Source organism: Xyrauchen texanus, chromosome 4 (genome assembly GCF_025860055.1).
Source record: "Xyrauchen texanus isolate HMW12.3.18 chromosome 4, RBS_HiC_50CHRs, whole genome shotgun sequence".
NCBI classification, from domain to species: Eukaryota; Metazoa; Chordata; class Actinopteri; order Cypriniformes; family Catostomidae; genus Xyrauchen; species Xyrauchen texanus.
Window position 1 is genome coordinate 5,674,603 of NC_068279.1, and position 72,089 is coordinate 5,746,691.

At 38.5% G+C, this 72,089-nt stretch overlaps 1 non-coding gene across 1 annotated transcript; it reads right to left on the minus strand.

Annotated features, from left to right (window-relative positions):
- Positions 1–42,095: 42,095 nt before the first annotated feature.
- On the minus strand, positions 42,096–42,177 carry trnas-aga (transfer RNA serine (anticodon AGA)). Its single transcript has one exon. It is a non-coding gene; the product is annotated as a tRNA-Ser (tRNA).
- Positions 42,178–72,089: the final 29,912 nt, after the last annotated feature.

Sequence of the window (72,089 nt, forward strand, 5' to 3'; positions counted from 1 at the left end):
AGTCAGGAAGTGAACGAAAGGATATCCAGTGATGAGGTCAGCTGCTCTGCAGTGCCATTTTGTCTTCCAAAGAAAGGTGTCTTTTCAGTCTTATGTTATGGAAAATCCATTTCCTTACTATAGGCTTGATCACATCAGGAACCTGCTAAAATCAACATGAGGATTCATCCACTGTAGAGGATGAAAGAGCTTTGAAATGCCTTTGTCTTCTTGCTGTCCACTACAATAGTGACCATGGCTATCAAGTTTTTGGTTGTCTGAGAGACGTCAGACAAATCGTCTGCAATTATTATTGTTCTAACAAACTTTAGACCGCTGTCAAATGCAACTCCTCACATGCCCACAAAATAATGGTTTATCATCACACTTGTAGTAAAAACATTCAGCCAGTGAACCGAATGAATGGACTGAATACAACATGTGCATTGTTTTACTCACAAACATAAAGCTGTTTATTTGTGCACAGATAAGAGTTACAGATGTTATGAACAGATGTGGCTACTTGTCGTGTTTCTCTCATGAAACATAAAAAGAATATAAGAAACTGTTACATATGATTACTAGAAGCAAATTCTCCTGTTCAAAAGTCCAAAAACACAGTGATTCGATGTGTAGATTCGGAGGTAGGCTACTGTAATCTGGACCAGTGAATGGAGGCCGGGCTATTTCTCTATCAACAACACGATTTTGACCTGGTATGACTTTATTTCCAGAAAATACAGTAAATAAGCAAATAATAAAACCAGTATGTGCTGTGCTGTCGCAATAATTAATTTGCAAGAACAAATTTACAAATTGGAAAAGTCACAAATTTGTTGGATTTTCATTATCCAATTCACGCTCTTGGCATCTTCGACCTCATTATACAACGTAACCTATGTTACTTTGTTTTTTCAAACATTATGAGTTCACACTATTAAGACAGAAAACATGGACATGTTCTTGAAAAGGAAAACTATTGACGATGGTTATGTGGGATAGCGGTGTGCCCTAGGATTTTTTTAATCGTAAAAAGTATGCCGTGGCAGAAAAAAAGGTTGGGAAACAATGACCTAAACCACAAAGAATTCATCTGCAAAAAAGTGTCCATAAGACAACACACAGCAGTATGTAAATTGTGAAATACAATGTTTACCGAGATGGCTAGGATGATGTCAAACCTTTATCGGCAATTAGAAAGGAAGCATAAAGAAAGATAAGCTAATATGTGATGCTAGCAAAGCTAGCTAGCTAACATTAACAATCTGCCTCTTGCTTCATTCCATTCAACTCGGAAAGTTACTTTATTGTTTAAGAAAAAACGGAGAAAAGTGAAGACTAGAGTATTGAATAATTGTTTGATTTATTCCGTACATATTGATGAATTCTAGGGGAAGAGTCATCCAGAAAACCTGATGTGATGCTTGCACAAATTTGTATTTTTTTTGGTGGATGGTAAAACTTGGAAAAGGAGTGTTAATGTTTTAATATGGTAAAGTTGTTTGTATTTGTTTGCTCATAGAAAACAATGAAAAATTCACACATAAGATTCACCTCTGCAATGCCTTTTGATTATTTTATCAAGACATTTCTAATGGTACACTGATACATACATACACTCACACACACACACACACACGCGCACATGCAGCAATAAAATATTTGTTTTCTGTGGGTGTTTTTATGGGAATGTGGATCTTTCAGAGCAATTTGAGGAGTGCCTATGCCTTGAGTGTTCCACATTTTATCGTAAATGTTTTATGCAGTGTGGGACTCGCACTGGTCTGGGTCACGGTTTAGGTGGAATTACTGCCCCCAGTGGCCTAAGCTATAAATGTTGTTTTCAGATGAAAAATCCACAGAGTGGCACCAAAAGTGAGTTGTATTTTTTGTTATAACTGAATGCATCATTTATTATCTCTACCCCTTTATCATGGGTTAAATAGGGGTGGAACAGTCAGAAGTGGCATTGTGGCACCTCCGATTCTGACTGTGTCATGTCTGAGCCTGTTCTGCTACAATTTGTCTATATCGTGGCACTGTTTTAAGCACACATGTACTCCGCGTCGCTTCGCTTCCATGCATTAAAGGAATATTCTGGGTTCAATACAAGTTAAGCTCAATTGACATCATTTATGGCATAATATTGATTACCACAAAAATTTATTTTGACTTGCCCCTCCTTTTCTTTAATAAAAGTACAAATCTGGGTTACAGTGAGGCACTTGCAATGGAAGCGAACGGGGGTAAAACATTAAAATTCACACTTTTTCAAATGTATAGCCACAAGAAATAAACAATATTTGTGTTAAAATGATTTAGTGTGATAAAATCACTTACCATTTTTGTGCAAAATTATAGCTATTTTTACAACATCGTTGCCACAATGATGTATTACACAATGATGTATTACACAATGATGTATTACACAATGATGTAATACACAAGTTTAAAACAAGAATTAATGCAAGTGCTTTTATAAAATTTGAAAGCTTTACATTTCTGCCTTTTTAACCCTCCAAAAAATATTATTGTGACGTGGCAGGTAAGGAATAAGGATCTACATGCAGTTTTATTAAATTGAAAAAATAAGCTAACTAGAATAAAAGCAAATGCAAAACACAGGAAACCTAGCAAAACATGCAAAAACTGACAAAGGAAACAGGGAAAACAAGGGCTTAAATACACAAGGGAAAACAAGGAACACCTGGGGAAAAAATCAGGGAATGAATCAAGGAATAAAACTACAAGAACTACAAAACGAACAGAGGAAACATGAAACTAAACAAGAATTCCAACATAAAAGCACAAAAACAAAACACAACAAGGAATATGACATTATATAATATCATACAAGCCTATATAAAAGCCTAAATTAGGGATGGAACAGTTACATTTTCTCATGGTTCGGTTTTCATTTTTCAAACTTTCTCCCACATTCATTACAGATATGCAGATATGATCAGTTCTGTTGACACTGTCAAAGACATGTGTCAAAGGAGACAAAGGCTGTGTCTCCTTTCGATTGCTGCACGCTAGGTAGGACGCGTCCTTTGAAGGCTGCATTATACCGAGTGTCCTACTTTAAACAAGCCTTGTTTGTTTAAGGTTGTTTAAACGAGATGGCCTTCGTAGGACAAATGAAAATGGAATAACATGGTTGCTATGACAGCACATCACTCTTTAACAAGCACGAGCGCTTTAAGTGAGAAGGGAACAAAGTCCTGCTGGAAGTTGTATGAGGAACATTTTAGGAGAGTTATACAGCAAGGATTAAAAGTGTCAAAATTTGCATTACTCTTATGGAGAAAACAACTAGATAAGTCTAGCTATTTACAGTGGCTGGCTACAATTACACAAGTTCATTGTTATCCATGTTGCTAGCTTTGGTGAATGAAGTCGGAATAACAGAGGGACAGAAACAAGTTTTATATCAGTAGCCTATAGGCCCCTAACAACTGTAATCACAAAGAATAAACCAAATGAGGGTAATATGGAACAACTACCAGCAAAGTGATGCTAATCCAAAGCAATTCCCTATTATTGCTTAAACATAGCGTGAATTGTCATGGATCTGACATCTGCAACAGCTGCTGGCTACAATTAAAATATATACATTTTCTTGCAGACAGGAGTTTGATGAGGTTTATAAGGTTTCATTTGGCATTTGAATACATATATAGAGCCGTATACATCTAAAACATGGCTTCCCTTTAGCAGGTTGAGGGGGTTTCAAACTCCAGTTCAAGCCTTAGAGGACGGTTAAAGGAGACAAACAAAGCGAAGTGTTCCTCCCTCAACCCCTCCAGGACATGCAGATATCATGTGGATCAGATCAGTACCTGTTCATTTGAATTTCAGGAGCTCTCTTGATATGCCCCCATATTTGACATTACAACCAATGGTGCGAGTAAACCATTTCATGTGTGAAATTTGAATCTTTTCAGATATGCAGTTCTGTCAAGGGGGTTTTGTGTGGGTGAATTTATTCCTGGTTGGGAAAGTGAAACGCAAAGCCAGCTGATTAGATAAATGCTTGATGTGTGTGCAGTGTAACAGTATTACCCATGGTATGGCCTAAGAGCTAAAAACAAATTTATATTAATGTCTCAAAAATATAATGTACGATTGAATTTAAAGGGATAGTTCACCAAACTATAAAAAAAAGATGTTTTGAAAATTCTTAATGCCATTCTTATCAATAGCATTTAGTGATCAGATATTCCAGAAAAAACTCTAAACACTGTAAAAAAAAAAGGAACATTTACTTGCTTTATTTAAGATGTTTTCCCTTTGAATTATCCCATTGGCTCTGGCTCAGTTGGTAGAGCGGGTTGTCCACTAATCGCAGGGTTGGTGGTTTGTTTCCCAGCCCATATGACTCCACATGCCGAAGTGTCCTTGGGTAAGACACTGAACACCAAGTTGCTCCCAATGGCAGGCTAGCGCCTTGCATGGCAGCTCTGCCGTCATTGGTGTGTGAATGTGTGAATGAGATGCAGTGTAAAGTGATTTGAATACCGCTAAGTTTAAAAAGGCACTACATAAGTGCAGACCATTTACTTAATATAGCATGCCATTCTTGTTTTAACCCTGAACCTATATATAACTTCTAAAGAAAATGAACTGTAATTACAATATTATTATTTATTGAAATTTTTAATTCTTTACATTTTAAATCAATTGACCCTTGGCTAAGCTCCACCCTCTTTGGTTACGGTTGCTCGCTCAGACAAGCTCTACAGAACTCCCTAATTAAATGGGTTTTGGCTAAATATTCTCATAAACAGAATGGATAATATTTTTACTTGGGTTGGTATGTAGAGTGACATTGTAATGCTTATTTATCTGAAGGTTTTTGTAAAAGAAATTGTGAATACTACACAGTCATTTGATTAAAAACTGTGGAGACTATGAATCTAAATCAAGGCAAACAATTATTACAGTCATTTGTCAAGAGAAAACATAATTTAATAGCGATTACACATCAAAATCTTTGATGCTGTGAACTGTTTATTTGCTTTAGCTTTTACTATTACTAGAGTAAATGTGGGTGTCATTTCAGATACTGTATGTTCATTTGGGAATGAGGGCTGACATAAATTTAATCCATAACATGCTCTTGTCCAGATTTATAAAAATAAAAAAAAAAAAAAAAACTGCGTGTATCCTCTCTGGATAACTCGTGTCAATATCACAAGTGACCTGGCAACAAGGTTATTATTTGAAAATTATTATTATTTATTTTTTTTTTTTATAAAATCCCACTTAAATATACTCAAACACATTTTACTCTTAAAGGCTCTCATTGGATAATAGCAAACGCACGATATACAACAGTAATGTTAAGTAATGGCAACAGATGCTAAGATTGGTCAGAAGCGCTTTTAAGGCGGGACTTAGTGAAGAATCAATTCTGCACATTTTCAGACACATTGAAAATGGAGTAGGAGATTTGGATGACAGTGTAAAAAAGCTTGAATAACAGAAATACTGTATGGGCAATTTCCATGTTTGATGGTATACTATGAAATGTTTCAACAGCTCAATCCACACACGTTAGAAATGCATTTATTATTTTACATCTTATTTTACAATTTATTTAAACATATTTGATATTTTTTCCCTTGAAAAATTATTAAAACTTATTAAAACAAAATTTTGAGAACATTTTGCATCTTCCTTTTGAAGTAGTTTATATTCCTCCACATTTTGGCTAAAAACAGATTAGTCTCCTCTCTTTTGGTGAGAGTGGAAATGTACGAGGCAAAGAGAGGACAGGTTAAAGGATGCATGTGTTTATTGGGCTTACAAGGTTTAGATAAAATGCAATAAAACCCTGTGGATAGCAAATGTCTCTCCCATTCTCCTCTTTTCTCCTTGCTCTTGGGAGATTCTGACATTTGAAAGCACAAATCAGTCCTTCTCCATTTTCTCTTGTGTTATTTGGTGTTTTTGTAGCGTGCATACCCTGTTCCAATAAAGCAGTTATTAATAGACCATATTTTAAGATCAATGACTCTGTGCAAACATAAAAGTGAATGCATCCAAAGGTCTGAATCTCATGACTCATATTTTAGTTGCGTCCAACAATAAACTCTTGTTTTGGACAATTTATCTCCTCTCAGTAGGTTGCAAAACCTTGTTTATGTCTCCTTACTTCACCTATGCTCTGGGTAATAGTGGATGGTTGCAAATATTGCCTGCTCCAGTATAGCTTTAATTATTTAAAGGTAAAGAATACAATTTATGTACTACTAGCATCACCAGATGGAATGGCTAACACCTTGTCTGCCATTGGTCTGAAAACTTAGTCCCACCCTAATCTCATTAGACAATGTTGATGTATTGGGCTGTTCAAGATCCTCAAACAAACAGAGCAATGTTTTGAAAGTGTTACAGAGGCGGTGTTTACACTTTTCAGGGAAGTCAACCTATGAATGGTTTACTTTAACCTGTCTCATTAACATTGTGACCATTGCAACATTTTTGCAAAATGAAATCACATGCCTTATCAGTCCCAGCAGGATTTTGCGGCACTTTTTCCTGATTTTTGCGGCCCAAAATGACAATTTGCTGCAGCTTTTCACAAATTTTGCAATGCAATTTGTGTCATTTTTTTAAAATTCACTATATGGAGTGGTGGTGGTGTAGTGGTCTAAGTACCATAACTGGTAATCTGTTAATCAGAAGGATCGCTGGTTCAAGCCCCACAGCCACCATCATTGAGTCCTTGAGCAAGGCACTTAACTCCAGGTGGCTCCAGGGGGATTGTCCCTTTAATAAGTGCACTGTAATTCGCTTTGGATAAAAGCGTCTGCCAAATGCATAAATGTATATGTAGTTAGGAAGCAAAAAAGTACATTAAAATAACAAAATACAAATTACACACAAAAATACCATACATTTAGGTGAAACCTCTGGGTATTGGAAGACCCTTAATTATTTTTGTATTAAAATGTTGTCACATAACATTTTCAAATAGATGTGCAATAAATCTGTAAACTAAAAACACAAATGAGGATTAAATAATTAGGCCTGTTGCAATTATTACATTGTCTAATATTGAAATATGATATATGTCCACATACAAACAATCAATTAGATTACATATTTGAGCATTTATGTACAAATTTAACCTCCACAAGTGTTTCAAATAATAAATATTTGTTATAAAATTTGGCAGGGCGGAGGGCGGGGCCGGGTCGTGATTCTACACTCCCTTATCAGGCTAATCAAGCTCTCCTTCAGGGAGACAAACAACACACACATGACGGACATGTCCGTAAACTATATCTCTCTCCCGCACCATCCTCCGTAGTCGGCCGTTATCCCTCTCGGAGGCTTGATTAGCCTAATAAGGGAGTGTTTTGGACACTCGGGTGAAGAGAGGGGCGGTGCTGTCAACCAATCACCGTCTGGTGGTGAGTTTGGTCAGGGGGTGGGGAAAGAATCTGGACAGACCTGGGAAGCCCAAGCGAGTAGTGCGTGTGAACTGGTAACGTTTGGAAGAGGTCCCTGTCCACGAGATCTTCAACTCACACCACCGGCGGAGCTTTTCAGGCATCCCTGCTGAGGTTTTGGACATTGAACCGGAGTGGGAAATATTCAAAGCTTCCATTGCCGAAGCCGCAGTGGAGAGCTGTGGCCTCAAGGTCTTAGGTGCCTCAAGGGACGTAACCCTCGAACACCATGGTGGACACTGGTGGTCAGGGAAGCCGTCCGACTGAAGAAAGAGGCCTTCCGGGATATGTTGTCCCGGTGGTCTCCGGAGGCAGTTGCAAGGTACCGACAGGCCCGAAGGGCTGCGACCTCTGTCGTGAGGGAGGCAAAGCAGTGGGTGTGGGAAAAGTTAGGAGAAGCCATGGAGAAGGACTTTCTATGCTAGAGGCAGAGGGGGATCAGATTCAATTTCCCTGGGGGAGGTCATTGAGGTAGACAAACAACTCCGCAGTGGCAAAGTCCCGGGGATTAATGAGATCCGACCAAAATTGCTGAAAGCTCTGGATGTGGAGGGGGTGTCATGGATGACACGCCTCTTCAGTATTGTGTGGTAGTCTGGGACAGTGCCCAATGAGTGGCAAAACATGGTTGGTGGTTCCCCTTTTCAAAAAGGGGGACCAGAGAGTGTGTGCCAACTACAGGGGTATCACACTTCTCAGCCTCCCTGGTAAAGCTTACTCCAAGGTGCTGGAGAGGAGGGTTCGGCCGACTGTCGAACCTCGGATTGAAGAGGACCAATGTGGGTTCTGTCCTGGCCGTCGAATGACGGACCAGATCTTTACTCTCGCAAGGATTCCTTGAAAGTAATTTAACATAGAAAAAATACACACTTCAGCTTTACATTTTGGTCTGTTCCATACACAAAGTTATCATATGGATTCAAAAGACTTTAGTGCATGAGTTATATGGACTGCTTTTATGGGAAGGAAGGGTTTGGTCCTTGTTGGAGTTTGACAGCTATGGTCCCTTTAAATTATCGCTGTATGGAAAAGAGCTGTGTGTGAAAATTCATCAGAAATTCTCCTTTTGTTTTCCATGAGGAAGCATAACAGCATTAACAGTTTGGAATGACATGAGGGTGTGTAAATTAAGAATGAATTGCCATTTTTGTATGAACTACTCCTTTAATTCACAAATGCAGACTTAGAAAACTGAAAGAATTTAAATAAATTGTTTTACCGTAAACATTGTTTATAACACTAAATATATTCTGGAAAATGTCCTCTTGCTATTTGAAAATGTGTTACAGAATTGCTCAGAGAACAGGGAGGTCAGGAGAATACTGACAGGAGAAAAATCTCTCATTAAATTGCGTCTCCTGGAATCATCTACACTAACAATGACAAGCCATCTATTGAGGTTTTTATTTTTTATCTCAAGGCCTGAGAGTTCTGACATATGTCTACATTCAGTTTGCACAAGTATTTTCCAAAGTTCACAAAGTGACCTCTTTTTTGAACAAGCAAACACATTCTCAACATCTTAGCACTTCATCCCCTCAGTGACTTGTTTTGGTCTGTAGTAAGTTTGTCATAAAGTTTATTCATGTAATGATCTCCATGAGCCACTCTGTCACTGGCCTTCCACAGATGTCTGCAAAACAGCCCTTGACCGTTGCTCTCCCTTTATGCAAACCATTACAGAGAATCAGTGAAGGTGTGTCTCTATTGAGACTACAATAAAAGCATTTCAGTCGAGTATATCCTGCAAACAGAACGATTTACAGGGACTGAAATTTTCTATCATGTTGTAGTTTTCTGGTATCAATGGGTCAGGTTATTCAAATTTTTGGAATGAATGCAAATAAAAACTACATTTCCATTGAAGAAAAAGAAGACATATAAAAATCGTTTAATAAATAAAATGCCGTGTTGGGAAGGAACAGTGGCTTATTCCTGTGGGAGATCATTATGGGCACTCTAACAGCCTAACAAAGGAACAAGTGTGCAGAATCCCTACAGACTCCAAAAGGCTTGCAGGGAATAAAATGACATCTAATAATAATAATAGAAAAGCAGCAGGGATTTGCAATATCACAGCATATGCAAGTCACTAATACAGTCAGTGGGATGAAGCAAACTGTATCCAAAGATTAAGCCAACTAGTAAGTTTTCTAGGAAACAGATTTCTATCTCAACTGGGACAGTCCAAGCTATTATCTTCTTTTGCAAATCTTTTAAGCTCTGGCAAAGTGAATGTGCTCTTACTGTCTTTTAAGTTATGACTAGCTATAATGTTTTGTGTTATGTCAAAGTGAATAACTGTCGGGCATGGAGGCCGGGCTGCCTTCCCCTCACACTCGCCGTGGCTTCAGGAATAGACAGGCAGCCAGAGGAGCTGCCCTCGCGCCACGGACCATGGAGGGGAACACGTGCAGCCGCAGGACATCATCCACATTCAGGATCATCCTCCGGACACTAACCATCCTACACGACGCCCCCTTTCACCGTGAGGGCCCCAGATTCCCCTTTGTTTTGATTACTTTCCCCTGGACATTAATTTATACATTTTTGAGCATTTTATGTTTATTATTATTTTCATTAAATGGCTCTCTGAGGCTTGACTCTTACTCAACCCATCACAGTTTTCAATCGGATATTAGTGCAGATGTGGCCATATGCTTACACAAAACAAAATAGATCTTTTAGAACACAAAGAGATAAATTGACGCTTCGCTACGTCCCACCTTAAAAAAACTTCTGACCAATCCTGTCTTAGCAACTGTTGCCCTGCCGCCATTACTCCGACACGCGTTTGCTATTATCCAATGACAGCTTTCAGTTTGTGTACTTTTAAGAGGGATTTTATCAAATAATAAAAATAATAAAAAACAAAACGTTGTTGCTGGGTCATTTGTAATAGTGATAGAAGCTACTATTAATGGAAAGAATAAACATAGTGTTTTTCTTTCTCTAGTTTTTTTTATGTAGGAAGTGCACCAACTCTTTAAAATGCTGCATAAAATCTCTCTCTCTCTGTGTATATTCAGGTTTTTTTTGCCTAATATATGGTGAATGGTAAAAAAAACTTTTTTTTTTTTTAGATGGGCTGTGGCCTTCATGTGCCTAAATTCAGACAGTGTGACCTGGATCTCCATTTATCCCAGATTCTCATCATTTATATTCCTCTGTGAGCACTGCTGGGCTGATTCAGTGGTCTTACACTGTCTACTAGAGTTTTAATGCAGTACAGAACAGAGGGCACAGGGACAGTTCATGAAGGGTCCTTTATCAAAGAGATGCTGCTGTTGGTTATCTTGTAACTGGTAGAAGAATACTGACCTGACTTATGAAGCCTGCCATACTGGACTGGAATGCAAATTCAGTGTTGCTTAAACTGGATAGTAAATTTTGTTAATATATATATATATATATATATACTTCTTTACATGGTATGACCCCTTTTGAGAAAGCTTTCCTCTCGCCGTTTACAGCCTATATGGAGATAAAACTACTAATAAGTTATTAAGATGCATATATCGTATATTGAACTGTAGTTTCAAGAGAATTCTGCTATGCTTGCCCTTATAACCATAAAACAATCCAAATTGGTGTAGGAAATTTGGTTGATGTAGATGAACACGGTACAGATTAAAGTGCCCCATACCTCCAAATTTATATGTAGCGAATTTGGTAATATAAATGTACATGGGATGGGTTAATCTGTCCTTATTCTCCATTATTATGTAAGGAAATTTATAATGGAATTACTCACATATGACAACCGTTATAAATTAGGTAAATGACAAATAACTAGGTTATTTGTCAAATAAAATTCTCCACCATTAAATTCATAATACAAAGTCTTGTTGTATCCACTCACAATTTCTATTGTAAGGAATTAGCTTTAATAAGGGAATTATGATTAATTCACTTATTGGAGTAATATTATTCTCATGGTTTATTGAAAATAATATTACACATATTTAGGTATAGCTTTGAAGTGAAAACTTTTAAAACAGGGATGAGATTATTTATCAAATCATACCACAGTCAAATTATTTTTGAAAACAGTCAAACTTTATTGCTATTCTAAACATAAAACTAATCTAACACAAATGTGACAGAATGATCAATACAGTGAAAATGTACTTTATGGAGTCTGTTGACAATGCCTTAAGAACCATTTATTCTTCTTTGGGTCTAAATCGACTTACAATAAGATTATCCAAAGGATTCAACTAATACACAAGCACTATCAGCAAAAGTCTGGAGATGTACTTAAATGTCATTGTGTTTCATTGCATTGAGTCCTTGTGTTGCTTGGTTCTTTGGCATTTGCAGAAAGTTCGTTCTGTCGATGATTTGGACTCTGTTATGACCGCAGATATTTATTGTCTGGTTGAAGTTTGGCCTTTTGCAAGGAGGACTCATGCCTCCCGTTAGGTGTGTGAAGCGTAGAGCAGAGAGTGAGAGGCTTCCTCTGGACTTTTGGTGTCTCGAGTTTTCATTGGACCACATGGCACAGAGGATCTGGAAGCAGCAAACAGCAGTTCCAAAAACAAGAGTTGCAAGAGAGAGGTTCAGCAGAAGAGAAGCGAGTAAGAGAAAAAATCCTTCTTCATTGGGTAGCAAAGTTTTGTACTGAAATTGGCCGCACCCGAATGATGTCATGAGCCAATCATAAGTGACTTTCCAGAGTCACATGGTTGACTGGGCTGTCCTTTTCAAAAGTTGATTTATGATCCTTTGTGGAGAATTCTTACAAACTCCCACTTAAAAATACTGCATGTTTAATCATGAACTTTATATCTTGAAAACGGTACAAGAGACATCACATTCGTTGTCATCAACATTCTCTAAGTAAACAAGCCAGCATTTACATACTAAATATGACATTCTTTCATGAATATTACATGTGTAAGTAACAAAACATGAAAATCCCTGGTTACAAATCATACTGGTTAATTCATTAGTTTTACAACATGGATTGTACAAACCTGATTGTCGGGATATAATATCCAGTTGAACCTTGAAGTTATACAAGATTAAAGATGATTATCATCGATTTGTTAGTTAGAAGTGATTCAAAATCACTACACATATTTGAAAAAGGCACATCAGGCAATGATAATTCATTTGTCAGTTATAAATTGATCACAGGTCATAGAGTAATTTTCAGAATAATCTAGCAAGGCTAGGTATGGTGTATATTTTATAGGGTTACATCACAAGTACTGGAATGAGGATATCATGAGGATCTCAGTTTGATCTCACGAGGATACCTATAAAAGAAAATATGTTTTAGCTCTCTGTGGAAGTTCAGAAGGTCATGCTGAGGGTTTATGTTTGTGGAACAAAGAAGGATCTTCTTTATTGGTCAGCTCTGTCATTACAAACCCTAATTTGAAATTAAACAGGCTTGGGAGAGACAGTCTCCTCCAGCAATTTAAGTGCTATAGATTTGTTTTTATGACTCTCTAATGGCTTGGTGGGTGATCTCTCTGAACTGTGGAATGTGATGTTGTATTCATTTGATGGCTTTGTTTGTGGATAATCCTACACTGGAAGTTTTTGACCCTTGAAGGAGATGTGTTGTGACATCGCTTCACCTGTGCATATGTGTTTCTCTCAGGCTTCTCTTCCAGTCCATGTTTCATTCATTATTCATGGGATGAAGTTTAAAATGCAGTGTATTTCTTTTCATTGTGACCCCAAATGGATGCGTTGGTTCCCTTTTTACCTACTTTTAGCCCCTTTGGCCTCTGTAACAGGACAGACTGCAGGCATAGTGCAATAATACAGAGGAACAGAAGCCAGCAGAAGGCTCTGGAGTAATGTCTTTCTGTCACCAAAGAATTGCATTAGTGCAGATTAGGATTTCTCTTATGCAACGCTGCACTTTTGTAGGGCTCTGAGAAAATACAACATTATGCAAGATGTTCTTAAACTATTTGTCTGGGAAGTGGTCAAACTAGGGAAAGTATTTATATGTGCCAGGCTGTCCATTGAAGTACATTTTATGAATATATGTGTGCACCAGGGTTGGCAAAATTCAGATGTTGAGTTGTTATTTGAATTGAACTGGCCACTCCCCATAGGATGTTGAATTGGAATTTTAATTGGATTTGCCACGCCCCACAGGATGTTGAGTTAGAATTTATAAGGCCAGGCCCACAGGATGTTGATTTGGAATTTGAATTGGAATGATGAGGTATTTCAGGGTGGTATAAAATACAATGTACAAGCAAAGTAGTGCAGGAGATGTGTAGGAGACTGCAATAATAGCAGCACAGAGTGTCTTCCTACATTCTGACATGAATATAAAAGCATTTCCATGTCAGTTTTGCTCACTGTATGACCTTTCCTTGTGTTTATTTTCTTCAAGGGGTATAGATAGCTTATCCACGTCATAGATTAAATATTTTTTAGTGGTGCATACCAAGACAAGCATCACTATTACTCATCCTTAGGGTTAGGAATTGGTTACAAATTGTAACCCTCTTAAACCTAAATATTCAGTGTTGACGCCTGACTCGTACTGCACGGTTAGTGCTGTGGACATAATTGATACCTCAAGTAATGTGGCTTGATGTGCTATTACTTTTCAAATGATTGGATGTTGCACGATATTCATCTGGCGGACATACAACAGGTGAGAAAAAAGCCACAGCCATATCTAGAGACCAAGATATCACAGAGCTTTAGGGATTGGACTCTTTAACTTGGGCCTGTAAGCAATCACCAAGAAAGCTCCTCTATGTGCTATATCAAATTTTCCATCTGCAGTCATTTATGTATCTGTCTACATCAAACAATAACCTACTGGATCCTGTGTATGAATTCCCCCATGGTGCACATCATTTTTTGAGCTTCACTGATCTAATGTACACTGAGGCTTCAGGTGGTTATCTTTCATTATCACGTTTTGTAATGTAAGGGATGAGATTCATGTTGTAATGAATGATGGGATTCCATCTCAAAAAATGGTGAGTCTGTATAACGCTATAATGCACATATCAAGGGTGTCTTTAATGAAACACGTCAAGAACATATACAGGTCACATTTCTGCCAAATCAAAACAAACAAACAAAAAATATTTTGCATAAAGAAAAAAAAACTATTTTAGGAACAGCAAGGACCATATTTTGCCTTTTTACATTATGGTCATATTGAATGTATTGTCCTTAAACTAATAAATAAATAAATTGTCTATTTCAATTTCATAACAAAATTCTTTCAAAGTGAGTTGCGTTGCTTTTTTTATAAATAATTATTTAATTAATTCAAAACTTAAAATATTTAGTTTTTCTTCTTTTTATTTAATTTAATTAATTTATTCATTTATCTTTGTTAAAGATTACTCAATTCAGTGTGATGGAATTTTGTTATAAATTGAATTGTGGAAATCTTAATATATACATAAATATATATGCAAAATGCAAAAATGGTTGGATGCATTAAAGGAAAATGTGCTTAATTATTATGAAAATAATTACAGTGCAAAATAATTGTATGGCCCTTAAAATAGGTTTTAACATTTTATGAAACTTATAATAATCTATTATCATATGTTTATATACTATTTCTTGTTTTTATTTAGTTTGATTTTGGGGTGAATAAAGGTATGACCGAGACAAGTCCTGTTGTCTGTGATTCATTCCTTTGTGTTAGTAGCCTAAATAGGCCTACCTCATTTTGTCAATATATTGTCCTGCATCAGATCAGATGGGAATAAGGTATGAATGTAGACTTCTTATAAACAATATCTATTGGAATAATAATTTTTGACCTTTCTAAATGAGGAGCAGGCTAACTGACATCACCATATGACATTAATGAAAATGACTGCTTCTAGATGTACAGTTAGGGTGATTAATTGGCTGAGGGTTTGTTCCTTAATCTATAGAACTGTGTCGATTATATCTAGTGCTGCAGGAAATACTTAATTACATGTTCAACATGTTATCATATTGAAAACACAGTACCACATTCAGGCCACATTGAAACTCATGGATTTAAAGGAATATTCTGGGAATATTCTAGGTTCAGAGGAAGTTTAGCACAAACAACAGCATTTGTGGTATAATGTTGTTTATTTTATTAATTTGAAGAATAAACACATTTTATTGCATTAAAATTGAGATTTCTGATTTGGAATGTTTGGCATAGAATAAAGAAATTAAAATGACTGAATTAAAATTTAATTCAAATGCAGAATAACATGTTAACTGTTGAAAAAACTTTAATAAATGACTTGAAATGTGAGTTGTAATACATTTTAGTTTGGTTTTAAAAAAAGACACTTTGGGGTAGATTGTGTTTCATGGGGAGCCTGCTAAATTGTTAAATGTATCCAAGAGCTGCTAATAAAGTTAAAATATGTTTATTATGCATAGAAAGACCAAGAAATAGCAATTCCCATTTAAAGCAAGATAAAGTTACTAAAAATTGACATTTCAGAGTTTTCCATAATTTGCATTACAAGGCATAAATATAAAGCTTGTAATTTTTATCAAAGCACATACATGAATCATTCTGTTAAAATATATGTATTATTTGAACTGTAAAATTGTTTAAATCATTAAGTGTATATATTTTTTAAAGATTTTAAGTACCCAACTGTAACCCAGATTTTTGTTTTTTAAAGAAAATGAGAGACAAGACAAAATACATTTTTGTGGTAATCAACATTATGCCACAAAAGCTGTTGGTTAATCTTATATTTAACCTGAATTATTCCTTTAAGTCTGGAAATAAACAGAACATTTTAGCATTTTGAATAATGCAAAACAAAGAAAAGTTATGATGTAAAACAAAGAAGAAATATTTATGATTTCTTACTGTTTGTTGGTCAATGATGAAATAAGCAAATTTGTGACATTGACCATGTTAATTCCTTCATGTAAATGGTCAGGTTTTCTGGCAGTCACTGAAGGACACAAGATGTTAATTGGAACATTCTTATATAATGCTGAGATAACATGTAGAGGTTGACTTTTTGTAACTATCGGTTATCGGCAAAATGAATGAAAATAGTTAATAGTTTGAAATGAGGGCATGGGAGCAATAATGCATATATTGTTTTAAAATAATACTGCATGACCTAACATTTATGACAAGTAACTGCTCATATTTGTTGTATGACAATGTTTAGAATGTTTAAAACAGTGGGGTTTTTTTTGTAATATGTTGTAAATCCCATATTTGAGATTTCATAAAATTTGGGCTCTTGTAGCCTCTTATGTCTGGGCCATCCTGTCTCTTCCAAGAAAGTACTAAGAATTGTTTTTGTACACCAATTTTGGATAATTTATTAGCTATCTGCTTTCTTACAAGACATTAGTTATTGGTATCAGCAAAATGCGATCTTGGTCAGCCTCTTTTAATGTGGATCATCAGGTTTTGCACAAACTTTTGGAGTCCATGCCAGCTCAAGTACATCCTATCAGACATCTACCATACTAGGGAACTCTTAACTTCATATACATTTTTATATTCAAATTTTCATTCAAAATTGTTATGCTGACACTTAAAATCATTAAAATTGATTGAATTAGAAAAAAATGCAAAAAGAAGCATTTTTACAAGTGGATTTTTGCACCCCCTGGGTGTAATTAACTGGATTGAAAAAATGTCTTCTAACAGCAGGAAACTTTTTGATTTGTAACATTGATTCGATGCAGAAAATGCAGCCTTTACTCTGAAGGCATAATTGCTTCTCAATAGATCCTAATTTTAAATCCGGACTTGATCTTTGCATGTCTTTCAGCCTCTGTAGCACATCAAAGCAATCATAAATTGGGTCATATTTTTCAGTGAGACAATCCTTTTCACTCCCATGAAAAGTATTCAAAGTAGGAGTACACACACACAGAATTATTTCCAAAAATGTAACCGCACACCCTTTAGGAATAGCATGTAATTTTGTTTACAAAATCCTCGCCTGGATTTCGGGTCACTGGCACGACTAAATCTTTGCCTGCTTTATTGTTCATTTTAAACTCGCAGGCAGACAGCTGATACCGAGCATAGATCAAACTGAGGGAGAGATTATAAATGAAAATCCCCCAGCTGTTGGTTCCAGTGTCCTCTGGGAATACTTTCATGCAATTGATTTCATACTGGGTGGAAGGAATCGTCTAGTTAGTTGCGTTGAAGCAAGGTTGCATTGCCTGTCAATATGTGGTACATCATGAAATAATAAATGCAGATTTTTTTTCTGACGTTTATTGCATGATATCCAGCCGCTGTAATGCAAAATGATTCCATTGAGAATAACCATAAATGAGATCTCTTTACTGTAATATCTCAAGAGATTCTTTTAGAAAGCAAATGGAGACTATTTTTCTTGAATGTTTCTCTTGGAGTTTCAGATGAGCCTTAAGGAATTTTTGCTTTTTTTTGTTCACAAAATGTATCAAGGTCAAATTGTTTTATTTATTTTTATTGAATATTGACGGAACAGCATAATTTGTGTGAAAATAAATAATAATGGAAGGTTGTTTTGATTCAATTCAGTTTTTTTAAAAGTTGATGAGGGAGCCTTTTATCCCACACTTAGGGTTAAAGGCTCTCTCACTTGTGGTAAAAGGCCCGTAGGGGGTTTAAAGTGATATTGTGTAGATACCGCAGCAAAAGTTATAGGGAACAATAGTAATAGGAAGGATAAAACAGCATGCACTTGAGCTGGCATGGACTCCAAAAGTTTGTGCAAAGCCTGATGATCCACATTACAAGCATTTTGCTGATACCAATAACTAATGTCTTGCATGGAAGGATGGTGTCTGTAGCTACAGACAGGCACTAAAAGCTGCCAGCTCAGCATATTTTAGCAAACTCAAAGAAAATAACCACAACAATCCTAGGTTTTTTCTTTACCAAACAAAAGTAAAGTATGGAGTGCCACAGGGATCAGTTTTAGGGCCTCTGCTTTTCTCCTTGTATATGCTACCCCTGGGAGATATTATCAGGAATCATGGAATAAGTTTCCACTGTTATGCCAATGATACACAACTTTATATTCCTTAAAAACCTGATGAGATTTCCTTCTACTCAGTTCCGACAAAACAGAGGAACTAATTATTGGACCAAATACCTCTAAAAATAAACCGTTAAAATATATTTTGAATCTCGATGGATGTACTTTTACATCATCATCATCAACAGTGAACTTGGGTGTTATATTTGATACCAATCTGTCCATTGAAAAGCAAATTACCATTGTTTGTAGAACAGCATTCTTCCACCTAAGAAATATTGATAAATTATGACACATGCTCTCTGTTGCTTATGGTGAAAATCTAAATCATGCGTTCATGACCTCAAGACTAGATTATTGTAATGCATTACTGGTAGGATGTCCAGCAAGATCAATAACTAAACTTCAATAGGATCAAAATGCAGCAGCCAGAGTGCTGACGAGAAACAAGAAATATGATAATATTATCCCCATTTTATCATCATTACATTGGCTACCTGTTAAATTTCATATTCATTTTAAAACTCTGTTAAATACGTACAAAGCTTTGAATGGTCAAGCTACGCAGTACTTAAGTGACCTTCTACCAGGCTATATTCCATCACGTTCATTACAATTGCTAAATTCTGGCCTGTTAATAGTTCCTAGAATATCAAAATCCACAAAAGGAGGAAGATCCTTTTCATGTTTGGCTCCTAAACTATGGAATATTCTCCCTAACACTTTTCGGGATGCAGAAACACTCACTCAGTTTAAGTCTAGACTAAAGACTCATCTATTTAGCCAGGCATACACCTAATTTATCTTTCAGCTCACAATCAGGCTGCTCCCCCACAGTGAGTCTGGTTTCTCCCAATCTTATGGAGTTTTGTGTTTCTTGCCACAGTTTCTGGCAGAGGCAGCAGGGTTTTGTTGTTTTATTCTTGGTATAATTTTGAGTCCATGATGCCATGTATCCGAAAAAGATATCCAGGACCTCTGAAAAACAGCCCCACAACATTAAAATCCAGCACTATATTTAACCATGAGCATTCTTTATCTCCAAACCCTTCTCTAGTGTTTGCTGCCAAAAATATATATATTTTTTGTTTCATCTGACCATAGAACCCGGTTGCATTTGAATCATAGTGTCTGACAAATGGAAGATGCTTGAGTTTGTTGTTGGATGAGAGCAGAGGGTTTTTTTCTTGAAATACTCCAAAACAATTTGTGGTGATGTAGGTGATGTCTGATGTTTTTAATTTTTTTTGACTTTCTGACCCCAAGACAGAATTAAGTTCTGCAATTCTCCAGCTGTGATCCTTGGTTCAAGTGGCCAAAGAATCTCCATTCTCCTCACTGTGCATGGAGACAATATAGACATGCCCTTTTCCAGGCCGAATCTATTAATTTATTAATTTAATTATTTATCCCCTTTTCTCCCCAATTTGGCATGCCCAGTTCCCACAAATACTCAAACCAGCCCGTCTTACACCAACAATCATACCTAAAGTCTAAATCACTGAAATACACTTTTTCCCCATTCAATGGTTGATGTGAACATTAAATGAAGCTCCTGATCCGTACTGCATGATTTTATATATTACACTGCTGCCACACAATTTGCTGATTAGATAATCGCATGACTAAGTAGATGTAAGTAAAAAAGAGGCCGGTGAGTGTACAGTCGTGGCCAAAAGTATTGGCATTGACATAAATTTTGTGTTTTGCAAAGTTTGCTGCTTGAGTATTTGTAGATTATTTTTTACATGTTTCTATGTTATACTGGAAAACAATGATAAGCATTTTAAAGGCTTTTATTGGCAAAAACATTCAATATATGCAAAGAGTCAATATTTACAGTGTTGACCTTGTTCTTCATAACCTCTGCAATTCGCTCTGGCATGCTGGATATCAGCTTCTGGGCCAAATCCTGACTGATGGCGATCCATTCTTGCCTTATTAGTGCTCAGAGTTGATCACAATTTGTGGGCTTCTGCTTGTCCACTCGCCTTTTGAGGATTGACCACAGGTTCTCTATGTGATTAAGATCCGGGGAGTTGCCTGGCCACAGATCCAAAATTTCAATGTAATGATCTCCGAGCCACTTCATTATCACTTTTGCCTTGTGACATGGTGCTCCATCATGTTGTAAAATGCATGGATCATCAGCTCAAATTGCTCCTGGATCGTTGGGAGAAGTTGCTCTTGCAGGACGTTTTGATACCATTCTTATTCATGGAAGTGCTTTTGGGCAGAATTGTGAGAGAGCCCACTCCCTTGGATGAAAAGCAGCCCCACACACGGATGTCCCAATCAGTCGGAAGAAAAAATTACTTTGCACCAGTCTTCTGCTGTCCAATCTTTGTAATTCCTGAAGAATTTCTGTCTGTCCTTGATGTTTTTCTTGGAGAGAAGTGGCTTTTTTGCTGCCCTTCTTGACACCAGGCCATTGTCTAAAATTCTTCACCTCACTGTGCGTGCAGATGCACTCACACCAACCTGCTGCAAATATTGAGCAAGCTCTGCACTGGTGGTGATACGATTCTGTAGCTGACTCCTCAGGAGAAGTTGGTCCTGGCACTTGCTGGAAACTCTGGGAAATCCTGAAGCCTTCTTCACTGCAGTTGAACCTCTCCTTGAAGTTCTTGATGATCCAGTAAATGGTTCTTTCAGGTGCAATATTCTTTGCAGCATTTTCCTTGCATGTGAGGCCATTTTGATGCAAAGCGATGATGGCTGCAGATCTCCCTTTAGAGGTAACCATTGCTAACAAGAACACAATAATCGGAAGCACTTCTTCCCCCCTTTTATAGCAATCAGTCTGCTCTTATAATCCAATCAGAATGATAGAGTGATTTCACCTGACTAGTACTCATTCACACTTTCCCAGGTGTTGCTGATATGATTAGTGAAATGATGTTAACTGCTAATTTTGTACCAGGGCCAAAAAACTGTGAAATTTGGGTTTTTGTGATAAAGTTAAAAAAAAATGGCCAATTAAGCTTTTTGCAATTATTTATAATGCATCTGATCACTCTGCACAATAAACTAGAAACAATGTGAATCAACACTTCAACAACTGAAGCAGAAAACGTTGCGAAACACAATATGTATGTCACTGCATTGTACTTTTGGCCACGGCTGTATATACTGTATATATAAGCTCTTTAAATATGAAAAATGCTTATATTTCAGCTTCAATTGTTTACTTAACTCTTGCCACAAACTTTTAGGAATTGTGCAACAAACAAGCAAATAAAGAATGCTTCTAATAGAAGCATAGCATGAGGTCTTTCTCTTGTGATTCAATATTTATATTGTATTCAAAGGCCAGCACTGCACATTACAGAAACAGTTGCTCACAGAACTTTCTTTAACCTCCCAAGAGTGAGAGACACAATGAAATTGGCAAATACATATAAGCCGAGCACAGATGTAAAGGGGAGCTGTGTTCAGACAGGTGCAGATATAGTGTTGCTGGATTTTTCTGTCCCTCTGCCTTTCAGCGACTGTAATCTGTTTCCCTAGGCACAGCACAAGTCAGCAAAGTAAATAATTCATCTTTCATGGCCCCTGTTCTTTTGCAAAAGATGAGACATCTTGGGTTCTGCTGCACAGGAAGTATTTGAGGTGGAGACAAATAGATGCCTGTGCAGTGGCATGCTTAAAGTTTTCTCAGGCTAAGTGACAGCTGCAAAGGACAACGCTCCCTAATAGACTGCACAGTTGACAATAAATGGGTCGGAATACTAAACGGGCATGCAGAGGAATAGTGCATTGTCACAAATAAACATATGAGAGCGAATGTTTCTTTGGATATGGGTGTGATGCAGTGGTGCACATTGCTAATGGATGTAACTTGGATGATTATTTATACAGTAGCTCCTACCTGGTCTCATAGAAACACATTATTATAATGACTTTTTTGCTAAATAATTTTTTACGTGGCTCTTTGTACATACGTTGGCAGTGACCTGGATAAACGAACATGAGAGACGCTACAACAGCAATAACTTTCATTCACTTTCACACAAATAATGAGTAAAATGGCATATTAGCAGTTCATAAACACATACTTTATGCTCTGTTCCTCACACAGTGCCTAATCAAAACAATCAGATGGTGCAGTAGCTCAACTGATAGAGTGTTGCACTTGCAATGCAAAGCACTGGGGTAGGAGTCCTGAAGAGCACACAAGTCGAGCACACAAAATGGTGTGGTTGCTTGAGCAATTGCGTTTTTCATCTCACATTTGCTTTTTCTGATGCTATTGTTTAGGTTTAGGGTAGGGAGGTAGGTGTAGTTGATTTAAAACTCAATAGAGAATTTAATTAGCTTTTAGTGCCACACAAAGGACATTTCAACTCGGCACTGCCATGATACATTTAAGGAATCACGTAATGTAATTTTTCAGAACTGTTGCCAATTTTCATGGGATGAGGCTCAATATTGGCGTCAATAAATTACATTGAAAAGTTGCATGACAGTTTCTTGCAAGATGAAGCAACAAATCAGTCTATTAGGGATGACCTGAGGCAATTGTAACATTTTTCATTTTCCCTTCATCACAGACTATCCCTTCATTGTAGCCATTTTTTGCAATGACTTTTAGCTAACTGGTCTCAAGATGAAATTTTGTGGATCTATGATGTCAGTTCCTTTTAACCCTCAAGTAATCCTTGGATCATTTTGAACAGTTGTCATTTTTTTCTTTGATAAAATATGTATCCATTATCTAATTATCTGAGTGGTACAAGACTTGGGGTGTCTTCCTCCACTTGCTATCTGAACACACACACACACACACACACACACACACACACACACACACACACACACACACACACACACACACACATGCACACAAATCGACACACATAAGACACTTAGTTGTGATATTGGAGTACAAGATTAACCGAGCATAGGAACATGCATAATTGGAAGTACTAAAATACAGAGATACAATGCAGAAAAAACATGCACATACATACAGGTTTGTTTGTCTATATTAGTGATCTCTCATAGACTTCCATTATTTTCATATCAGGATAATTATATTTTCTATTTCCAAACTCTACCCCTAAACCTAACCATCACACAAACATGTGCACATCACTAGATTTGAAGATCAACATCATCATTTTTTTTACATTTGGCCCTCACAAGTGTAGACAAACCTGTCCATGCATATCAAACATACCACACAGGTCTAAGTCTTAGTCTGACCCCTGTTTGAGTTTATGCAATCATTTTGATATTTGAAAAAAAAAATGTCTGGTAACAAAATAATTACTCTATTTTCTTTGTAGCACAATCAGATTTGACTGTGGCTGCATGGTCAGGTTTAACAGCATATTGGAGCATCAATTCAAAATCTGACTCTTCGTTTAAAACAAGCTACAATTTGACAAATAATTGTTTATATACTGTGTAAATATTTGTCCAATGCATAACCTGTGATAATATCTATAAATTAAGTTTGTTACAACATTGGGTTATAGAGATCAGCCAATTCATGCAGCTCTGAAGCCATCTACTGGACATACTTGTCATTTCATGTAATTGTTATTTTTAGTCCAGCAGATGTCACCAGAGACCACCAGTGCATGAAACATTTTGATGTTTTGACATGAAATGAAACTTTTTTTATTGAAGTGAAGATGATGTAATGTAAATGAATGGTGTAATTTTAATTTTTTGCTCAACTTTAGTATTTGAGTGTTTTTTGAAGTTAATGTTACAACATTTCTTTCATAAAAGTAAAGAATTACATGCTTATTGTTTCAGGTCAAGTTTGACCTGATGAGCACAAGTGATTCTAAAACAAAAAGTGCTTAAATTCACACAGGTGTCCTGACAGAGAAACAACAGGTGTAGTTCTTCACATAGACTATGGACATGCTCCACTAATGTCTGACATAAAAATAATATTTTAATTTCTTTCTTTCTCTTTCTTTCTTTCTTTCTTTCTTTCTTTCTTTCTTTAATGTTTAATATTTTAATCATTTCATTCTAAACTGAAAGGCTGGTGACAGGACATCATTTAAGGAATGTCAGTGATGTGATAAAGTAGTCCAGTGTTTCTCCATAGAGTCCTGACCAGAAGAAAAGAATAACCTCTGATGTCAAAAAATAGGGGCGAAAAAACATCAGAATAATGAGAAAATGTATTATAACGGCAGCCGTCCTCTCCAGGGGGTGTGTTTTTGATGTAAGGTATTAAAATGTACAAATACCTGACTGAGATTTCCATTGGGGAAAATGTAATTTGGAGAGCCATCTGAAGTGTTCCATTACCGAAAAGAGGGGTGGAAATACATCTGAGTGTTCCCACAGCGAGCTTGATTTCTATTTTTAGATTTTAAGCAACCTGAGGGGATCGTAACATTTTGGTCATTATCTTTTAATTGAGTCTCATACTTGCGAACTGCCCCTTCCATAGTGACCCCCCACAAATTCTGAAATATGTTCAGGAGAGAATCTGTGGTTGAGATTGCACTGTATTAATAGGGCGGAGAGTATACATGACATAACATGTACCCGGTTTTGTTAATATGTATTTCCGGTTGATTTAGCTGGGCAGTTTCAACATGAGAATGACACAGTGATCGCTGATCTGACTGTGCTCACTTCCATCAAGAGGGTAGGTGACCTGCAAGTGTTTTCTGTCAGCGAAACGTGCCTGGAGTTCGGTCCAGGCTACTCTCACGTGATCCTGAGACCACAACCGGGCTATGTGCCCAAGGTTCCCACGACCCCATTCAGGAATCAGGTGGTGAACCTCCAAGCACTGCCCTAGGAGGAGGCATACCCAGCCTTGATGTTGCTGTGTCCAGTGCGCACTTTACGCATCTATTTGGACACACACAGAGCTTTAGCGTCTCTGAGCATTCTTCTGTGTAATTTGAGATTACATGCCTGGATTTGACAAAAAAAAAAAAAAACGAGTGGAAGTAACTGGAAGTTCATTTTACTTGTGTTTGTATATAAATAATGATAAACTAGGTAAGGTTGTAGAAATCAATCAACAGATGCTTCAACAGTGTATTGTAAATTAAACATGTGGATTCTAAAGTTTACCTCCAATATACAGGCAAGTTCAACCCCAAGTCTATACACATAAAATATCTAATGAGTTGTCATGAGACTATGTTGGTGGTTAACATAGTCAAAAAATGTGTCACAGCAAATATGTAACAAACGACTACGTTCAGGCATGAAACTTCATACGGCGCAAGTTGATAGCTTCTTTGAACTTGTTATCTGTTGGCCAATCAGCTCGCTCACGTGATATTTCAAGAAGATAGGTTTAGGCAGACAGGTCCTTTGACGTATAACTGGATAGCCAAGCAATTTATTTACTCTCTCTTTACCTAACATTTAAATTAACTGAGTTTGCAAGTAAGCCAGTTTTACCGCAGCACACTGCAAGAGTTTTCTCTGAAACCCTCCTCCTCACAAGCTCAACTGGTCTAGACCTGCTTCCTGGGTGTTGTATTTATGTCTAATTGTGCAGCAGCATGTCATAAATGCTTGAATCAACATGTCTTATGTTTGCGTAATTATTTTACATTACCCCTCAGAGACCCAGCGTAACAGAATTTAAATGTTAGTTTAAAGCAATTAATGCATTTTTTATTTTCATTAAATATGGTTAAAACTTCACATAACAATAACTGACAGTTTTAGATGGGAAATAAAATGGAATATGGCACAATTGATAACACTTTTGGAACAGTTTTATGTTTCTTAAATCGCAACTTGTTAACTGATTGGAAAATGATTGCTACATCTGAAATTATTTACTTCCATAAATTTTAGGCAATTTTTCCATGGGTAGCTAAAATGCAGCACTGCAGCGTTAGTGGTCAAACATTTTATACCTTTGCACCATGAAGTCTATTCAATCATAGATAAATTATTCCAAATGATTTTCAGCCACTTTCTGTGCTGTTCTGTCATTTGTTTATATACGTATATATATATATATATATATATATATATATATATATAGATGAGAGAGAGAGCGAGAGAGCGATTTTATGGCATTCATGGTATATTAATATAGTACATTACATAGAGATGTTTTTTGTTTTTTATTACACTGGCAAATGTATTATAAATATTAATAGTGTTCTTTACATTCTTAACTGTTCATGAATTTACTCTTTCTTCATGTATATATATTTCTTATACATTTGTGTGTTGAATTGTGTTGTGAATTAGTAATTTTTTATTATTTTTTTTTTTACAACCAGTGACTTCCTAAAAACACTTTCTTGAAAACATACTTGTATGTATACAGTATATATTAATATAAATATCAACATTAATATCAATTCTTGGGTCTCCGAGGGAAAGGTTTCTCCATCATTTACCTTAGTCCTATTATGAGATTGTCTGTTTATTAAACTCAGTTATCTGCAGTGATAAATTTGTTTCAGTAATTGCAGTCTTCAGAGGTTACATAAAGGGTATTTTACCTCTCTTAAGTTGCATGTAAAAGAGTTTATGTTTGAGATGCTGTCAATAAATTGTAAATGTGTACACTTTACACATACAAACGTACCAATGAATAAGAATGATATCAACCTGGAGCAATACAACAGACTGATCAGAATAGGTGTGCCACAAACATTTTCCAATAATGAGAAGGAAACCAATATGTCCTACAGCACATGATGGAACACATAGATTACGGTCCAAACCAATTTGTGACCTGTTGTTGTGGATGAAACATATCTCGTCCAAAGATGTTGTTCACAAAGTGCAGTTCACACCGTTTGCTTTTAGATATAATTAATTATTGATCAGACAAAAAGAACTACAAAGGGAATTGCAAGTCAATATTTAATAAAGAGCCCCTGCTTAGATCTAGATATGTGAAGAGAAGGACATAGTTATAACACACAGCCAGTCCACCATCTATGATGAGATTTCATCATACGATTTATTTTTAACAACTCCAGGGGATTTTCAGTGTTGTACACGAGCTGCATTACAAATGGCTGTCCCCAACAGCATGTCCCCATTCCTCAGGGTGTCTTTTCATAATGAAGAAGGGATGAAAATGGCCAAATATGAAATGAGAAGACAAGGTCTTCCAGGATGAAAGACTTTGACTTTGGAAATGATTGGCTTCAACTGCCATAATTTGTTCCAATGTAGTCTCCATCTTTTTACAAAAATTAACCAACAAACAAGCAAGAGAGCAAACATATATTGTACAAAGCGACTTACAGTGCACTTATTACAGGGACAATCCCCCCAAAGCAACCTGGAGTTAAGTGTCTTGCTCAAGGACACAATGGTGGTGGATGTGGGGATCGAACCAGCAACCTTCTGATTAACAGTTATGTGCTTTAACCCACTACACCACCACCACTCCAATTAATTCACACCAGAGGAGACAAAGACCCCTCCCCTGGGACTATCAGTGAGGAATGTGACAGAAAGAGAATGAACGTAATGAGACTTAATGATCAATATCAAGTTTTAAGTTAAAAGAAGTAACCTGACTATACATTTTCTTTACATAGAGACTTTACCTACCCTACAGTTTAAAAGAAGTCTCTGCTGCTCACCAGTAAAAACAGTAAAAACAGTGATATTGTGAACTATTTTTACAATTTAAAAGAACCGTTTTCTATTTGAATATATTGTAAAATGCAACTTGTGATCAAAGCTGAATTTTCAGCATCATTTCTGCAGTCTTCAGTGTCACATGATCCTTCAGAAATTATTATAATATGCTGATTTTCTAATATGGGCATATTTACATCACATTTGACACATTTACACCAGAACACATATTTGCAAGCACAAGCTTCGTTGATGATAATGAGGCAGCATAAACGCTAGTTCAAATATAATCTAAACATTCATATTATATTTATATCATATTACATATCATATTTATATCATACAGCATACAATTTAAATACCTGCTTTAGCCAAAACAGCATTTAAATGTAACAAAAAATTGCCAATTAGGAGTCATATTTCAATATTCTGAATCCTGGCTGGCAAGTCTGGTAACAGTCCCACTAGTTAAATATGTACATGTTTATATAAAATAGCATGTCAACTAATATGTATGTAAAACTAAACGACTTACTCATCCGAAATTGTATCCTCGGCTGGATCAAGTCTCTCTTCAGAATGCAAACGTTCATTGGAGTCCTGCTCTTCTTCTGAGGAAAATGTTAACTCTTCATCACTATCCAGGATTTTCCTAGGCTGTGTATCGTGGCATCTTCCAAATGCACAGAAAATGTAATGAATTTGATGTTTTTAAGGCACAGTCGGGGGCGTTTACCATTTGCATTGTTCGCCTCTGGCACATTACCGTATGAATAGCGCCCTCTGCCCGTGGGTGTGATGACATTAGGGATAATTAGCTGAGCCATTAGAAACCGTACATCTATTAGTTTCATACAGATTACATTGCAGGAAAATATTTGTTTTAAATTTGAATTGTTTTATTTAAAAGTAGACATTTTAAGCTTTCTTTAGACATATGTTTCATGTTTGTGTGATAAGTATTCGTGGTGTTTCAGTTCACACAGACTGCTGATAGCTCACCCTTTTTATTTTCTTAATTTTACAAAAGCACAAGATTTTGTTGTTATTGTGAGTGTACACAAATAAAAGTATACCCTTTATAGTCTCTAATGATGTCTTACACTTATCTGTATGCCTCAAAATGATGGAGAATTTTATATTGTTTCTGCTGTAATGATGAAAAAATCCAGCAGGACGCGCCGGTGCATCCACCAGCCCCAGAGGGTTATGGCACTCTCTTTAAAGACTGCCCTCCTGACTGTGCTCACTTCCATCAAGAGGGTAGGTGACCTGCAAGTGTTTTCTGTCAGCGAAACGTGCCTGGATTTCAGTCCAGGCTGCTCTCACGTGATCCTGAGACCACAACCGGCAATGTGCCCAAGGTTCCCATGACCCCATTCAGGAATCAGGTGTTGAACCTGCAAGCTCTGTCCTAGGAGGAGGCAGACACAGCCTTGATGTTGGTGTGTCCAGTGCACACTTTACGCTTCTATTTGGACCACACACAGAGCTTTAGAGTCTCTGAGCAGCTCTTTGTCTGATTGGTGGACAGCAGAAAGAAAGAGCTGTCTCCAAGCAGAGGATCGCCCACTGGATCATTGACCCAACAGCTATGGCATACCACGTCAGCACATGCCGCCTCCAGCAGGGCTACGAGCCCATTCTACCAGGAGTGTGGTGGCCTCCTGGGCTCTGACCAGACACTGAGCCGAAGACGTGCGCTGTTGACTCCCAGTAGTGTTCACACGATGTGTTCCCTGGATGACTTCCTCCTAGCCCTGTGACAGACGAGTTTGCAGAGAAACTCGCTGCTGGCTCAGTACACGTGCTAACTAAGCACTGTACTGGGGTAGATGCTTTGCATATGCTGGTTCCCCGTAGGTAACCCCATGTGATGTGTGTCTTCCTCTAAATAATTTCCCTGTTGGTAAACTGCATCTTCCTTGGGCAGAGGGCCTCTGCCCCAGTCACCATGTTTGTAGAAACTCCTTCCCCATTGGGTAGGACCTACCATGGGACTTCTACACATGACTCAATTCAGATGAAAAAGAGTCGTCAAAAGACCATCTGATGTATTTCCACTCAAAATACCTCACCCCCCTCTCTCTGGGCGGGGTGTGGTCTCCGCGGTGGTTTTTATCACACCATTTAGGATAAACAGAACTGGTATTTTGACTAAGAATGTTTTGAGCTCTTTCTATGATGTTGATTTCATGAAACAGCTACATAATATTCAAATTACATAAACTAGACTGTAAGAATACAAACTTTCTTTAAGATAAAGACAAACTAGAACAATTTCTACTTAATGATTTTGTTTTCTACTTAACTGATAGTGTTATAATGTCCCACATATTGATTCTGGTTGTAACAGAATCATAGCAACAATTTATATGTAGAGCAAATTAAATGAGCTCCTCATGCAAAGTCTATGAAGAATAGAATTGGATTATCAGCCAAAATGCTAAGATCATTACATTTGTAATCGGGCGGTCAGGCACGCTAGGGCCTTTTCAAACATATTCCTGCAGAAGATTGAGTGAATGTAGTCCAGGCATTCAGCTATTGAAGAAATGGTGGCTAATCCCTTAAGACAAATCAATATTTTCTGTGCTCCATTAATTCAACCTATATTTTCAATGTTGAGCCACTTTTCTGTACACAGGGTAGATGAGTCGATAAAGGTTGAAAAGGCAGCCAAAACATTATACTATGGACTCAAAAAAGTTTTTGAACACTTAAACCAAACTCAAAATGTATAGATAACAACAGAGTGTTTGGCCATCCACATGTCCTTCAACAGGAGCCATAGACAGGAATATGATTGCATTTTTGGAGACTGTATCTGAGTGTGTTAGGGTCGTCGAGGTCAAAGAAAACCAGAGGGTAATTTTGGATGAAAGAGAACCACAGGCTAAAGGTTGTGCAGAGAAGGGGAACTGGGAAGTAGAGAGGCACACATGAAGTGCTGCAAGTGTAACAGCCGGCAACACATCTGGTGGTGGCTGCATCCAAAAAATAAGGCAGCTGCATTTCTGCCTCACTGCCCTGTCAGTCAACGACTTCACAAGATGCGTTTTGTGCAGCTCGTAAGGACATTGGTGTCAGACAGTCTTCCAAGGCACCATAATGTCATGTTTAAAGGTCTAAAACAAATTCAAGTAAGTTTTAGACATAACACATACATCATAAACAGTAATCAGTAACAACAATGCATATTTCTTGGTAAAGATTGAGTCATAATTTGAAAGAAGGAGGAAAAAACTGGACCTAACCCTAACTAACTTTAACCCTGACCCTAAATTTACTTGGAAAAAACTTTTTTTTTTCCACCAATCGCCAAACTGCACATATAGGATTGTGAAATACAGTATTATAAACTGTGAAGGATATATCTATGCTGCCTTCAAAACTGTCCAGATGATGGTTACTTAGTAGACAAGATGTGACACAAACACAGATTCTGACATGTCTTGATGCCTTCCAACCACCATATAAATGCTGTAAAGGCAGCATGTTTCAGCATGTTTTGGAGACAGCTTTAGTAAGCAGTGGTGAGTGGAACCAGAGTAGGAAGTAGCTACAGACTAGAGAGAGAGAAATAGAGAGGAGGAGTAGGGCAGATAAGGATAACAAAGATAACGGCTAGGGAGGATGAGGAAGTCAGGGTCGCATCTTTCCTGAAGTAATGAAATATAATGCTGAGTTAATCTTATTACATGAATGTTGTCTCACATTACAATTGTGCACCTGTAGTGGCAAATGCCATGCACTGGAAGAGAGAGGGATGGATTCTTTTGGCCACCTGCATTGGTGTAAATGAACAACATAACACCTTGACGAGATTGAATATAATGGCTGAACAGGAACAGAGATTGTATTGAACTGGAAAGACAGTACAGGCCCATTTGGCTTGTTGTAGATGCCTAGTGTGAAGACAGTGATAATAGTGAAATTAATAAAAAATTATAGAAGTTGAAAAAATTGTTAGACAGAAAGAAAGAAACTATTTTCATTTACTTTATTAAAAATTATATAAAATATTTTCTTTATCAATTTATATTCAAAGATATTCAGAATAAGAATTAGATCAGCTTTATTGCCAAGTATGCTTACACATACAAGGAATTTGTCTTGGTGACAAGAGCTTCCAGTGCACAACAATACAAAAACAGCAGCAAGACATATATAATAATAATAAAATAATAATTATGCACATACGTACATACACATACATACATACACATACTCTATGTAGTGCAAATCTAATACAAATCTGTTATGTACAGTGCAAATTTCGTTTCCCAGATGAATGAAATGGCAGAAGAGGTTGGATGTGTTGGATAAATATAAAAAAGACTGAACTGTGTATTGCACATAGTTATAGCTCAATAGGGCAGTTTTAACTATTCATGAGATGGATAGGCTGAGGGAAAAATCTGTTTCTGGTGCTCAGAGCTCTGAAGCGTCGGCCAGAAGCCAACAGTTAAAAAAGATAATGGGCAGGGTGAGTGGGGTCTAGAGTGATTTTCCAGCCTTTTTCATAACTTTGTAAGTGTATAGTTCCATGTATAGTGTATAAGAGGGGGCAGCGGGCAACCAATAGTCCTCTCAGCAGCCCGAACTGTCCTTTTTAGTCTTCTGATGTCTGATTTTGTATCTGAACCAAACCAGACAGATATTGAAGTGCAGAGGACAGACTCAATGACTGCTGATTAGAACTGTATCAGCAGCACCTGTGGCAGGTTGAACTTCCTCAGCTGGCGAAGGAAGTACAAACTCTGCTGGGCCTTTTTCACAATGGAGTCAATGAGTGTCACCCACTTCATGTCCTGTGAGATGGAAATGCCCAACAACCTGAATGACTCCACTGCTACCACAGTGCTGTTTAGAATGGTGAGGGGTGTCAGTGTTGGCTGTTCCTCATATAGGCCACAATCATCTCCACTGTTTTGAGCGTGTCCAGCTCAAGGTCGTTTTGACTGCACCAGACAGCCAGCTGTTCAACCTCACTTCTGTATGCAGACTATTTGCAGACAAATTGGGGAGAAAATATAATATAAACTAACATTAACTAACAATTAAAAATTGTAATTTTATTTACTATTTACATTTGTATTTACAATTTCACTATGTGATTTGTATTCATAAAAATAAATAAATAAAATGATAAACTTTAAAACCATATATGTGTTGCATCTCCACAAAATGAGTGGAAGACAACAGTGCCAGACTCCAGTTTATTTATTTGTTCTATAAAACAAACACATTTTTGCACATTGCAGTTTACTATAACTTATCTCTATGTATAAAAAATTATAAATTACTATACTTTCCCATTTATTTAATTTGAAACGAAGATTCATTTGTTATGTTAAACAGTTGTGTGGGTCTAAGGATGTAGAGTTGGCTGACAACAAGCTCATTGCACTACTGAGACACACTCAAAGGTTTGTTTGTAATTTATCGCAGCATAAATCATATACTAACATCTGCCGTGGTCAATAATTGTTGTCAAACAGAGTTTTTTAATGCTCGCTGTCATTGTAATTTATGATTAAGACATGAAAACATGCTGCAAAATAAACACCTACAGTACTTTTAAACTATGGTTTTTGGTAATTGCATAACGAAGCACAATATTTCCAATATTTTGGATAAAACACGACCACGTATGGGTGTTTCTTTAACTTTGGGCACTTTTAGCACTGTGCATTTCTAGAAATTATAGTCTTGTTAAAAAAAAAAATCACACTCACTAGATTCTTTAATTTGTCTACTAAAATGTCTGAGGAGATTAATGCCATTTTTTTATTTCATTTTCTAAAAGTCATGACATTCCCACCACAGTGTCTTTTCCAGCACATTTCAAAATCTGTAGTGTGATTAATAGATGGTTATAGAAATGATATTTGTAATGATTTTTTTTATATAATGGATAAATCCTTTGTCTTGCTGAGGCTAATTTAATTAGCGAATATTTAATGTATCCTTAATACACATATTTAAAAATAATTTTCACACTTTTTGAATAATTTTTCTAAATGAATTCTTGGCTGGAGATTGTGCCCAATAAAAAATAGTCTGCTCAGGAGTACCTTGAATTTTCTGTTTTCTTTAATCATTACATTTCTCAAGCACGCTCGAGCACACATGGGCACAAAATGTTATTAAGGGCAAAAATTGTTTAGTGTGGCATAAATGATTGCACAACTGTGGGGCAGTCATACTTTGTTTTGAAATATTTATATAAATTATTTTCACACAATAAATATTATTAATTGTTTGAGTTTATTTCAATCTTTGTTTATTAACATAGTTTTAAACTTGTGGTAGTTTTTTTTTCCCCCAACTACTGTGAACTAGTCCACACACTAGGTCACCATCTTCCTGGAGTGTTTCATTTAGCGTTTGCATTACTTTTGTATAATAAAATTATAATCTTTATAATAATTATTGCTATTATAATTACTACTACTACTACTACTACTAATAATAATAATAATGATAATTATTATTAATAATAACAATTGTAATCATCATCATTATTATTATTATTATTATTTAATATTTTTGATCATAAATTACTATAATATTTATTTTGACTGGGTATCAAAAAATGAAAAATTAACTGATAGCCTATTACAACTAAAGTGAACAAATTAACAAGTCTGAATCCATTTAAGTCCAGATACAAGTGTAACGTTTAGCAGGAGGAGGCAGACGAGGAGTGAGGATCTACACGCAGGTTTTATTGAACAAAGTGAAAACAAGACATCCATGGTGGGAAAACTGAAATCAGAACATGAAAACATCAGGGGTACACGAACAGGATGAACACGGCAAGACAGGCACGACATCTACTTCTCAACATGAGCAAACAACGATCGACAAGGGAATGGAGGAACAGCGGGGTTTAAATATACAGACATGATGATGACGACAAAACGACAATCAGGTAAGCACAATGACACAGTGATGAGGGCCGGGAATCATGGTAACTGAAGTCCGTGACGGCGACACGATAAACACGGGGCAGACAACCAGGGATCGTAACAACAATTCGGACTGGCTTCTTTTCTACTGATCCAGAAGACTATTTAGAAATACATTTTTCTTAAAAGGCTATTTTTATGTACCGATAATAATGATTAAATAATGTGTAGTTAGAGTTTTGTGTTTCTTTCAATATAAAATAGAACCCCCCAATCAGTTCCACACAGTGAAGTATAGATATTAAAAACTGATTACAAAAAAACGTATCGGATCGGGATCAGTATTGGCCAATACCAGAGACTATTTAACAGAGACGGGCCACTTCTATTTAAATGAATGGTAGAAATTGGAACGCCCAAACATGACGCACTAGCACCCAATGGTCAACGGATGTAGAAAGGAAGTCCTGCCTTACAGGTAAAAGAGCCAATCACCTTTTAGATACAGACATCACCTGTCAATCAACTTCGCTAACAAAAATTGCGTGTTTTGATATATAAGAAGCACAGATTATGATTACAATATTATCACAATTTATTGCTGATTTGAAATAGGTTCTTTGATCGTAATCTTGACCAACCATTTTTGAGATTTTGGTGTTCCCCATTCAAGTAGATAGAAGCTGCACTGGCATGACTGGAAATAACCTCCTGAGAGCATTCCAAAGATGGCCGACAATGGACTGACTTGCCAGAAATACTTTGCCGATACTGAATGTTCAGGAATCGGAATCAGTGACTAGCGAATACTCTGCATTTGAGTAGAGCAGTTTCAGGGGCTGCCAACGTTCACAGGGAGATTTTGACCGAGATGTTTGATTAAACCTCAAGGGCTCAGTTTGTACAGTCGTGTATCTTTTTGCTAGAAGTGCTCATATTAAACACGGCTCAGCGTGAATCTATGTTAGTATCACCGACGGGCCCCAGATAAACCAAAACATCTGTGCCATACTATATTTAAACATGCCAGTGACTGCTCCTCTTTACCACCAGCAGACAAACCAGAACATTTTTTTTACAAGTAAGAATGAAAGTAGGACATTCACATGCCTACAGCATTTTTATTAAAAAAGGACAGATAGAGTGAGAAGAGATTGTTCTGGTGTTTATGCAAGATCCTGTCTCCACAGAATGTGCTGTTCTCTGTCTGAGTGACTCGAATATAAAAGATAACATGACACGTGAATGTCCTGTTTTTACTGTATGTGCGTGCAATGGTCAGGTGCAATCGTGATGTTCAGTTCAAATTATCTGAGACTAATAAAGCAGAATGTTTTTGCATTGCAAGAAATGGAATCAAACAACAGATTGTGCAACACAATATAACCTTAACAAGTAAATAAATCATTAAATTATCATTACAAAATGAAAATGTTCTCATCATTTATTACAGTATTTTAATTGTTTTGTGAATTCTATCCCCTTTTTCTTTTCCTTGCATTCTCTCTTTCTCTTTATCCATCCCAATTATTACAGTTATTGAGAACTTCTCTTTAAGTGGGTCTAAACTTGGGCTTCATAAATTGTTGGACTTGTGGGCTGATTCCACTGCAAGCACTCTGTTATATTAAACTACTTGTCAAAGCAATTCACTTTGTGCAAGAATGGTATCCTTCACAGTTGCCATGACTTTGTGTGTGTGATTGATTTCTCAGTTTCTCTCCTGACAGCTTCACTCCTGCACTTTGTAACAGAAGAAGTGTTTGGACCTTCACCCTGTTTACGAGACAGCCCATTCTTTAGAATTAAAGATGCTCTTCCTGCTTGATTATTCAGTTTTGGGCTTTGACCAAAGGCTAAATCTATGACTGAAAGTTTTGTGAAAGAGGGCAAGCAACTCTAGAACCATTGACCTTACTTTCATAGTTCTTTTAGGATCAGATATTTTTTTGTTTGTTTTTTGTTTGTGTATGTCTGTGATAGTTCTATATGTATATATTTCTTTGTTAAAACACTTGAGTAAATGTACACTTTAAATTTAGAAGTGAAAGTTTTGACATAAATATTTAAAAGAAAAATATAAAACTCAATTATTTATATTTCTTTGAAATGTATTTTTAAAGGGATAGTTCACATGAACATTAAAATTCTCTCATCATTTACTCCGATTTTTAGATTTTTTTTTTTTAAGAATTTCTCCACACAATGCAGTCAATCTCCACTTCAGTTTCACTTTCCCATTCTTCTTCTGTATTTGGTGATTCACAGTCTTAATGCATATCGCCCCCTACTGGAAAGAGAGGAGAATTTAGTGTAAAAATGACTTAAATATTGATCTGTCTCTCACCCAGACCAAAACTCATCGAAACTCATCGAAACTCATATGACATGTATATATATATATATATATATATATATATATATATACAGTCAGGTCCATAAATATTGGGACATCGACACAATTCTAATCTTTTTGGCTCTATACACCACCACAATGGATTTGAAATGAAACGAACAAGATGAGCTTTAACTGCAGACTTTCAGCTTTAATTTGAGGGTATTTACATCCAAATCAGGTGAACGGTGTAGGAATTACAACAGTTTGTATATGTGCCTCAAACGTTTTAAGGGACCAAAAGTAATGGGACAGATTAACAATCATAAATCAAACTTTCACTTTTTAATACTTGGTTGCAAATCCTTTGCAGTCAATTACAGTCTGAAGTCTGGAACGCATAGACATCACCAGACGCTGGGCTCTACTGCAACTGTCTTCAGTTCCTGCTTGTTCTTGGGGCATTTTCCCTTCAGTTTTGTCTTCAGCAAGTGAAATGCATGCTCAGTCGGATTCAGGTCAGGTGATTGACTTGGCCATTGCATAACATTCCACTTCTTTCCCTTAAAAAACTCTTTGGTTGCTTACACAGTATGCTTCGGGTCATTGTCCATCTGTACTGTGACGCGCCGTCCAATGAGTTCTGAAGCATTTGGCTGAATATGAGCAGATAATATTGCCCGAAACACTTCAGAATTCATCCTGCTGCTTTTGTTAACTATCACATCATCAATAAATACAAGAGAACCAGTTCCATTGGCAGCCATACATGCCCACGCCATGACACTACCACCACCAAGCTTCACTGATGAGGTGGTATGCTTTGGATCATGAGCAGTTCCTTTCCTTCTCCATACTCTTCTCTTCCCATCACTCTGGTACAAGTTGATCTTTGTCTCATCTGTCCATAGGATGTTGTTCCAGAACTGTGAAGGCTTTTTTAGATGTTGTTTCAAATCTGGCCTTCCTGTTTTTGAGGCTTACCAATGGTTTACATCTTGTGGTGAACCCTCTGTATTCACTCTGGTGAAGTCTTCTCTTGATTGTTGACTTTGACACACATACACCTACCTCCTGGAGAGTGTTCTTGATCTGGCCAACTGTTGTGAAGGGTGTTTTCTTCACCAGGGAAAGAATTCTTCGGTCATCCACCACAGTTGTTTTCCGTGGTCTTCCGGGTCTTTTGGTGTTGCTGAGCTCACCGGTGCATTCTTTCTTTTTAAGAATGTTCCAAACAGTTGATTTGGCCACACCTAATGTTTTTGCTATCTCTCTGATGGGTTTGTTTTGATTTTTCAGCCTAATGATGGCTTGCTTCACTGATAGTGACAGCTCTTTGGATCTCATATTGAGAGTTGACAGCAACAGATTCCAAATGCAAATAGCACGCTTGAAATGAACTCTGGACCTTTTATCTGCTCCTTGTAAATGGGATAATGAGGGAATAACACACACCTGGCCATGGAACAGCTGAGCAGCCAATTGTCCCATTACTTTTGGTCCCTTAAAAAGTTTGAGGCACATATACAAACTGTTGTAATTCCTACACCGTTCACCTGATTTGGATGTAAATACCCTCAAATTAAAGCTGAATGTCTGCAGTTAAAGCTCATCTTGTTCGTTTCATTTCAAATCCATTGTGGTGGTGTATAGAGCCAAAAAGATTAGAATTGTGTCGATGTCCCAATATTTATGGACCTGACTGTATATATATCTAAACACACACACACACACACACACACACACACACACACACACACACACACACACACACACACACACACACACACACACACACAAACAATAAGGTTCTATTTGTTAACATGAACTTATGCATTAGGTATCATGAAAAATATAATAAAAATAATAAAATAATAAAGTTACAATTGTTCAATGTTAGTTCATGTTAGTTCATAGCGAATTAACTAATGTTAACTAATAAAAAATAAATAATAAAAAAATGTACAGTATATGTCGAAATCAACATTAACTTACATAAATAAATGCTTAAAAAGTATTGTTCATTGTTAGTTCATGTTAACTCATGTTGTTAACTAATGTTAGGCAGGCACGGTCAGCTGGACAGGCAGTCGGTCCGAAGAAAGATGGAAAGAAAGTAAGAAGGAAAGAATTCCAGCAATTCATTTTTGTAGAAAAGTTTTGTTGTGTAAGTTTCACTTAGTATATAGCCTACTTGCCATAGTTGTAAATCTTGGTATATCTTAAAGATAACACCAGGCCTGTCACCAAGGTCAGACATTAGTGCTAACCACTCCAAATGACACATCGTGCCCCCCATTAAGCAAGTAATGATCAAGTAATAAATTAGAATTAGCACACTTTTGTAAGTGTCTTCGTACATATGTAGACATGCATACATTCCATTTGTGCTGCTTTTACAGACTGACTTCAGTGGGAGTCAATAGCATTCGAAAGCGGACTGTGAGGGAGCATATCATTGGTATGACCCCTTTACTGAACTAGTCGGTTATGTCGTTCAATAACAAACTGAATGTACTGGTAAACTTGTTCACGATAGAATTAAATGAATCAGTCATCAGGAATGATCAGCTGACTGGCTTAAAGTGGAGTGGTGGTGGCGTAATGGGCTAAAGCCCTGAACTGTTAATCAGAAGGTCGCTGGTTCGATCCCCACAGTCACCACCATTGTGTCCTTGAGCAAGGCACTTAACTCCAGGTTGCTCCGGGGGGATTGTCCCTGTAATAAGTGCACTGTAAGTCGCTTTGGATAAAAGTGTCTACCAAATGTTTTAAATGTTAAAGAGAGAAGGAGCTGCACATCGTTTGTTCAGTTCGTCGATCTCGTTCAACCAGAAAAGGATGAATTATGAATGCATATGAGTGACGACCACACATTACGCTGGCATACGAATCATGAAACTCGTGATGATTTTGTTTATATACTAGTATTGTCTTTTTTTGTCTTCACATTTTTCCTGGGGGTATAACTAGGAAACGAATCTGGATGGGACTTCTACTGGAAGTCCTTCTATAGCATTCCCTAGATCTGGGTGCAGCTGGTAATAAGACGTGCTTCGGATGATCCAATTGCAAATGGTCAGCGCTAAATATATTTGTAAACGGGATGTTTTGTGTTTTGGTTTGTGATTGGATCACAAAAAACACATAAATAATTTTAAGTTTAAAACACCATTGTGATGCGTCTTGGATGGCAGCGAAGCACCACCTCTCGTCAGTCAATCACTAGCCGAACAACAGTTTAAACTTACGTGAAGATTTAAAAGGAAATAACCATCCAATTGGAAAACATGAAAAAGCACTTACATACCCAAGGACGAGAACTTTGCAGCTCTTCTTCAGTGTTTCTGTCTGATTTGAGCAATTGACAAGATGGCGAGCACACAGATCTGAAGCTGAACTATAACAGGTTCTGTACTCCCACTATAACAACCAATAATTTTGCTCGAAATGTTGCATATGTGCTTAGATTCAACTGCATCTGGGAGAAACAGCGTGCCAGTGCTTTCTTTGTCTTTCTTACTTTTTTACGTTGATTTATGGTTCAGTAACACACTGATATAATGATTGATGTCTGTCCTCACAAAATCATACACACTCTACTCAAAATCCCAACACTGCAATGAAAGAATGAATGGATATATGCCACAACAACAACTGAGTTTTCTTGACAATGGAAGTAATGCCCACATTCCTCGCTAAGCATCATAGGACATAGGAAAAAGGTGGATAGCTGCATAAATAGTCATGCTCAGTAGTTCAAAGTATCATAGATTTGTATTTTTTGTGTATTTTGTAGGGAAACGCTTGTGATGCTTAATCACTCTGCAGTGCTGATATCTCCTATTAGAATTGTAGTATACACAAATTAAAATTCATGATAATTAGACTTGTCCTGTTCATGAATGACTGCTTTTGGTTCCATGCAATGAATTACTCATTTGGAGCCATTTACAGGTGCATGACCAAATCTGAACAAATCTTTTGGTTGAATGGATCGAAAGAATCAAATCAGTGAAATGAATCATAATCACCGTCACCAATTTGGAATGAATTTCCTCTCTTAAATTAAACATGATTTATAACCTGCGCAAACAATTTGTGGCAACAGGATCAATGGAAACTCAAAGGAAAAATGATCTTCCCAAGAGTAACTTAAAATGACACATTATCATTAACATACAACTGCAACTTTAACACTAAATGGAACCTGAAACAGAATTATAACCCCAAATTATTATAAATGACAATTAATAGCATCCACAAATAGTCCCTAGACCTTGCACAGACCTACCTCATTAATTATTCAAATACAACAGCTATTCCCCTAACATAATAAACAAGAGCAGACTTAACCTTGCATAACATGTGATTCCAGTGCTTGCTGCAGTCTCAAAATAAAATTTTGGCATGCTGTGATTCTGAATGAGCAGCATAGATATAAGAAAGTGGTTTAAAGAATCATCATCTCGGCCTGGATGAAGGAACACCACCTGCCGAACTCCTTGTCTTTCCAGCCAACCCTGCACAACATCACCGTGCAGCTGGGTACAACTACAGTATAGCCTTCCAAAATGGTCAGAAATCTAGTGATAACCATTTATAACAAGCTAAATTTCACAGACCACATCTCAAAGACTGCAAGATCACATTAACATTTACATTTGGCAGACGCTTTTATACAAAGCGACTTACAGTGCACTTATTACAGGGACAATCCGCCCTGGAACAACCTGGAGTTAAGTGCCTTGCTCAAGGACACACTGGTGGTGGCCATGGGGACTTTGGAAACCAGTGACCTTCTGATTAACAGTTATGTGCTTTAGCCCACTACACCACCACCACTCCATAAAGCATTGTTGATGAACAGCAGCCCTGTAGTCAACAGGATTCGAGCCTGCGCGGGGAGACCCCAATGGATTTCTAGTCCATCGCCTTAACCACTCGGCCACGACTACTTGTAGTCATCTAGATTTACACTCTACATGCCACACAACTGATTGTTCAGTCACTTGTTATATCTAGACTGGACTGCTGTAACGCTCTCATTGCAGGCCATCCTGCATGTGCAATTAGACCTCTGCAAATGATCCAGAATGCAGCAGCACATCTGGTCTTTAATGAACCAAAGAGAGCGCATGTTACACCACTCTTTGTCTCTCTCCACTGGCTGCCAGTTGATGCACGTATTAAATTGAAGGCCATGATGCTGGCTTACAAAACAGTCACTGGGTCTGCTCCAGCATACCTGAAATAATTTATGCAGAGCTACGTTCCCACCAGAAGCCTGCGGTCGGCTAAGGAACGTCGCCTTGTCATACCAAAACAAAGAGGCACCAAAACACTTTCAGTTTCATCATACCACATTGGTGGAATGACCTTCCCAACTCCAACTGTGAAGCTGACTCACTCTCTATCTTCAAAAAACGGCTAAAAACACATCTGTTCCAAAAGCACTTAACCAGGCACTTAAATCTTATTTTGTATACTATTCTGATGATAGTGAAACTTTGTAGTATGGCACTTTTCGTACCACTGTCTCCTTAAGATGATTCACTTATGTTTTCCTCTTTTGTAAGTCGCTTTGGATAAAAGTGTCTGCCAAATGAATAAATGTAAATCGTCAACATCGATCAAAATCAACAGGGTGTTTGAACTTTACGTCCCGAAAGCTGGTGCAACCCTACCCTGTAGACCAGCACTATTTGGCTGAACAAATGGTAATTCACATAAAGCTGACATTTACATGTATTTGTAATAGATATCTCAAAATAAATAAATAAAGAATGAAATTTTTTAGAGCATGAGGCCCTTTGAGTTTAGAGGCCCATGGGCAACAGCCCAATCCGCCCGGTGGTTAATCCGTCTCTGGCCCACCCGGATTGGCATCTCACAAAGACACTCGTTTTGTTATTACCAATGTCTTACAACTGCAATAGAAAACTCCTTTCCTCTCCTCCCTCAGGTCTTTAGTAAACTGGCATGAATATATCTAACACAAATGGAACTAAAAAATGCCCAGATGGTGTCAAATTTTCCAAACATTTTCAAGACAATTAGGAAATAATATATTTTAATGTTTAATTTGATGATGCAACACATATAGAGAAATTTAATGAGACACAACTTAATGTTAAACGTATATTGGAAATGAGAAATGGGTTGGAATGAGGCCCCTGAGTCACTGATGACCCAAGGTACGCATTAAAGTGTTAAATGAATAGTGCTCTCATTTAGGAAAATTGTGTTATCATTCACCCTCATGACGTTATAATTTTTCAAGCTAAAAAAAAAAAGATGCAAAAGCACCAGCTCACGTTTGGAACAGTGTATGCTATTTTATAGCCATCACCATAGATAAGTTTGCATTTAGAGAGTAATTGTTATTTGCGACTATACCAACAGCGTTCGTGTTGACCATGTCCAACATCAAAAACGGCATCGCTTCTGTGATTTCTCTGATGTTAAAATCAAATTAAACCTGTTACATTTTCTCAGGAGACTGATAAATCTTGACCCCAGGATTAAGGCTGTGTTATACCTGATTATTAAGGTGTTTCTTGTCCTTCTATTTATGTTTAGACTCCCAGCTAGCAAGCATAGCCACTGCTTTGCGGTGGAATAGTGCCCACTTCAGTCCTGGCATGGAGGTGGCACTAACCTGAGGGCATTTGGCATGTCCACACAGTGGTTGCTATCTGTCCCAGCGCCCACCCGCTGTTCCTCGCTACCGATTCCTCGCTCTGCTTCCCAGCATTAATTAAAGTTGGATGCAGCTAAGCTTTGCAGTTAATACCCGTGGAAACTTCAGTCCCTGTGACACCTCCAGAGACCTCTGGATGGTGAAGTCATGAATAATATTCCTGTTGGTGTTTGGGATTAGTCAGCTCTTCAATTTTCCTGACCCTTAAAATGTTTTTGACATGTGTTGACACAATAAACATACTGGGATTTCTCTTTGTATTTTCACCCTTTTTTATTATTCAGTTGTCCTTGTTATGAATGGATAGTTTGGTCTCTTTGGTTTGTTTAGCTATGTTTTCAGAACACAGTTCACTAAATAACTAAAGGAACATTCAGTTGGAAAATTATTTTAAAGGTGCAAGACCACAACTGTAATAAACATGAAAGAAATAAGAGACACAACACAATTAAAGGTACAGTATGTAACAATTTTTATGTAATATTAGCCTTGTTTTTTGCCAATTTGTGAACGGCTTGTAACGCAGCTTAAAAATGAGCCCTACCCGGACTTCCTAGGTTACCTATTAAAGCCTGTAGACTGATTTTCATGAGAAGGTAACGGGTCGGTTTTGCCGGAAAAATCCAAAGGATGTAACGTTTATGCCTGCTTCCGAGAGCCTTCTACTGAATCCCATTTGGCTAAGCGGGAACGTGATCATGGTCGAGCAAAAACTAGAGTGAACATCAGCAGGGCATTTTATTCCTGGAGGGACCTTCGTTTGGTTTTGGGGATCAAAACCGACCCTGAATTGGCATTCTTCTTATTGGACAGGTAAGCTTACGTAACATCAAAGCATGTGAAATATAGTGCCATAAGAATTGATCTGTGTAATTTTAGCAAACATGATCTTGCTTGCTAACGCTGACGAATTGCAAGCTACCTTACTTTGTAAATTTCAAATAATTTCAACAATCTACTCTTTATACTAAAAGTCAGGTACAGGATCAATTTAAGCAAATACGCTGGTTTCTGGATCATAGTACAACATGTAACATACAAAACATAAAATAGTGCAACATAACTGCAGCGCAACAATAATTTTTCTGTTATAGTTCGGTAGTATGTAGCTGTATGTGTGTATCAGTATGCTATGCTAGCTGATAAGTAGTTTTCATTTAGTATCAAAATTTGTAGTAAAACAATCATCACGGTGTCATTTTAATTATGCTGCCTCATCTGTCAGCATGATGCCAGTGGATCACATTCAGTCTCTTTGTATGTTACGTCATTGTTTTGGCCAATGCTGGTTCGCTCGTGTCCATTTTGAGTGTGTGCATGAGCAACAGGTGGCTGGCTGCAGTTCAATTAATGGCCACAGGTGTCATTAATAACAAGGGTTTCTGAATCTTACATATTGCACCTTTAACAAATGAATTAAAAGGTGTATATATTTTATTTATTTTCAATTTATTGTTGGGTCGCTTGTTGTGTTGTGATACCAATTTTATCACTTATTTTTATCAATAATCCTAGATTTTTGTTCATGTCCATCAAGGTCTAAAAAAGGAGAAAATAATCCAGTTAGACTAATTGTCTGTGATTTGTAAAATGTTCAATGTAAAAATAGTCATAACCTCACGGATATATACATTAAATATAAAAGATTTATGTGCTTCAATTTGATAACAAAATTCAATCAAATTGAATTGAGTAATATTTAACAAAATTAAATAAATACAACTTAAATGTATTCAAATTAAAAAATACATAAAATTAGATTAAAATGTATCTATTTAATTTAACGGAATTAATAGGCTAAAATATTTTTTTCGAGTGTATTAACTAATAAAATGCTACAAATAGCCAGAGGCGTGTAGAGTTGCCAAAAACTGTACTCAAGTAAACATACAATTACTTGAAAAAAAAAGAATGACAAAAGTAGAAGTAAAAGTAGTGATATTAATACTTATATGAGTAAGAGTAAAAAGTATCCAAATAAAAGAATACTCAAGTAGTGAGTAAATAGTTACTTTCATATTTAATGTAATGGGCATTTAATCTTTAATATTTTATTACATAACAAACATTTAACATGTACCACAGAATAATAATACTAATAATAATAATATATTATTATTATTATTATTGTTATTATTATAAATATTATTATTATTGGAAATCATTTCAACATTCCTGCGATGGACTGGCGACCTGTCCAGGGTGTCCCCCGCCTTTCGCCCAATGTTAGCTGGGATAGGCTCCAGCCCCCCGCGACCCTGTACACAGGATAAGCGGTTGACGATGGATGGATGGATGGATTTCAACATTCACCCTCATGTTGCTCCAAACATGTATGACTTTCTGTCTTCAATGAAACACAATTAAGGAAATGTTTGAAAGAATGTTAGCTTTATAGTCACATTTACTTTCACTGCATGTTTTTTCCTCCATATTTTAAAAGGGAATGGTTACTGAGATTGTCAGTCTCTTACATTCTGTCTAATATCTTTTTCCACAAAATACAGAAACGTTTAGAAAAACATGAGGGTGGGGAAGTTATGACAGAATATTCATTTATGGCTGAACTAGCACTTAAAGGATGCTTGTCAGATTTGAACGAATCTGTAAATTAGAAGAGAAGTTTGGAAACCAGTTTCAAGTAATTATTACGGTGAAAAACATTACTCCACATATCATACATTATATGATGCTGGATAAAAAGAAGCAAGATCATGCTTTTATTAATGGCTTTAAGGTCCTGAATGGATTATTAATTTATTTACAGTATTTTCTGTATAGAAAGATAGATTTAGATCATTAGTTCTATACAGTAAGGGTAAACTGCACCTTATTTCTGTATTTGGGAGCATGTTAGGCTACTTTATAAATTCAGAGCTTGTTCTATATTGACCATGAGAAAAACACATTGCATCTGTCAAATGCAATGTTGCTGTGCAGTGTGCACACTCAGAGATAGACTCCAGTAGTCACGCATGCACACAACAGGCAGAGCAAAAGGCATTTACACTTAAAACAGATGTTTACATGGATTTATACACTAGGCACACTGATATATTTCAGCATTGACATAAAAATGTATACTTAGAAACTCATCCCTCTGCTGTCCAGGGAAGCCCAGCTTGCAGCACAACAATTGCCGGAGGCTAATCACCTGGTCTACAGCGACCTGAAGAAGACCATCCTGCAACGTGTCGGGCAGAGCCCAGAGCAATGCCGTCAACTGTGATCGCTGGTCAACAACTCCAGCCGAATGTCGCACTTTCATATCCTCATTTCGCAATTATGAACAAGCAGTTGTATAGAGTGATGCAGGATGCTCAAACAAAAGAAAATACAACCAAGCTCTTAATACTGCAGAGCCTACAGGAAATTATAATAATCCCATGGTGGGTCATCTAGTGGAAAGGAAAACACTGAACCACCTAATAGCCTGTTTTTATTGGCCAGGCATTGGCAGCGATGTCCGCTGGTGGTGTGCGGCATGCCACAAATGTCAGCTGGTGAATCCACTGCCCATGCCAAAAGCATCATTGCACCCACTTCCGCTGATCGAGTTCTCCTTCAAGAGAATTGGCATGGACCTCGTCAGGCCATTAATGCGGTCAGAATGCGGATGTCGCTTTGTATTAGTCCTGGTGGACTATGCAATGCAATATCCGGAAGCAGTGCCTCTATGCAGCATCTCAACTCTACGCAAGCTTTACGAATTATTGGGCATTAAATCGATCCACACCAGCGTTGACATCTACAAACAGATAGCCTGGTGGAACGATTTAATAAACGCCTTAAAAACATGATTCGTAAGTTTGTGCACGAGGATGCTGGAAATTGGGACAAATGGCCGTTCCGTTATTCACAGCACGAGAGGACCCGCAAGCCTTCACAGGGTTTTCCCCATTTGAGCAGCTGTATGGGGGGCACCCGCGAAGCGTGCTTGATGTCATACGCAAATCTTGGGAGGAGGGACCTTCAAACAGTAAGAATGAAATTCAATACGTTCTTGATCTTGACCTGTGTTTGAAGAATCCAGCTCCCGGTGTCCTTCCTTGTTACACCATAGTTACAGCATCACCTTGAAATTAACCATCACCACCACAACACAAACAAGCTCAACATTTTTAATCAGGAGGTCGCTGGTTCGATCCCCACAGCCACCACCATTGTGTCCTTGAGCAAGGCACTGCTTCAGGGGGGGTGTCCCTTTAATACATGCACTGTAAGTTGCTTTGGATAAAAGCATCTTCCAAATGCATAAATGTGAGCAACGAGAACGAACCACATTATAGAGACCACGTGGAGGTTACCCCATGTGACTCTACCCTCCCTAGCAACCAGGCCAATTTTTAAACCTACTTTTAAAAGAAAATTTTATCTAAAAATGTATTCAAGTAAATGTAACACAGAAAATGTAGTACATTACTACCGACTACAGCAAATAGCTACGTGTATATACCCTAAAGTTAAACTAATCAACTAAGCAATCCAAAATTACATGCTTAAATGACTGGCGTCCTGTTGCTCTGACCCCCATCATCAGCAAATGCTTTGAGAGACTAATCAGAAATGACATGCTGCCTGCCTGCCTCACTTGAATCACTGCAGTTTGCTTAACGCAACAACTGCTCCACTGATGATGAATTTTCATCTACACTACACACTGCTCTCAACCACCTGGAAAAAAGGAACACATCTGTGCGAATGCTGTTTGTAGACTACAGCTCAGCATTCAACTCCATATTGCCCTCCAAGCTTGATGTGAAGCTCTTAAACAGCTTGCTGTGCAGCTGGATCCTGGATTTCCTGTCAGGTAGACGCCAGGTGGTTAGAATGGGCAGCAACATTTCGTCATCTCTGACCCTCAACACTGGAACCCTGCAGGGCTGTGTTCTCAGCCCACTCCTGTATTCCCTGTACACATATGACTGTGTGGCAACACATAGCTCCAATGCCATCATTACGTTTGCTGATGATATGACGATGGTATGTCTGATCACTGACAATGCTGAAACAGCCCACAGAGAATAGGTGCACACTCTTACACGTTGGTGTCAGGAGCACAACCTCTCCTTCAGCATCAATAAGACCAAGGAGCTTGTGGTGGACTTCAGGAGAAAAGACAGCAAATACAGCCCCATCACCATCAATGGAGCATCGGTGGAGAGAGTCAGCTGTTTCAAGTTCCTCAGTGCATCACTGAGGAACTCACATGGTCCATCCACACTGAGGCTGTTGTGAAGAAGGCTCACAAGCGCCTCTTCTTCCTGAGATGGCTGAGGATGTTTGGAATGAACCACCTCATCCTCACACGGTTCTACACCAGCTCTGTTGAGAGCAAGAGTACAGCAACAGCACTACCCTCAAAAGCAAAGCCTTGCAAAACGTGGTGCGAACTGCCAGACACATCATCAGAGGTGAGCTTCCCTTCCTCCAGCACATCTATACCAGGCGGTGTGTGAAAAAAGCTCTGAGGATCATCGGAGACTCCAGCCACCCAAGCCACGGGCTGCTCTCACTGCGACCATCACGTAGGCGGTATCGCAGCATCAGGACCCGCACCAGCCGAATCCATGGCAGATTTTTCCCCCAAGCAATCAGACTGTTGAACGCTTGATCTCTCACGATCAATATACATCAGCACTGCACTTTATTTATCTCACACTGGACTGTCATAATTATATTCTCTCTTAACAACACACTGCCAACTGACTATCAACCAACAGCCTGAATGTCAATACAGCACAATACAAACTAATGTATACTTTATACTATTTTTATTGTATACGGTGTATTCTATATTGTGTGTATGTGTATTATATATTGTGTGTATTGTATACTGTACATTGTATAATATTATTTGTACATTGTGTTGTGTGTAAATCTGATGTTTATTGTAAATTGGTATATGTCTCATCACTGTCATGACTGCAATGTTGCTCGGAACTGCACCAAAGACTTTTACCCATTGTTGCACTTGTGTATATGGTCGAGTGAAAATAAAGTGATTTGATTTAAATCTTACACTTTTTTACTTCTAGCTACACCTGTAAATTACAGTGTTTTCATCTGATTTAAAGGAATTGGCCATGTGCTGTACCAGAAGCCAATTGCCTGGGGTATTCTTCCTCCTGTACGGGTTTACCCTATTTCTATTTTAGTAACTATTCCACACTGCATCCCACTCATTGCCAGACCATGGCAAAGAAGAGCTTTACTTTAGCTGCAGATATACAGAAATACAAAGACATGAACTTATGCATGCTTGCACTGATGTATGCAAGGATGCAGTCATGCATCCTTTTTCTCCTTCAAGTTGTCTGTGACAAATATAAAGGTCTGAAGTTGTAAAACAAACAAGCTATGTTCAAAATGGAAATCTAGCTTAATACATACTGAATACTGCACAGTACACTGCCAATGTTTAAATAGTATGTGAAACAGAATGCAATAGGCAATGATAAATGGTTCAAACAATAGTTCAAGGTAAGTGCATTGAATTGTGTATTCCACCTAGTAAGCTCTGCACATTTTGTCAAATTTATCAGGTTTTATATTTGCATACATTGTACAGTATTCATACTTTATACTGGAAGAAATAGCAAGAGTACTATGTTAGTATGATATACCGAAAATAGCCATAGTCATTACTCTATATACAGTATATATAAATGAAAGGCCTATATGATAAATTGATGTAGCTGTAGATGTTCTCAAGTCACTCTGAAATGAAATACTGCTATCTCCCAGAATTACCAATTACTCATTAACTAGCTTAAAGGGTTGTTGGTTCACCCAAAAATGAAAATGAGCCCATAATTTACTCACCCTCAAACCATCCTAGGTGTATATGACTTTCTTCTTTCAGCCAAACACAATCAGAGTTATATAAAAGAATATCATAAGCTTTATAATGGGAGGATATGCACATCCATCCATCAAAAAACGAATCCATACGGCTCCAGGGTGTTGATAAAGGCCTTCTGAAGTGAAGTGATGCGTTTTTGAAAGAAAAAAAATCCATATATATAACTGTATAAAGTATAGTCACTGGCTTCCGGTAATGTCCTTCCGCGAGTTCACAAGAGAGTTGAGTTCTGGTGTATGACTTAGGCGTAGCGCAAGTAAGTTTAGTAACATTTGCTCAAATAACTTCTCATCTATGCTGGGCATTTATTGACTGCTTTTGTTTATTATTTGGTCCAAGTCATCATTTTCAAAAACGTTTTTGTTTATAAAATGTTTGTGTATATTGTACACACACACACACACGCACACACATGTTGTGTTTCCATGTTTTATGGGGACTTTCCATAGACATAATGGTTTTTATACTGTACAAACTTTATATTCTATCCCCTAAACCTAACCCTACCCCTAAACCTAACCCTCACAGAAAAAATTCTGCATTTTTACATTTTCAAAAAACATAATTTAGTATGATTTATAAGCTGTTTTCCTCATGGGGACCAACAAAATGTCCCCACAAGGTCAAAAATTTCAGGTTTTACTATCCTTATGGGGACATTTGGTCCCCACCAAGTGATAAATACACGCTCACACACACACACACACACACCCCAAAATCTTAAAGCAGATTTTTTGGTTTTTTCGATGTTACAACTCTTTTTCATATCCAAACTTAATATGCAACGTCAAGTATAAGTAAGCCATTTGTATGTTGATTTTATCTGAAAGTGTGACACTGTGGCTCTGTCACAGTATCTCAGTACATGAGCTTCTACAGATATGAGTAAAGTCCAATATTCTGTATCTGTACAGAACGGGTCAGGTCACCATGGCTCACCTTTGCCCCATTACCAGGGAAAGCATAGTCGCTTGATTCTTTTAGCATATGCACTTAGTAAATCCTCAGATACCACTAAGCTTAAAAGGTTCTTGTTATTTTCAAACCTTTCCTCTAGCAGATGTCTAAATGGTCAGATGCTATTTCCCCATCTTTTCCTATAATACTAGTAGTTTGCTACACATATAAAAAAAAAAATTAAAAAAAAATAAAAATAAATATATATATATATATATATATATATATATATATATATATATATATATATATATATATATATATATATATATAGATAAATTGTTATTTTAAACAGTAATAATAATTTGCCGCACAATGTTTAAAATAATGTTCTGGGTTCAATAAAAGTTAAATCAACAGCATTTGTGGTATAATGTTGATTACCACAAAAAATTATTCTGACTTGCACTTACAATGGAATTGAATGGGGCCAATTTTTTAATGTTAAAATATTCAGTTTTTCAAAAGTATAGCTACAAGACATAAACAGGTTTAATTTTAGTGTGATACAATCACTAACTAACATATATTATGGCCAATTTTATAATTTTGTTGCCACGACAATGTAATGTCATCAAACCCTAAAACGACTTATAAAAATGACAAATTAAACAACTTTACAGCTCAAATAATACATGAGTTTTAAAAGAAGAATTAATGTAAGTGATTTTTTACAATTATAAGGTTCATATTTCTGCCTTTAAACCCTCCAAAAATTGGTCACATTCACTTTCATTGTAAGTATCTCACTGTAACCTCGTTTTTTGTTTTTTTTAAAGAAAAGGAGGGAAGGTCAAAACATTTTTTTTTGGTAATCAACAATATGCTACAAATATGTCAAGCTTAACTTGTATTGAATCAAGAATATTACTTTAAGGTAGTGTTTTTGATCAATTTCATGCATCAATTTATTTCAAGAACAAAACTGTTTTAGTGTTTCCAAACTTTTGAAGAGAAGCATAAATTACTTAAAAAAAATAACAAGATTTAGGCCTGCAAAATATTTGTGTTAAAGTGGCAACTATACTGTAACAGTTCAGCCTGACACTCCCAGCACTTTCACTCCACGTTCCCTCTCTCCAGAGTACTAATCACCCGCACCTGAAACCTGTTCCCTCATCAATCTGCGTCACAACATAAAAGCTCCACTCTCCGTTCACTCTTTGTCTGATCTCATACGTGAAACATAGACTCACTTACCTGCTCCTTCTCCAAGACGTTTCCTGGCTTCCTTCTAACGCTCATTGCTCCTTCGTTCCAGTTACGTTCGACGATATTCTCCTCTCCAACGCTCCGGCGTGTTTCAACGCTCCATTGTCAAGTGCCTCTGCATTACGTTCCAGTGATCGCCATTCCGGGCTCCTCGCTCATTCATCCCAGCGACTTACTACCAAGTTCTCCACTCCAACACTCAGGTGTGTCAAGGCTCATTACTTCATCGCCCCTTCATCAACCTCCTCTGATACTCACTCCGTTGCACGTCATTGTGCACTCAGTTTCTCCTACTCCCCTTTTCCCTGCAATAAACTATACCTCCGGGTTCAACACTATCTTCGAGTCTGTGGTTCTGTTACAGAAGATCAGACCACCAACATCATGAACCCGGAAGGACCCGATCCCATTCAAGCCCTCGTAGATGCTCTTCAGCAAGCACTCACTCGCAACTTGGATCCCTCCGCTCCGCCATTATCCACCGGCACTTCCGCTATTTCTTCTCCGGGTAATTCTTCGACACCTGTCGCCAACCCAGCGCCCTACTCAGGAGTGGCGGAGTACTACAGTGGCTTTCTGACTCAGTGTTCTCTAACTATAGAGATGCAACCACATCGTTTCCCCACAGAACGCTCTAAGGTGGCATTCATCATCTCTCTTCTAACTGGACAAGCATTACAATGGGCCCAACCTCTCTGGGACTCCAATAGCCCCGTAACTCTATCCTTTGACGGCTTCACCCAACACTTCCGGGAAGTTTTTGGTATCCCCGCAGGGTAAGAGTTCCATCAACGACTACGCCCTGAAATTTCACACAGTAGCAGCCTCCAGTGGATGGAATGAGTCGTCTCTCCTCACTGTTTACCGCTTGGGGTTGGAACCACGGCTGCGACTACATCTCTCTTCTTTTGATGATGCCATGGGTCTAGAGCGCGTCATACTACTTTCCATCCGGGTGGCTAATCGTATGAGGTCTTGTCTTGCTGAGATGCCTGCGGTGCCACTTCCTCCAGCTGTTGTCCAACCACTCTCCAACTATTCCTATGAACCCGAAGGTGACAACATGCAGCTGGACTCCTACCGCCTGTCCCCTGCTGAGCGCCAACGCCGTGTGACCCAGAGGTTGTGTCTGTACTGTGGAAAGGAGAGACACGTAATCTCTTCGTGTCCCATTCGGCCACCTCGCCCTTTGGTGAGTTATTTACACTCTCCAAGAATCTGCTCTTCCCCACTCCTAACAAAGGTCTCACTTACTGCCTCTGCTTCCACTCTCTCAGTACCTGTGCTCCTCGACTCTGGGTCAGCCGGCAATTTCATCTCTGACACGCTCTGCAAACGTCTCCTCCTCCAGAAACACACCTGTGAACCCTGTCTTCAGATCCAAACCATAATTGGCAAACCTTTAGGCAGGGGGCATGTCCGTCACTGGGTTGGCCCCATCAAGCTTCAAGTAGGATGCCTGCACACAGAGGATATCACCCTACTGGTACTAGATAACTCCACTACTGACATAATCCTAGGCCTCCCCTGGCTCGTCCAACACTCTCCCGTCATCTGCTGGTCTTCCGGTGAAGTTCTGAAGTGGGGACCCAAATGCTTCTCCACCTGTTTTCCCAACCTACCTGCTCCAAACCTCTCTACTACTTCCAGGGAATCTGTTGTCCATTTAAACACCACTTCCATCGAAAGCCCGACCAGCTCAAAGTCCAGAGAGTTTCCCTCCTGCTACTCCCACTTTCAGGACGTATTCTGTCCCCTTCAGGCATCACAACTACCACCTCACCGACCCTGGGACTGCTCTATCGACCTCCTGCCGGGCGAACCTGTACCCAGAGGTAAGATCTACCCTCTCTCCATTACAGAGCAGACCGCCATGGAAGAGTACATAATGGAGGCTCTCTCTCAGGGTTACATTCGCCCATCCACCTCTCCAGCTGCCTCTAGCTTCTTCTTTGTGGCCAAGAAGGACGGAGGTCTCCGTCCCTGTATTGATTATCGCGCTCTCAACAAGATAACCGTGAAGTTCCGGTACCCTCTTCCCCTAGTTCCTGCTGCCCTGGAGTTGTTGAGAGGAGCGACTATCTTTACCAAGCTTGACCTACGCAGCACCTATAATCTTATTTGCATTCGGAAGGGAGATGAATGGAAGACTGCTTTCGTCACCCCAACTGGCCACTATGAATACCGGGTGATGCCGTATGGTCTGGTCAATGCCCATCTGTGTTCCAGGGCTTCATGAATGAGGTTTTCCGGGAGTACCTCAATCAGTTTGTCATCGTCTACATCGACGATATTCTTATCTACTCCACAAATGAAATGGTCCATCGCCAGCATGTCGAGCTAGTACTTAAGAAGCTCAGGGACCACCGTCTATACCTCAAGGCTGAAAAGTGTTCCTTTCACCTGCGCTCACTTCAGTTCCTCGGATACAACCTAAGTCCTGAAGGCATCCAGATGGATGAGGGTAAGGTAGAGGCAGTACGAACCTGGCCCACTCCTATGACCATTAAGGAGCTCCAACGCTTTCTGGGCTTCTCCAACTTCTACCGCCGTTTCATTGAGAACTTCAGTTCCCTCTCTGCCCCTTTGACTTCACTGCTCAAGTCCAAGCCTAAGTCCTTAACCTGGTCCCCCTCGGCCTCCTTGGCCTTCCAACGTCTCAAAACAGCTTTTACAACGGCTCCCCTTCTCTTCCATCCGGACCCTAACAAGCCCTTCCTTGTAGAAGTAGACGCCTCCACCACAGGCGTGGGAGCTGTCCTCTCCCAACAATAGGGGAAACCGTCCAGACTTCACCCTTGTGCCTACTTCTCCAGGAAACTCAACTCTGCTGAGCTCAACTACGACATTGGTAACCGGGAGCTTCTGGCAATCAAACTAGCCTTGGAAGAATGGCGACACTGGCTTGAAGGAGCTAAACACCCTTTCCTTGTGCTAACTGACCATAAGAACCTGGAATACCTCCGTGAGGCTCGCCGCCTGAACCCACGACAAGCACGATGGGCCCTCTTCTTCTCCCGGTTCAACTTCTCTATCTCCTACCGCCCAGGTAACAAGAATGTCAAGGCAGACGCACTGTCTCGTCTCTATGCTCCTGAGGAGATCCAGGAAGTCCCAGATACCATCCTTTCTCCCAACATCGTGGTTAGTCCCATTCAATGGTCCTTGGACGAGGACATCGCCGAAGCAACCGTCACCGAGCCAGCTCCTCCTAACTGCCCTGCAGACAAAACCTACGTTCCCACTTCACTACGTATAATCCTCATCGATTCCCTTCACTCCTCCTTGGGTACTGGTCATCCCGGGAGTAACAGAACTCTCTCCCTTCTCCAGGACAAATTCTGGTGGCCACGTATGGAACTTGACGTTCGAAGGTATCTCCAAGGATGTGTGGAATGTGCCATCTCCCGAACCCCGTGCCGACTTCCTGCAGGCAAACTCCTTCCTCTACCTGTTCCTCGTCGCCCCTGGTCACATCTAGGGGTAGACTTCATCACTGATCTACCCTCTTCCGAAGGTTATACTGGCATCCTGGTCGCAGTAGACCGTTTCTCAAAGGCCTGCAAACTACTTCCCCTCAAGGGTCTCCCCACAGCCTTAGAAACTGCTGAGGACCTTTCAATCAGGTGTTCCGCAACTACGGCGTCCCGGAAGACATAGTCTCAGATCGCGGACCTCAGTTCATCTCCCGAGTCTGGAAGGCCTTCTTTTCTCTCCTGGGGGTAACCATCAGTCTCACTTCTGGTTACCATCCTCAGAGCAATGGACAGACGGAAAGGAAGATACAGGAAATCGGGCGCTTCCTCAGAACCTTCTGTCATCATCGACAAAATCGTTGGAGTCGTTTCCTTCCCTGGGCTGAGTACGCCCAGAACTCACTACGACAATCCTCCACCAAGCTCACCCCATTCCAATGTGTGTTGGGCTACCAACCCCCCCTTATTCCCATGGTCCGGGGGATCCCTCGGAGCTACCAGCCGTCGATCACTGGTTCCGAGAGAGTGAGAGAACCTGGAACTTGGCTCACCACCACCTGCAATGTGCAATACACCGTCAGAAGGGTTCTGCTGACACCCGCAGAGCTCCCACTCCGACCTACCATCCTGGACAGAGGGTTTGGCTCTCCACAAGAGACATCAGGTTACGCCTCCCTTGCAAAAAGCTAAGTCCCCGTTTCATTGGCCCCTTCACAATCTCCAAACAGATTAACCCTGTCACCTTCCAACTCCAACTCCCACCTGAATTCCGTATACACCCTACCTTTCATGTCTCTCTGCTAAAACCTCACCACCCAACTCTCTCTCTTCGCTCCACGGAACAGGACCCTACGGATGCGCCTCCCCAACCATTACCCCTAGAAGATGGTCCTGCTTACGCAGTCCGAGACATCCTGGACTCCCGGCGCCATAGAGGTCACTTGGAGTATCTCATCGACTGGGAGGGATATGGACCAGAGGAAAGATCGTGGATACCTCGTGATGACATCTTGGATCCTAACCTTCTTTCCCACTTCCACGATACCCACCCAGATCGACCTGCTCCTCGTGGTCGTGGGCGCCCCAGACGCCGGACTACACACCCCTCGGGAGCAGCCCCTGGAGGGGGGGTAATGTAACAGTTCAGCCTGACACTCCCAGCACTTTCACTCCACGTTCCCTCTCTCCAGAGTACTAATCACCCGCACCTGAAACCTGTTCCCTCATCAATCTGCGTCACAACATAAAAACTCCACTCTCCGTTCACTCTTTGTCTGATTCATATGTGAAACATAGACTCACTTACCTGCTCCTTCTCCAAGACGTTTCCTGGCTTCCTTCTAACGCTCATTGCTCCTTCGTTCCAGTTACGTTCGACAATATTCTCCTCTCCAACGCTCCGGCGTGTTTCAACGCTCCATTGTCAAGTGCCTCTGCATTACATTCCAGTGATCGCCATTCCGGGCTCCTCGCTCATTCATCCCAGCGACTTACTACCAAGTTCTCCACTCCAACACTCAGGTGTGTCAAGGCTCATTACTTCATCGCCCCTTCATCAACCTCCTCTGATACTCACTCCGTTGCACGTCATTGTGCACTCAGTTTCTCCTACTCCCCTTTTCCCTGCAATAAACTATACCTCCGGGTTCAACACTATCTTCGAGTCTGTGGTTCTGTTACATATACCTTGTAGGCTGTTGGCTCCGTGTACCTTCAGATAATAAATTTTTTTAATTTGTCTTCAAAACAGAATAACCAGTACACCTACTGTTTACTCGTTTTTCATCTAGAATTTTTTTTTATCAAAATTGAGAAAACACTTTATTTTTTTAAATTTTTTTTTTCATATAAGAACTAGAAAAACAGGAATTCAGCTCGATTTCAAATTTTTTATTTTATTCAAGTGCTTAAAATATGTGTACAATCGTATTATTTAATTTGCACAAATGGATGGATGTGACACGCCCATTTCTACTTATTGGTTAAACCTGCAGTGTCATCTGTCCTTCCTCATTCCTTTTCTTCAAAATAAAAGCCTTATCATATGGAACAAGGTGAGTGCTAAATCACCATCATTTTATCACAGCCTACATTGAGGACAGCTTTTTATTTTATTTTTTTACAGTCAATGTGGTATCATGTGTGCACGTTGCCATGGCTACAGTCAGAAATGACTTTATTTTGTCCGACATGTCTATCTGTATATCTTTTTAAAATTGATCTGTAAATTTGTGTCCAGGCTATGAGTTAAACAGAATAGAAAGAACCTTTAATTTTTAATGGCTACAAATAGCTTTAATTTTATTTTTAGAATACAAAAACTAACCATTAACTGAATGCATAAAATTATACCCTTATCTATTAAACAGTTGTCTCTCTTTAACATCTGGGCTATACAATTTCCATAGACAAGATGACCATTACACAATAAAGTATTATTTATGGACAGCAAATGGGTTTAAAACTTAATTGGAATTAATACAATTATTGTTGTTCACAAGTTTGATTATGGTTTTTAATATTATTACTCCATTATAATAGACTGCCTAATTAATAATAGGCCTATACCCCATGTGAGTGCCTGGATTTTTGGATTGATGTGGCCTACCAGTAATGTAATTCTCTCAGAAAGACTAATATCAATGTGAATTGATCATTAAGTAGTGATAGAATACTCTCCCTTAATGCAAGCCCCGTCCCACGGTTCAGCGCTCAGATTTATCAATCGAACAGTCAGATTCTGCTGGAATCCGATGGCGGCCGGGGAGAGGAGCTTACCCCCTGACAGAACAGGAACCAAACTGGTGGTGATGGAGTAAAAACAAACAGCGATATAACAAGAGATGAACAACAGCTGGAGGTTATGAAGCAGAGGCTAGATTATGATTGGATGAGATAACTTAATTGATTGAAAGTCATGGTGCTACTAGAAGTCTCACTGTGAGAACTACTGCTTATGCTTCAATTTATTTCAGAAAGACTCATATCAATAAGAACTGATCACCACGTAGTGATAGAATATTTTCCCTTGGCGCAATCCTTGTCCCACAGTTCAGCGCTCAGATTTATAATTCAAACCTTCAGATTCTGTCAGTAAGCAATGATGGCAGAGGAGAGGAGCTTACCCACAATAGGAAATTAGAACCTAATTTCAACTTTATCCCCCCCAAAAAGAGGCGAACTTGTACAACTCTGAGCATGGACAAGATCTTCAGAAGCAGAAACAAATCTGAAGAAGAACAATATGTAAAAGAATATGAGCATAACCCTAGATATGACATTGCAATTAGACCTTAACAAAATGAGCACAAAATGTGCCATACCCTGAGAAGTGTAGACTGCTTTATGAAATGTTGCACCTTGCGAGAGAGATAGAGCATTGTTTGTGCAATACATTTGCAGAATGGTAAACACTGCTCTGTGGTGCATTCAAGGCCTGAAAAGCGTGGCGATGTTGTGCAATACCTTTGAAAAAGATAACAATGCTTATGACGCTGTTGGGCCCCGACAGGCGCTTGAGGAGAATGAGGGTGGGGAAGCCCTGATTTAGCAGTACCCTTGAAAATGTTCATTCTGATTTTGAGTATGAGGGTGGGGAAGCATCGTTTGTGCAATACCCTTGAAAAGGGTAATTATGCTTTTGAGGATTATGAAGGTGGGGGAGCATCGATTCTACAATGATACTTTTAAGGAGCTGAGAGTTTCCTCTACTGGCGGACCAAACATGAAACGTATAAGAAAAAATAAATAATGCCCTTGCAATGCCAACCCAAGGCAGCATGAGAGAATAAATGTGCTTCAAAGCCACTGGTATATACAGTATTAACAACAGTGATATTGCAACACCTCCATTTTGGGCAGTGTTACTTGAATCATTATCTCCAGTGACTTTTGATATTCAATAACATCCATCATAGAAGATTCAGAGAATAAAAATGAGGGCTTTAAAAATGGCATGAACATTCATAGAATCGTATAGTCAGGGGGTGCGGTGCTTTACCCCCGAGTGGGCCTGCCGCTCCGTTAATCAAAGCTGACTTTTTACACCGCCAAGGGGATCCAGGGGAATCAAAATGTCATTATGCTGTGGAAATACACTCAACGAACCTCACTGACCTGCGGCAGGGGCTATGTTGTGCTGTTGAAATAGACAGTACACAAACAAGATTTCAATACAGAAAAGATCCTAGACAGTAGAAACAAAACACAGACAACTTGAGATGGTGAATTTAGTTTTTTATGTATCACGGGTAACTCAAATATTGTACATTTTTAACCAAATGTTAATATATCTATTTGTATGTAAGCGCTCAAGATTAGCATGCCTAAAAAAAATGAATGCTCAAAAGATTCTGAATCGATTCTTAAAAGAATCAGAATAGATTCAGAGTTCAGCTTAAATCACGGCAAAGCAGTGGTGCGCACCATGACAGATGTGGAAACAAAGGCACGAGTTAAGTGCATACAATAAAGTGCACAAACACAACTGTTTGCAGACCAGCTGTATCAAACACAAGACCATTTGTGCCTGAATGAATCTACGATCCCGAAATTCTTTCACAAACCCACGCACATAGCAACGGAAGAGTTTATTTGTGATAAGAAGCCAAAAAGACGAGCTTGCACCCATAATTGCACTGATTTGCACACAATGTGGGAAAACACAGAAGAAAATAATGACGAGGAAAAGGTTCGGGAGATGTTGGTGATGTAAAAATTATTTTTTCTTCCCCCCCTCAACCCGGTGCCTTTCTCTACTCTTGCGCGCTCTCCATTTCATTGGCTTTTGTCATTGCCGGTCACTTGTTTGTCAGGACAGTGCTCACACCTGATTTAGTGCAGAGCAAACAGATAGAACAGTGCATACGGGACGCTTAATACATTTCTGAAGCAATGAGGGCATGAGGGCTTAAATACATGGACAAGGGGGAACGTAAACCAATGGCGAACTAGAACTAATAACAAAGTAATCAAACAATCAACCAATAAAAACAAGACACATGAATATGGAGGGAAACAGGATGATCACATGACAAGGAAACAGGAACAAAACATGGCATGGAACATGAACAAACTTTTCAAAATAAAGGACATAAACAAAACATGAGCAAAAACACATCTAGATGTTACATATTCCCCCCTCAAGGGGTGGCACCCAAAGCCCTAAAACATAACAAACTTCACTGTGAAGGAGGTGGGGGGGGTTGCTTATGACATCGCATGGAGCAGACTGGGGCTTGGCTGTGACATGGCATGGAGCAGTCTTGGGCTTGGCTGTGACATGGCATGGAGCAGGCAGAGGCATGACATGGCCTGGAGCGGACTCAGACGTGGCTGTGATGTGGCGTGGAACAGGCTGATGCATGACATGGCATGGAGAGGACTCAGGTGTGGCTGTGACATGGTAGGGAGTAGGCTGAGCTGTGGCTGTGACATGGCAGGGAGCAGGTTGAGGCATGGCTGTGACATGGCAGGGAGAAAGCTGAGGCGTGGCTGTGAATTGGCAGGGAGCAGGCTGAGGCATGGCTGTTGCATGGTATGGAATATGCTGAGGCGTGGCATGGCCTGGAGCGTACTCTGGCTTGGCTGTGTTTCATGGCCTGGAGCCGACTCTGGCTTGCCTGTGGCATGGCCTGGAGCTGACTCTGACTTGGCTGTGGCATGGCCTGGAGCTGACTCTGGCTTGGCGGCGGCATGGCCTGGAGCTGACTCTGGCTTGGCGGTGGCCATAACGTGGAACTCTTACTTGCCTCCACCACAGTGAACGTGGAACCAATGATCTGTAGGGCGAGGTCGATATATTGAGCCAGGTTGAGGGGACTGCGACCGCTAGGCATTAAGGAAGATACTAACTCAATCAGTCTAAAACAAAAAATGTCTTTGAGGGCCACTTCATTAGTCCACTAGGCATGCCAGAGCACAAAAATCCTCTACGTAATCCTCAAGGGGTTGATTCCCCTGACGTAGATGCAGAAGCTGAAATGCTCGGTCCACAATGGGCGATCGAGTATTCTGTAACAGTGCTGGCAAGGACGAAGAGACGTTGACGATGGCGAAGTGGGAACCCAAGTGCAGTTTATTTTTCCAAACGTGATAACAAGTAACCCTAATATAAAACGTGAACTAAACAAAACATGAACAAAAACACATCTAGATGTTACAGACATTTAATTTTATTGTTATTGTTAATATTATCATTTATATGTTATATAATTTTCTTTAACTACACATCATGGTATTTTCCATATATTCTTTATGGGCATGAAGTGGTAAACAACTGGCTGTGTACATGAACACATTCACACTCATCTTTAACGAAGTGTCTGATTTCAGATATATGTGTGTGCTGTTTATATAATGAAGACTACACACAGTAATGCATGTTGTGCCTTCTTTAACCAGTAACAGTGTTCATGTTTACATTACATTCATGCATTTGGCAGCCGGTTTTATCCAAAGCGACTTACAGTGCGCTTATTACAGGGACAATCCCCCCGGGGCTACCTGGAGTTAAGTGCCTTGCTCAAGGACACAATGGTGGTGGCTGTGGGGATCGAACCAGTAACCTTTTGATTACCAGTTATGTGCCTTAGCCCACTACAGCACCAATCAATATTGTTTCATATCATTCTGCTTAATTATTATGTAGGCTTATGTTGTAAAATGTCTCTGTGTGACAGACACCACACATATTACTCATCAAGCTACATAAGGCTCATCGAATCACTCACTGCATATTGTGCCTTAACACATGAGTCTTGTAAGACAGTGAACTGAGTGCAGGCAATGATAAATGGGTTATTCCCAGACTTTTAAGACTGTCTTCTGAATTATCTCTAATTGGATACCCTGTAATAGATCATAGGTCTATAGTTTATAGTGGATATCTAGTTAACTTGCTATTAAGTGTCTCAACATCAAAGCTCTGAGGAGCGAATGCATTTAACAGTTGTGCCACCACCGGTGCAATAAACACTGCACTATTTTCATCAGAGGAAAGTAGGTTGTCAACTGAATTTTATTCAAAATAAATGTTTGTGTGGATTTTCTATCAATCATGGTGGAAGTCATTTATCAAACAATGATCAAATGATGGAGAAGAGCATTATAACCTGGCATATATCCAGATGCACAGTGTAGTTAAGTGCACTTTTGAAATGTTAAGGAAATGATTCAGGTGCCTGGATCACAGTAGTGGAGTGATGCTGTACTGTCCGGAACAGAGCATGCCATGATCACGGGGGTCTGTTGCATCCTCCGTATATAGTGCTAAGAATAGGCCCACAAAATCGGAACTGCCACGTTCAAATTGTCTTTAGCACAGATTTTGTGGCTGCATTTGCACCGTTGCCTGCTCTGCATAATTATTTTAGTGAATCAGGCCCTAAATCAGTGCAGACAGTGCAAATAGATGCCACTTATACCAGTTGCAATTCATTCTTAGTGAAACTTAGTCAAAAATGTTATGACACCAACCTGCAAAACTTTGGCTATATGCAGAGACCATATAGCCTAGGCTATAGGTAACTCAGATATGATTTCTCTATTTGTTGAATTTAATGGTATAAGAAAAGGTACCTGATAGGAAGGCATCAAAACAGCCTTTAAGCCTTTTGACTCTATATGTACAGCACACCAGTGTCAGTCTGGGTTTTTCTACACTACGTCTTTATGCATCCTTTCATTTATCCCACAAATGTCTACTCAATCAGACTCAATAAGCCAGAAATAAAGTTTATAACTTGATAAATACATTTTAGAACAGAGGAATTCAAGGTCAGAGCCATAGCTCCAGACGTCTGCGAGGTTCTGCTGAATAGATTCAAAGGTCTTTGAAGTGACTTCTAGGTTGTTCCGGGCTCTTGTATTGGCTAAGGCTGTCTGCAGCAGAAAACCTGTCTGGAAACCTGAAAGAATGACACTGGCCTCGGCTTTGTGCCTCAAAGTTTGTGTGCTGTGTTTAAAAACATCTCAAAACTCCCTTTTAGATGACAAACTGAAGTCAAATGAAGTCTACTGAATTTTATGGCATAGAAAGGAAAAGACTGAGGGAATGTAAGAGGTGGGGAATGAATAATAATGAAAACACTGCTCTATAATATACTTCATAATGAAAAAGTTTCTGCTAGCATGTCCTTTCACAGGGTAATTAAATGTGATAAACGTTGTGTGAGCGTCATTGCATGCTCCATGGCCCAGTAGAGGGAACAGGAACATGACAGTGTTCCTCTATAAGGTTTACAGTGATGAAGAATTAGTTAATTATTGGTAGCATTTTTTTTTCTACTTTTTAAATTATCTTTAGCGTATGATTTAACCCTGGTGTTGTATTTTGACTCACTTAAGAGTTATAAACTAATCTTAATCTTGTATATTGTTGAAATGCCTTTGGATTTTCCACAAAAATTAATCAGTAAAAAATAAAACAAAATAAAATGAATTCTTACTTTATGTTTATGCAAAGTCAGTGTGTACTGGATGATTGCTGGGTGCTAGGGTGTTGCTAGGTGGTTGGTAGGGTATTACTAAATGGTTGCAAGATTTGTTGCTTACTGGCTCAAGTCAAAAGAGTCCATCTCCAAGTCTTTATGATATCCTGATCCCCAGATACATGTGGAAACCTTTTCAATGGAAGGTATTTTGTATTATTCTCATTATAAAATGATAATGGTTTAAACTAAACAAAAAAAAAACATTATACTCTTTTTATTTCAAGCTGACACAGTAGACCAAGCTGGGCAAACAGATTTCAGCAACATTTTCTTCAAGCTGTCACAAAGGTCACAAAATGTTCTCATGATTAACCTACCTTTAAGCCATCCCAGATGTTTATGACTTTCTCTCTTCAGTAGAACCTACGAGAATATTTTTATAAGCAGATTTCATCTCTGTTTGTCCATAAAATGCATGTAAATGGGTGCCATCAGGCTGCTTGCTGTTTGATGGTCCTACAGGCATACTGTATTTAGGCAGCATAAAAGTAATCCACACGACTCCACATTCGATTGATTAATGTCTCCAGTAGCAAAAAGTCAGGTTGGAGTAAGAGAGAAATGGATAAATAAAACATTTTCAACTTTAAATAGTTGCTTCCTCCCAATGCTGTATTGATGTTTAAAAATGAACTAACTTATTAACACGCCATTTTGCTTACGTCACTCATGCGTCGACTGCTGGCATGAAGTGATTTTAAGTTAATAAAATTGTAATATATATATATTTAAATAAACCTAGAGATTTGCTTCAGAAGACATTAACTGATCTAGTGGAGTTATGTGGATTACTTTTATGCTGCATAAATATGCCTTTTGGACCATCAAATAGCCAGCAGTTTGATTGCACTCATTTACATGGACAAACTGAGCTAAAATCTGCTTATAAGATCTTTACATCAGTTCTGCTGAAGAAGTCATACACATCTGGGATGGTTTAAAGATAAGTAAATCATGAGAGGATTTAAATTTTTGGGTTAACTAACACTTTAAAGTTTTAGGTTAGGGAGGTGTGGTTTACTCATCTACCATCTAATTTTTATTTTCTAATTTTAAAAATCATCTTATTTTCACCTTAAATCCTGGTCTGATTATGGCACCATTTCACTTGCTTTTGGTTTACCCAATATATACAGTTGAACTCAGAAGTTCTGCTTCTGTCACTCACTCGACGTTGTGCAGATGTAGTGACACTAGGGGTCGCTCTTGGGAGCCCCAAAACACCTTCAAATCTTTGAGAAAAGGCCAATGGAATTTGCATGCCACTCCCCCTGACATACAGGTATAATAGGGAGCTGGAATGCAGGATTTATTCAGATTATTGTTCCGGAGATGAGAGGTTGTGTATCAGCAAGCTCAATCCACTGCTGTTCCAATTCATCTCTAAAGAAGCGTTTGCTATTGGATATACGGCGCATTCCAGCGGCTTTCTCTCCATCTGCACACTTCGACAGCATGAAAAGAGTGTATTTCTCCTCTAAAGAGTATATTTCCTCTTTAAGAGCAAACAGATCGATGTGAACATCTTTTTAAAGACAGGTCTTTCCTGGGTGACCATAACACAGCATGACCATGGCAACATTGCGGTCGCGGCTTTCCTTCTTCTGGGGGAAAGCCACTTTAGCTTCCCCCTCTGCTGGTCCTTCTACTCACGGGTATGAGGCCGCCACGGTTGACGCTGAAGGCGATTCTGGGGCTTCTATGGGTTTGGTTCCGCAGGTAATCCCCCACAGACTGCTCATTCCTCGGTATGCTCGTTTGCTCCCGTCCAGTTCTGGGATGAGACAGGCAGCTCCCTCAGTGCCAGCCTAATGTCTCTTTTGGAGCTCGCGGCATCGCTGCATCGGAGCCGACGCAGAGCTGAGCACGGCGCAGGCACAATTCTGACCCACTTGAATTGTGATATAGTCAATTAAAAGAGAAACAATCTGTCAGTAAACAATTGTTGGAAAAATTACTTGTGTCATGCACAAAGTAGATGCCCTAAACGAATTGCCAAAACTGTTATTTGCTCATATAAAATCTGTGGAGTGGAGGAAAAAATTAGTTTTTATGACTTAATCCTAACTGTAGTGTGGCAACATGTTCACTCAAAATCTTTACATGTGTTTAATGAACTGTATCTTTTTTACTAGGTAGTAACAGTGAAAATGTGCAATAGCATTTTTATGGTCAAGACTTGCGGTCTTGCCTACACAGAAATAGATTTGAATGGATCTCCAATCTCCTTTATTCATTATTCAGAACTTTAAATTCAGGGTCCATTTGAGTACACTGGCCATCTACATTTCTAGTAATAAATAACACAGCCAAATATTTCTGTCCAAAAACCTGAAAGAGTTGTAGGTCAGCAGTTTTGATTTTGCGAGTACAGCAGTCTGAATCGGCCTCTGTTTATTTTATATCTTTTAATTCCCAGTAGATATTAAGTGTTGAATCAGCAAGATGAATGTCTCTACACTTTTTTTAAGGTTCTTGATAAAGTCAGAGTCTCACATAATGTGGTGGGTAAAACTCCACTTTAGGGGAACTCATCTGAGGTTCAACATGAACGTCTATGGAAGTAAACAGGGCCTGTTTAAAATATTTTGGATCAGATAGAATTTGAAAATGACAGGCAATCCAAGGCTTTGTGTATACAGCCTCTGGTGCCTAATTGCCAGAAAGGGATTTTTTGTTTTGCTGTAATAAGGGCTTATTCAGCAGCTGTCTGAAAAAAGTATGTAGAATTTTTATATTTATTAAACACACACACACACACACACACACACACACACACACACACACACACACACACACACACACACACCTTCCTCTTGTGTATTATAGGCTTATTTGTTACCATATCTAATCATGTTACTGTTTAGTTTGTAGATGGAAGTCGGAATTTTATCGACTGTATTGTATTGATTATTAACTGATATTACTTCATCAATATACTTTGTTATACTTTAAAGATAAGTGTTTTGGTATTGTTCTGCATGCACCTGTGGCTAGCAGGGGATGTCAGTGCATGGATTCAAGCCTTCATTGTTTTCTTTGGGAATGTCGATGTTCTCAGGACATCGACTTTCCTAAGAGAACAATACTCTATTGAGACTACTATACTGGCTGGTTATTAGTCCCTGATTCCAGGGTGGTGCCTCGACTCTATTAATCCTTAATTCTTTACCAAAATTCTATTGATTTTGATAATTATCTTTGATGATTGTTGATTTGAAGGATTAATAAGCAATGTTGATTCTGATCAATGTTCTATTGATTTTTTATATCTTTGATACTAATTAATATTCTATTGAATTTGAAAATGTATAGTTATCTTTGATGATTTTGATTTAAAGGATTAAAAAGCTAATGTTGATTCTGATCAATGTTCTATTGATCGTAATAATGAATAATTATCTTTGTTAATGATTAATTATTGCTAATAACCAAACCCGCTCCTGAATGAAGCGCCCAACATATACAACCTGCTTCCTTATTATCTGAACTTTAATAAAGGATTCATAAAGATCTAACATCGGGGTGTTTCCTTCTGAGATGCTCTGACAGGCAAGTTTTTCTCAGGTGGAATGCCAGGTAGGCCCTATTGCTCAGCTTTATTTCGTGTAACGACGACACTGCTTCTGTATTTACTTATTTTGCATTTTTGTATTATAATTCCTTCATATTTTGCGATCTACATCACCATAATCTGTTTGGAGTGTGTCTGGAGATTCTCTATCTTTCTCTCTCTATCTTCATCTTCTTCCTCTTTTTATTCCTCCAATGGATGTTTCAGTTCAGCTCACCTATAGTCTATTTACCAAGCAGTAACAAATTGCATGATGCATAATGGCAGTAAGGCCACAAGTACACAGTACATTGAACTCTAACCAGATGACCTATTAACATTAAGACAGGTCTATGAGTAGTTCAATACTGATGGCCATCATTTTAATCCTGTTCTGTATGTATTTGTTCAGTTTCTAGCAAAAATACTTTAGGCCCATAATTATTCACATAGCATGCATTTATTGCATCACTTTCATTCATCTCTATGATTGAGAACCAATACATCTGAAACTCTGTCTTACTAAAGCCATAATTATTTCTTTAATTAAATTCTGTAACAGTTAGGTAATAACTATGGCCATAGGGAGAACCGGGAATGGGGCTTCAAAAAAGATTTCCATCCAACTATTTTTATAAAAAGTTTGAAAATGCACATAAGAAATATTGAATGGAAAGGCTTGATATGCTAAAAACTCTCAAAATACTATTTAAATTTAATGCGCTAGAGGTGGATTTTTGATACGTGTAAAGGGATTCTCTCTAAGGCGATGTTTACACTACAAAGTTTTCAACTAAAAACTTTCATGCATTTTGGCTGTTTGTTTACACGACAACAACGTTTTGGGGCCTGAAAACGCAAACTTTTGAAAATGGGTTTCAAATTGCACGTTTTTGAAAACAATGCTGTTATTGTCTCAAAAACGTGAATTTGTGAAAATGATGATATCGTGCACACGCGTATTACGTGTTCAGTCTATAGGCATGCACGCAAGTACTTCAAAACAATGTGCGATACATTCAAAACTACAATGGCGGACTACAGGACTGTGTTTGTGCTGCTCAAGATTTTGAGTTTATTGACGCTTCTCCACCAAAGTAATTGTAGTAATAAAGCCAACTCATCGTCCGTGCAGACAAAATTGCTCGATGCTTTTGCCATCTTCATTGTTTGTATTCACTGCTCTGTGGAAGAATACTTATGTGCGCAGGTGCGTTGTGTTTCTTTTCAAAGTGACATCGGCAATTAATAGCCAGATATGCATAATACAGCATTTTTGTTGTTTTCGCGGATCCGTGTGAACGAGGATCATTTTGAAAACGTTGTCGTCTGTACGCGAAGCTTTTCAAAATGCAAAGGAAAAACTTTTCCATTTTTAGTACATCGTTGTTGTGTAAATGAATCCTAAACCTGCACGGAGCAACGGGAGGCAGGACCTCATCTGAAGGAATGGGTAAAATAGACATTCCGACTCAGCTGAGCTACCAATCAGAATGTTCATTTTAGACTCCATTCATTTTCTAACCAATCACATTTTCCATTTCAATAAGGGCTGGTGCATTTCTTGCATCTACAGTTAAATGCAGATGCACCTGCAGCATGGAGTCGCCACAGTTTCGCTGTATATTTACATTGTTGCTAAAAGAGAAAACAAACACCTCAACTATCTAAAAAGCCTAAAAAACTCTTACGCCCATGTACTTTTGTGGTCTGGTTTGCAACTGCCAAAGCAACGCATGAGTGCAAGTAATGTATGTACAATGGGACCACGCATTGGCCATACATTGGTAAAACGCTCACATCTGCGTTTGGGTACTTGCGTGAAGTATGTTTGGGCCCTTGGGGCACGCAATGTGCAGGCAGCACCACTGTGAACTTTTATAAAAATTATAAAACTATAATTAAATAAAACTACATATGCCATCGTTTGACTTTCCTCTTATTTATTGAGTTATTTATCAGTAAGCTTCAGCAGTAACTTATACATCCTGCAGACTTCATTACTGTGTGATTGATACGAACATTAGAGAGACGTGACACTGTGTTACCTGAGGAGGCCAGTTCTGCACATCTGTAGACCCACTAGCAGCCCACCTTTAATGTAATCACACTCAATTCCTCATAAACAATCTTGATTAGATAGTGATGGGGGGTGTAAGCCCCCCCCTCCCCCCCCCCCGAGCCCCCTATTGAATTCATTATGTACGGTAGGCAGGAAAGAGAAAAATGCTATTAGCTAAAGTTAGTTGAGCAAATGCACAAGATTAGGAAAAAGGGAAAGAAAGACAAAAAATTATCCCATGAATTCAGAAAAGAAAACAAATATGTGCCAGAGAGATTTAAAACTAATTGGGTTCATTTGAATACATCCCTTTCTTCTGCATATTAGATCAGGAGAGCGAAACATCATTTTATTTGTCTGCATTCTCAATGTGGTTTTATCAGTATTCATATTTATTGGTATATAAATTGTGGTCCTACCACACCTATATATTTTTTAAGCACAATATGAACAATATCAATGTATGAACAGATTATTAAACATAAATACTTTTATGCATAATTCACATTTACAGTACAGTTTATAGACTATTGACCTAATGGAATACATAGATTTGGTTGTTTTTATTTCGAAATTATTTGAATATGTTATTGCTTTAGTATTTGTAGTTATTCGTACATGATTTGTAGTTTTAGCACACATATTTTTTATGCTTGATGCATAGGGAGAGAGGGACTCAAACGAATGCAGGGCTTTTTGTAACACATAGTTTGAACGTTTCCACACACACTGTTTAATAAAACTTGATTTGTTTACTTGTTGCCATATCAACACAGTGTATAAATCCATGCATAATTTCAGCTAATGCTGTGGCTTTGTTGTGTATTCATATTCAAGTGTCAAAATGACTTCCACAAAATAAAAAAAGAAAGATAACAGAAATTGCGGTCACTGTAGGGCACGTAGAATGGAGGTGAATGGGGACAGTCCATAAACGCAAAAATAGACAACATCTCAAATGTATAGACACAAAATGTAAGTATTATACATGTTAACATGATTTTAGTGCAAGACAACTTGTTAAGCTTAAAATACTATCAACTCCTCCTGCAATGATAATTCATTCATTTTTTTAGCACAAAACAGGAATGTAAAATGGAAGTCATGATCTAGCTCATGCAAAAGTTAAGAGATTATTTTTTAACACCTATTGAACAATAGCCAGGTTGCCAAAAATGTGTACCACATACAAGTAAATGATTTTGTCACACAGAGAATGCAAGGCAGTAGATATCTGTAATGAGACTGTCACAAATACAGTATACTTTCAATAGGATGCAATTATGAGAATTGATTGCAGTGCTGCTTTGGTAATGGGAGCATCTTCTTTTCAACATCAAACTGACTGCAAATAATTAAGTATTTTGCATTTGTTTCATGAGTTGATGTTATCATGTTAAACGCTACAATTATTTTCACTGTGCCTTACAGTGACTTCTGCTATTTTGCATCAAATAACACAAGAGATGAAGGCACAAAGCATGATGTAAACTGTCCTCTCTCTCATACATTTTTACCAATATCTTTTACAGCCTTTTCTTATTTCTCAA